Source organism: Alligator mississippiensis, chromosome 3, assembly GCF_030867095.1.
Source record: "Alligator mississippiensis isolate rAllMis1 chromosome 3, rAllMis1, whole genome shotgun sequence".
Taxonomy (NCBI): Eukaryota; Metazoa; Chordata; order Crocodylia; family Alligatoridae; genus Alligator; species Alligator mississippiensis.
In genome coordinates this window covers 105,722,603-105,794,691 of record NC_081826.1, presented here as the reverse complement: position 1 = coordinate 105,794,691, position 72,089 = coordinate 105,722,603, and positions in this window count along the sequence as shown.

Below are 72,089 nucleotides of genomic sequence, written 5' to 3'. Positions count from 1 at the left end.
TACAGTAAACTGCAACTTGATAATAGCAGGGCAATAGTTGTGATTGCTGTTTCAAATGTGCTAAAAAACTAGTCATCCTATTTTTGTTACCTTGTTTTACCTGCCTGTGTCACCACCCTACTTATCTGTCTCATCAATCTGTTGTTTGGTCTTTTAGGCTATATCTTTTAAGCAAGGATTGTCATTTTCAATTAATTTGTACAGTGCCTGGAACAATGTTGATCTCTAGGCACCACTCTAATATAAAGCTTCATAATAACAACAAATAATGAGTATATGACAGAAACCCAGTGTAACTGTAATAGCCATTTTACCATGATTCTAAGACAACCCTCTATGCCTTAGCATTCCCTGGATTGTTTCACACTCTGTGAAATGCTAAGTAACCTATAAATCACAAGAACCTCCCAAGGGAGAGGAAGTATGAAACCTAGATAGCAACAAAGGCCACAGAGTCCCACAGAGCAATGCAATATTCTTCTCAGCTAATGGCAGTAAGAGGAGTGCAAATGTATGAACATGGAAAATCTCTGTGTTTATTGTTTTCTAGAGGATGTTGAAATGTATAAAGTAAAACTGAAGCATTTCTTTACTGAAATGCACCTGGATTTTTTTAAACCTTTTTTTACCCTAAATAGGAGCAAATCCCTGGTTTGACAGACGTAGTACTTTAAGATGTGTATGATTCATTTCCTTAACAATCTAAATTAGATTTAGTACATCCTTAGATGCAAACAAACATGTGGAACTAAAAATGGAAGATCTGATATGCTTATTGTTAGATACACACATGAGCAGATCCAGGATTTAGAAAAGAGGAGGAAGATAGATACAATGCCCCTCAAACCATGGGGACAGGGGCTAGGGGCAGCATATGGTTGGAGCTCCCAGGCCAGTGGAGGACACTAGAGGGAGGGGACACCTGGAAAGGAGCAGGGGCAAGAAAAAGGTGTAGTCTGAATTTCCATTTTTATGTATTAACATTGTGTGTTATTTTCATTTTTATGCATTAACATGGTGTGTGTTAGTTTTATTTTAAATGATAGTAGTGTTGAATTGATAAACCTTTATTTTTGTATTTTATGAATAGCTAAACTCCATTTTGTATTTGCCTTTTTGCTTGGCATGAGTGAATGAACTTTGTATGACCCTACATATGAGAGGGATTTGTGTGAAAGGGTGAATGGTAAGAGAATGGGAAAATTTAACTGTATGTGTAAGAAACCAGGCACCAGTATGTAAGTTACCAGGCAGTAAACTAATTAATGGATGGCTGAAGAATCGGCTTGAGACCTGGCACACAAAGGAGATAATGAGGGAAAGGAGTGCCGCATATCCTACCATGTGGGCTGCCAGGACTCTTCAAGGCTGAGATACCAACTTTTATGACCGACACAACCTTGAGTTGAGATAATCAGAAGATGGATGAGAGACAACTTCTAAACAGAGACAGAGTGTGGAAAAACCCCAAAATGCTGAACAAAGACTGGCAATTCCTATAAAAGGAAGGATCTGACCAGGTTGGGTGAGCCATCTTGACTGTTGCTTTCTTCGGAGCGGAGGTATGTTTGTTCACCCTGCTCCAGCTTCTATCTTCATCACCACCTCAATAGGCCTGGGCTGGCCACCCAGTGATAATATTGAGCAACTGCTGCTGGTAACTATAACTGCTGGATGGAGTGGTTGTTTTGTCTATGTGTGTTTATGTATGGCGATGTGCATGGTGATGTGTGGTTTGACTGAGTGGTGTGCTCAAGCTCATGTATCTGCCTCATATGATAAATAAATGCATCATTTTGCCATATCCCCCCTTTATAAGGTCTTGCTTGTGATTTAAGTATTTAAAATTTCAAGTAACAAAGGGACCACCCACTGTGATTGCTGCTGCCCACAAGCACATGCATCCCACAGCCCATGGCTGAGCAGGCCAGGAGCAACTCTGAGGCTCCCCCAGGTCATCAGGGTAGAGTAGAATATGGCTCCCTCCCTCCTTCACCTTGTCCCTGCCTGACCACGTGGTGTTCCCTGTTGTGCTTGGGCGCTCCCGAGGGCTCCAGTTGTGGGAAGCAGCTGCATGGAGTACCAGGCTCAGAAGGGAACAGAACTAGTGATGGATAGGTTCCTTCTTCCTGACCTTACTGTCAGTCAGCAGCAGCCATGATGTTCTGGAGTCAATGTGGGTTCAGGCTCTGATTGTTGTGGCTGGGGGATAGGGTCTTTGTATCCTACTTCCAGAATTGTCCCCCCTTCCTGGCATGGACTTCCCAAGGCCCCCAGTTTAGTGCCCCTCCAAATCACCTCCTAGAGGTCATGCCTCACTTCCCCCACCCCCAATATACGAGGGTCTCCCAGGAGGAGAAGCCAGCACCACAGCAACATCTGGAGTGCAGGGAGCCCAAGCTGGTTCCGGTAACACTGCAGCTGCTACTGCAGCTCAAGTGGTCTGCACAGTATTATACCTTGACACTGCCACTCCCACCCACTCTGCTCAGAGAACAGAAGTAGCTTTTTGAAGTTGGCACTGAGTCAGAGGGACTTTGGGGGAGTAAAACTAATTCCTTCACAACCACCCCCCTCCCTACATTGTCATAAAAAGGGGAGGGGAGACAACTGCACCATTGCACCCCCTCTGCCCCCAAATTTGCCCCTGGATATATGTCTATTTAATACATATTGTTTGTGTTCTGTTTTTATTTAGGGCAAGTAGACCTTAGTGTGGTGAGGAATAGGAGATAGTAGTTAAAAATTGCAGACAGGGAGGGAAATACCTGGATTATTTTCTCTCAATATGAAAAGTAGAGGCAGTCCTCGACTGGTCAGGCTGCAGTTAGAGTACTGCATCCAGTTCTGGGCATCACACTTCAGAAGGGTTGTGAACAACATGGAGAGGGTCCAGAGGAGGGCCACCTGCATGATCAGAAATCAGCAGGGCAGGCCCTATGAGGAGAGACTAAGGGACCTGAACCTGTTCAGCCTCTACAAGAGAAGGCTGAGGGGGGATTTAGTGACTCTTTACAAACTAGTCAGGGGGGACCAACAGGCATTGGGGGACTCCCTGTTCCCTCGAACACTACCAGGAGTGACAAGAAATAACAGTCACAAGCTGGCAGAGCGTAGATTTAGGCTAGATATCAGGAGGCGCTACTTCACTGTCAGGGTGGCTAGGATCTGGAACCAACTTCCAAGTGGTGCTGGCTCCTACCCTGGGGGTCTTTAATAGGAGGCTGGATGAACTCTTTCCTGCTATGGCAGGGGGATGGACTTGATGATCTGCTCAGGTCCCTTCTGACCCTACCAACTATGAAACTATGACTTACAATGTTTCGAGTTACAATGTTTCACACTTACAACATTTATAAATTGACACCCGGATTCAACTTTGTGACGTCAGTTTCGACTTTACAATGCTTGATCCGATGCAATGCCATGCCAGCGAACAAGTTTGTTGCATTGCTCATCTCCCTGGAGAACATCTGTCCGAACTTCCTTTGGCGCTTTCTTTAAAAAAGCAGACAAGACTCCTGAGAAGACTCAAGCCAAGATCCCTTCAAAAAGTCCAGCAAAGTCGCCTCAAACAAGTCCTTCCAAATCAATATGATTGCTATTTACAATATAAATACATTAACGTAGCTATATTACTCATCTATAATTGATCGAGTACAAAATTCTGGTGTATTTTTGGTGAAAATAGGGTATCAGGTCTTGGTTCAGGAACCAATCCCCCATTTATAGCATTGTTTCTTATGAGAAAATTGGTTCCAAGTTACAACATTTTGACTTAAGATGCAATTTTCAGGAACCAATTGTGTCATAAGTCTGAGGACTGCCTGTACCTCAGTTTACCCATTGGATATTATTTTGATTGACTTCAGGGACTTAAAATAGCTCTTAGAAGGGCTCTTAGCAAGCAAATAATGACGGTGGAAAAGTATCCCCAGGAAGAATACTAGTAGTTCTTGAGAGAAACAATGGTTGAGCTTGTAATTGGGCTATTAGTACCTGCCTGTCATTAGAAGGTTGAGAACTATTTTTCCAAAAATAAAGATTAATATTAAAAGAACACTAAACTGTTAAAATCCAGGCCTAGTTGAAAACAGAAGGGGAGTCAGGTGGCAGCTTTCCAGGGACAGACATTGATATAAGCAGACAAACAACAGAGCTTTGGAAGTATAAGCACATCCAGAAAAGCACTTTACAGGTGGACCAAGCTTTGAGAGAGAGGATCAGCTGCAGGCAAGCTCCACTATGTACCTGTGGGTGAATTGATTTATGCCAGTTTGGAGTCACTCCTCTTTTGAGTCACTTCAACCAGCTGTTGGTCAGGCATCAAAAAAGAGAACCATTTTAGGATATAATTGCAGCTGGACTTTTTGTCCCAATGTGGTTGGAAGCAGAAGAGCTACCCTGCCAGGGATCCATCTAAAAATAATGGAATTTTGGATTCTATTCATAGAAAGGTAAAAGTAAGAACATGTCACAACAGAGGGATATACTCAAGAAGGATGGACTAGAAATGGACTACTATTTGCCCCTAAGCCTTTACAGGCAGGTAGAAAAAGATGAACTGTAGAGTGCCATTCTGTGAGACTGAGGGCATGTCTACATATGCACTTTATTGTGTAGTAGACTACTTTACTGCAAAGCATGCAGTAAAGAAAGCATCATCATCTACACATGCGCCACAATTAGGGTACAGTAGATCAATTTACAACTCTGTCGGATAGTCCTGTCAAATACGAGTACTATCCTATGGTGGACTAAATTACTGTACTTAAACGCATGTGTAGGTGGTGATGTCGAGATTAGTTTACTCTGGCTCAGATTGTGCTGGAGTTTATTCAGTCACATTAATTGCACGTGTAGATGCACCCTAAAGGTACAGAAGACTGCAGGTACAGAAGAGTATCTTTTAGAAGAAGTGTCTATAGTGAAAATGGGGCCAAGGAGAGAAGTGCAGCTACCACAGGTGCAGCTCCTGAGAAATTTAAAGTCTGAGCTTGGAGGTCAGGTTTGTTTTAGAATGGAAGTGTTTTCCCACGTGGCTCTAAAGGTAGTGGTTTTAAGATGGTAACACTTTCGGATGTTACAGTTTGGCTGACTGGAAAGATGCTGAGTATACACACAACATCTAAGTTGAATTTCCTTACCATAGGTAGTGAGTGTCTCAAAAACATGTGCCACAAATCAAAATCAACTGATCATTAACGATTGCAAAATATTCAGATGCACCTCCCACTCTCATTTTTCCAGGATTTATTTATTTTCTAGATTGCAAAAAGCTAGCATGGTACAGGCTCCATTGTCAGCCAAATAGCTCAAAAAAGTACTCAATGGAAAGAATACATTGGTATAAAGAATACGACAATTAGAGGCCTATTAACTGTTTAGATTAAAATGTTAATTCCAACATGATCTTACATAAACTATAAACTTGTGTGCATGCACATATAACATAGCATCAGCTTTTGATATGGAATGCATGTATCACAACTTCCTGATCCTATTTCCCTAGGCATAATGCAATATTAGGCTTCTGGGAGTATTTCTCACACCCAGCCACTGAAAACTATTTAAATCAGTACAATATTTAGCTATTAAAGGTTTGATGTGTGTACAGAGATATTGTAAAAACACAGAATGTGAGACCATTGATCTAGTTTTACTGTCATCCATTTACATGTCAAATTTGCTGGGCTTCAGTTTATAGCCTCTTTCTAATAGGATCAGTAACTGCTCCACAGGACAGGTCTTATCCATAGTTCACTCTATTAATTGTTCAAGTATAATGCCACTTTGCTAGTGACTTTTAGTAGCTGAGCTGACTGGATGAGTTCCCAGTTAGCAGGTTAAATGGTAAATGTGCTTTTATATCTTAGAAAAATCAATTACATTAAATTAAAGTTTCTTTTGAAAAATTATTCATGCTATTTATGGTAATATATGCTTACAACATTACTTTGCCAATTAAAATAAAAGAGCTGAGATGTGTCCAATAGAACTAAAACAACTAGAACACTTCATAATATTTTTATTATGTTTCTTTTTATTGAATATATATTTATATATTTGCTATGCACTCCTAGCCAGATAGGCACAATGCCAAACTTAGCATGCAGATCTGCCAATAAGCCTCATCTCTGACTTGTTACTTCACTTTTCAGTCTCTCCTGCAGAGATGTTTTCTGAACCATACACTTTTTTTCACTGCAGGAGGTATAGTAGACCTAGAAACCATACTTGATAGACAAAATACCTGCCACCATATAATAAATTTAACAGCCTAATGCAAAATGTACAACTGCATGCCATACCATACAGAAACTTTGAAGAATAGACAGGGTTCTATTAACTTAAATGGTAATTTCATTTATGAATAACTCATAACTAGTAAGGGTGGAGTGTATACATGAGCCTCTAGAGACAGTTCTCCCACAGTGATGCTTACATAAAATAGTTTAACTTTGTTTCTTCATAATTTATAAATATTACTTTTTTGTCTACATTGGTAATAAAACAAGGTTCCATACTTGACCATCAGGCCTTTTGAGGACAAACCCAGGAAAAGATCATAAAGGAAATCATTACAGAGACTGAATTTCTCTTCCAGGTCAGGGATCAGCAACACGCGGGCTGAGATAATAGGGAAAGGTAGCACTGATGATGCCCTTGTTGTACTCATGTTCTATGGATAAACAAAATTTTCCATGGTTGCTAATCTAGTACCTAGCCTACCACGCATATAAACAATGAGGACATATGTCACCAAACATTAAAATATAGCATTCCACTTATGAATATACAGGTATTCATGAAGTACTATATGGTATAATCCAAAACATTAATGTTTGTTATATATTTACCTGTGGCTCATTATATACTTATTTTTTGTGCAATATTATGTCTAATTAAGTTCTGGGATACATGCACAATTCATCTTTTAAAATGGCACAATAACAATATCACAGTAATATTAAAATGTCACTAAGACCACTCTACACATTACAGGTTCTATCCAATTAACTGGTTAATTGCGTAATTACCTGGAGAGCAGCTACATGTGCACAGTAGCTATCACATCATAAAAAATCCAACCAGCTATAAAGTCAGATCTTTAAAATGTGTACTGTCTTTACAGATGGTTGCTATCAAGCTTCCACTTGCAGATGTAGCAGGGTCTCCCCTGAAGCTGGGAGCCTGTCATCTGGCAGGACTGCCAGCCACAGGGGTGCAACCCCTGAACCCTGGGGATTGCAACTGCTGTGATCCCCAAGGCTTTGGGATGCATGGAGTCTGCAGGTCCACAAGGGGCTCTTGGTCCCAGCTGTGCTTCATGTTCAGTTGAAACCCAGAGCCCCATCAGCTGCTGGGACTCTCAGTCCTAGCTGTCCATGGCCCCCATGGCTGGGAGTTCCCTTTAATGAAGGGGAGACCCAGCTGTGGGAGCCTGTTTCTTGCTGATGAAGGGGGGCCTGGGATCAGGCTCTCCCTACACTGGCAATAAGGTGTGATAGGATCTAATGCATGATCCCAAAATCAAACCTCCTCCCATGCACACATGGCACAGAAGGAGGCACGACTGTGTGGATCACATATTACATCCAACTGTGCCTTTACCTGCATGCTTAGAGGGGGCTGTAGTGGGTTGCCAGTTCATTTAACACTTTTTATTTCCCAAAGAAATCTTGCCCACAGGACACAACATAATCCATCAGCCAATGACCAAACAAATACATAACCAATAAAGGGTTAAATCATACAGACCCTGATAGCATCAAGCCAGAGCTCTCTAATATCAGCAGCCTGCTTCAAGGGCCTATTAGATATAGGTAAGCCTTCTCCCTTGAGTCATCAACTTAAATCTATACCGCATTTTTCTTGTCTTCAACTTTTGTCACCTGTCAACTATACAATGGCTTGTGTTCCTAGTCTCACCAAGAGAAAGAAAAAAAAGAAGGGAAGCAAGAATACCTGACACACACAACATGCTATTAATAGTCTCAGCGGAGGAGTCAGTGGGCACAGAAGCTGGCCTATAACGCTCTAAATGATCTGGGCCCTATGTAGCAAGGGACCACTTATGCCTTATCTCAATCCCAAAGGTCAGCTGAGAACAAATCTCTTTCAAGTACCAACAGTTTACCAAGGTCACTTGGCTAAAATGGATGGAGGTGAATCTTGATAATAGCTCCTCAGCTCTGGAACTCCTTCCACCTTGAGGCCCACTGAGTTTGGACATCTTCCAAAAATGCTGTATAACTCAGGCTGGCATTTAGCAAGCAAGACTAAGCTGGGATATATTTGTTAAGGACTTTTAAATATCCTACCTGCTTTTATACATTATTTTATCTTTTATTGTAAGCTCCCCTAAGCCTCTTTTGAGAAGGATGGCACATAAATCTAAAAAACACACATACAAACAAATAAATAATAAGACATCCTGCACTACAGATGTCATGAACAGTGAACAAAGGAGATTTTAGCTTCCTGGGCTGTGAACAGAACACTGGGAATTTATACCGATTCATCCACCCACCCACACACACACATGAACATGTGCTCAAAAAGATGTACTCAGACAATAGTGTAAACATATAAATATATATATTTTTATCCATATCCACATGCTGTCATATATGCAGGGGATAGACAGTTATCTAAATATCAATTATCTGAAACTTTTCTTTAGCTGAACTTGGGACATACCACTAATTTACATGGCAGGTGGTACAAAGGACTGTATTAGGCAACTAAAAGAAAAAAGAATTGTTTTAATAATTAAGAAAAACAATTAAAAAAAAAAACTGAAGATTTTCTGTATCTACTGTACAGATAAATGTTGACTTAATGCGTGTTTCACTAATCAAACAATTAAATTTTATGAGTGGTTTTTGATCCCAATTAGTTCAGATAAATGACGTCTGACTCTTGAGACATGTATGTAAATTTTACAAATACATTTTCCCACACAGACAGGATGAAGAGACCATCTGAGACTAAAGAGGACTCATATGGTAGTTAAACATATCCTGTACTTTGTTAGTACCAACTCAGTGCTATTTTTCATTTTTTTTTACATTTTGATTGACAGAGGGAAAGTGAAATTTTCCTATGGTAAATGGGAAATACTTCTAATCATCTGTCTCCCATCCCAGTACAAGTTTTTTTTTCCTTTTAAAACTATAATGGTAACTCATTAGCCCCTGAATTACTGCACACTGGGTATGTCTGCACAAGAAGTTTATTATGCAGTAAACTAATTAGCTGCACAGTAAATGTCTCGGTGTCTACACATGTGCCCCTATTAGACTGGAGTAAACTAATTTACTCAGCAGCAGGATAGTACAAGTACAAGTACTATCTTGCTGCGGAGTATAACATTTCACAGCAGTGCACATGTAGATGCTGCCCTGGCTGGCTGGGACATGAGGCTGCTTCAGTGAAGGCACTGCCTGCTGGCTAGCCCTGCACAGGAGTACATTCACATCCCAATCACCCTCTGCAACATAGTCAGCCAGGAGGGATCAGCCCCAGGCTGGCAGGCTGACCCCCAGACCTCCCTGCCAGCCAGGGCTTCTCCAAACCAGCCCAACATGCTGCACGCCCAGAACATTTCCAAATGGCAATAAGCTCGGGAGTTTATTGCTTTGTATTAATTGCATGCATAGATGTGCCCACTAATAAATAATTGGAGAATGGCCAAAGAATCTCTATAGTACCTCAGTTACATGACCACTCAGGTGGCAACATTCGATCATGAGGGCAGCTTCCTTTCAACTTCATTAGACATGTCCTTTGCCTCAAAATGTATGTCAAAGATGGCCATAGCTTCCTTGTTTTTAAACTGCCACCTATTGTCAGCTCACTGAATTTATTTTTCTTTTTGCCTTAAGGATGGTTACATACACATATCACTCATGTGATTAAGATGTCAGGAGCTATAGTAGCATAAACTCTGCAACAGAGTCTAATTGCATAAGTACATTTTAATGAAAACTTTGAAATTATTTATTTTAAAAGTTACTTTTTATGCCTGTTTTTAAATTAATCACTATTTTTAAAAATATATATACATATCCTTTTCAGCATCAAGAAGTAATCATTTTGAAATACATGTAAATTATATTTAAAAATATTTCTTCTAATTTTGTAGTGATTCATCTGCAAGCTATAATTTTATTGCATTTAAGTGTCAAGAGCCAGTTTCATTCTGAAAAGAGACTGAAGTCTATGACAGCTAAATATGTCCTTTATTAAATTCTGGAACTGCGCAGCACTTTGTAAGACCATTCAATTACCTATTAGGTGCAAAGAAATAAAAACTCCAATCTGGATTTAAAAGAATTTACCAAAAAAAGAGAAGAAGAGAAAGAAAAGCCGCTTAGAATGAAGTGGAAGAATGAGAAGCTACTTACCAGTCACTGCATTTCTTTGAAATGTATTATTTACATACTCATGTGTACTTATGCCCTAATCCTCTGATAGAAGACTGTCCTAACCATACTCATAGCATGCACTCTAACATCACTTTTCCTCATGCCCTCCCCCTTGCAGTGAGAAAAGGGCAGTACACATTTCCTGCTACTCAGTGGGTACATCTACACGTACATTTACTGCAACCAAATATATTCTGGCTAAATTTGAACTGGAGTAAACTAATCCTGATGTCACCATCTATACATGCATTTAACTACAGAAATTTACTTCAGTGCTGGATGCCACTTGTATCTGAAAGGATTATCCAGCAGCACAGTAGATTCATCTACTGCACCCTAATTACTGCACACATGTAGACAGTGATGCTTTACTGTTCAGCAGACTAATTTGCTGCACAGTAAAGCATCTCACGAAGATGTTGTTCAGCGTGCTCTAAGCTGCAGTCTTATACTTCCTTTTATTCTGAAGGATATTGTAAGGGGAGATGGGTCGTGCCACCTGGAACTGAGTTGTGTCTCTGCTGTAACAGTCGTGTTCTGTTCTTCGAAAATTCACATGCCATGCCTTGATGTTAGAGAGAGAGGTACCAAACACTTTGGGAGACAAAAAACTCAGTTAAAGGCTCAGTAGGTCGGCTTATTTTTTGCAGGGCTCCACCATCCCCATCCCCTAACCACACCAGATGTTCCAGGCTTGTTGTTGCCTGCCTACTGTATGGAGAGTCCGGTTTTAGTCCCATAAGCCCCCTAGTTGAGATCTTCTGCTAAGTTGGTGGCTTGCCCTGGTCTTCCCCACAAGGGTCCCAAGACAGCCGCCTCGGTTCTAACCCTGCCCTTACTTTCAGGGTTGGGATGGACTCAACACTCCTGGAGGTATAATCTCATCCATGTCTCTTCTTTCTTTTAGGGTCCTGAAGCAGTTATCTTCATCCCTTGAGACTGGATCCAGTGACAGAGATGTCTCCTCCATCACTTCGCTGGCTCTTCTCAGGTACGTTTGGGGACCAAGGCTTTCCTCCAAGCCTCGGGGTAAGTTCCTCCCCTTGTCTTCTCTTGGTATCTTCTATCTGCACCTTGTTCCCCTTCTCTCTGGACTCCTTCGGTGTCCCTTTAAATTCCCTTTTTTCTTTGCTGTGTCCCCTGTGGCAGCACCTGATTCACTGTCTTTTGGACACAGCTGTTTTCCATGTTTTATTTTGGCATGGTTTTCCTCTTTTTTGTCTACTGTGCCTTTTTCCTTGTCCTGGACTCAAACTCCAGCAGTTGGGCTTGCTGCAGCAGCCTTTGAACTGTTGTGACCCAGTTGGTTCCTTTAATTAGTCGGGGTGTAGCATTTTTCCCACCTCAGCTTGTCAGTGAGTTTTGTTTCATTATATTCTTCCTTGCTTTCCTGTGGCAGGGTGTCTCGGCCACCCTGTCACAGATATGCAAATGTGTATATGGACAAAACATCTCCAAGTAATCCAGTTACTAGTAAGTAACTTGTCTTCCTTCTCTGAGTAATAGTCTACATACTTATTCTCACTATAGATGAGTCCAAAAAGTGCACACCTATACCTGGAGGCAAGGCCTAGAAACTCCTTTAAACAAACAGCATTGGAAAGACCAATGTATCAAATTCAGCATCATTGGTGATGCGTAGAGGGTGCACGCAGATGCATGTGCACCCCCCGAGTGTGGCAGTGCATCCCCTGTTGGCAGTGCTTGTGGGTAGTTGCCATTCACCACCACCCCCCGCCAACTGCTGAGATCATTGGCGGCATCTGCGGTGGTCTGCGATCACCACTGGCCACCACTGCCACTGCCGGGTGTGTCTGCAGGTGGTTGCTGATCACTGTTTGGTGCTTTCCACCCACCCACCCCCATGGCTGACAGTGCTGTGGCTGCCTGTGGCAGCTCCCCACTTGCCTCCTCCACGTTCCCGCCGCTGATAGTGCCACCGCCACCTGAGGGAGCTCACCGTGCCCCGCCCCCCTAGCCTCCAGGGCACACTGAACATCAATGCCGCATCTACCCTCAAGGCTTCTATGGTTGAGTAATGCCACCTTGTAGTTGTCTCCTATGGGGATATTGAGGAAGGAGGGTATGGGAATGGCACAGGGTCTGAAAGAATGAGTCCATATCATGAAACTCTACCATGACAGTCCCTTAGTATATTTTCAAATAGTCCAGGACCAGTTGGACAAACTCTGGGCTTTATCATTGGATTTTTAGTTCTCTCAGAGATATAGACAAATAGCTATGGAAATGTTTGGAGTTTCTTGGTTCTGTATTAGAGCAATGCCCTCTTACAATGAACAAGTTAAGGGAGGTATTGGCTCAGAAGGAGTGGAGCTTTGGGAAGAACTTGCTGATGCAAGTTGAATTGAATAATCTTGAACAGAATCTTATAAGAATACTTTATCTACACAAAAAAGTAATGCAGGAGGGATTAAACATGAGAGCTTGGGACTTGGTACTACTTCTTTCCATGGTAATCACTACTAGGAATTCTATCATGGACACAGGGAGTAACAAGCAAGTTTGCACAGACACAAAATAAAGATGCAATGATAAAATTAAGGTGCTACTATGGAATAAGATCCATTTTCTATGCCAGGATGCTGAAGAATCTGAGAGTAATTGGGAAAGAAAATATAGGTTGATCAATCAGCAAATGAGCTAAGATAGATACCAGGTACCTGAACTGTGATCCAGTAAATCTGAAAGAGTGGACTGGCTTGGAGAAATGTAATTTGTCCAATACAGCCACCACCATTTCAACAAGTAAGTACATATGTTGTTTGTGAAAGCTGTACACTCACTGTAGAAAGGAAGCACTTCAGATAGATTCATAGATTGTAGAGTCATAGATTCATAGATGTTAGGGTCGGAAGGGACCTCAATAGATCATCAAGTCCGACCCCCTGCATAGGCAGGAAAGAGTGCTGGGTCTAGATGACCCCAGTTAGATGCATATCCAACCTCCTCTTGAAGACCCCCAAGGTAGGGGAGAGCACCACCTCCCTTGGGAGCCCGTTCCAGACCTTGGCCACTCTAACTGTGAAGAAATTCTTCCTAATGTCCAATCTAAATCTGCTCCCTGCTAGCTTGTGGTCATTATTTCTTGTAACCCCCGGGGGCGCCTTGGTCCACTAGGACTCCAAGATCCCTTTCCACTTCCGTGCCACCCAGCAGGTCATTCCCTAGGCAGTAGGTATGCTGGACATTTTTCCTCCCTAGGTGCAGCACTTTACATTTCTCCTTGTTGAATTACATTCTGTTGTTTTCTGCCCACTTGTCCAACCTATCCAGGTCTGCTTCCAGCTGTTCCCTGCCCTCCGGCGTGTCCACTTCTCCCCACAGTTTTGTGTCATCAGCAAAATTGGACAGAGTACACTTCACTCCCTCATCCAAGTCGCTGATGAAGACATTAAAGAGTATTGGTCCAAGGACCAAGCCCTGCGGGACCCCACTGCCCACACCTTTCCAGGTCGAAACCGACCCATCCACCACGACTCTGTGGGTGTGACCCTCTAGCCAATTCGCCACCCACCGGACTGTGTAGTCATCCAAGTCACAGCCTCTTAACTTGTTCACCAGTATGGGGTGGGATACCGTATCGAAGGCCTTCCTGAAGTCTAAGTACACGACATCCACCCCTACTCCTGCATCCAGGCATTTCGTAACCTGGTCATAAAAAGAGACTAGATTAGTCAGGCATGATCTGCCTGCTCCGAACCCATGCTGGTTTCCCCTCAGCATAATTTGTCCTGCCGGGCTCTCGCAAATGTGAGCCTTGATAATTTTTTTCAAAGACTTTACCAAGGATGGAGGTGAGACTGACTGGCCTATAGTTGCCCAGGTCCTCCTCCCTCCCCTTCTTGAAAATGGGGGCCACATTGGCCCTTTTCCAGTCCTCCAGGACTTGGCCCGTGCGCAACAAGCATTCAAATATTCCTGCCAGTGGCTGTGCAACGATGTTGGCCAGTGCCTTCAGTACCCTCGGATGGAGCAAATCCGGGCCTGCCGACTTAAAGGCATCCAGTTCCTCCAAGTGACTCTGCACCATCTCAGGGTCTACGCATGGTAGTCTGGCATCTTGCTGCTGCCTCTCTACCATCCCAGTGAGAGACTTGTCTTGCCCCTCTCTTAGGAACACTGAGGCAAAGAACTCGTTGAGGAGTTCAGCCTTGTCCCTGCTATCCATCACCAATTGCTTCTGCCCATTTAGTAAGGGTCCTATTCCTCCCTGGGCCTTCCTTTTACTCCCTATATATCTAAAAAACAATTTCTTGTTATCCTTTACTTGGGATGCCATCCTCAGCTCCATGGTAACTTTGGCCCATCTAACTGCCTCCCTACAAGCACAAGCAGAGGAGGTATACTCCTCTTTGGTGATCTCTCCCTGTTTCCACTTTTTATGTGCCCCCCTTTTGGCCCGTAGGCTGCCCTGGATTTCTCTGGTCAGCCAAGGAAGCCTCCTGGCCCCTTTCCTTCTTTTTCCTCGCATCGGGATCGTCTCCCTTTGTGCCCAAAGGATCATTTCCTTAAGGCACAGCCACCCTTCTTGGGCTCCCATCACTTCAAAACTCCTACTCTGCAGTGCGTCCTTGACTAATTGCCTGAGTTCATTGAAATCAGCTTTCCTAAAGTCTAGCACTTTCACCCTACTAGTTCCTTTACCCACTCGACGTCTTATGAAGAATTCTATTATTAGGTGATCACTGTCCCCCAGATGGCCACCGATCTGTAGGTCCCCTACCATATCATCAGATCCAGTAAGGCATTCCCCATAGTGGGACCGTGTACCTCCTGCGTCAGGTGGAGGTCCTGTACACAGGTTAGAAACCTGCATGAACGGTGGGACTTTGCTGTCTGCGTCTCCCAGCAGATGTCTGGGTAGTTTAGGTCCCCCATGACTACCGCCTCCTCAGCTTTTATGGTCTCCGAGAGCTGCCTGAGGAGCCCCGAATCTAGTTCTTCCCCTTGGTGTGGGGGTCTGTAGCAGACCCCTACCACCAAATCCCTTTCTCCTTGCCCCCCATGTAACCTAACCCACAATCCTTCTACTTCCTCATCCTTCGATTCCGTCTTGATGAGGGTCGACGTATATTGCTCATTGACATAGAGAGCAACCCCTCCCCCTTTCTTCCCCAACCTGTCCTTTCTGTACAGCCTATAACCCACAATATGTACTGCCCAGTTGTGGGACGAATCCCACCAGGTTTCTGTTAGCCCTACTAAGTCATAGGTGTTTTCTGAAAGCAGGAGCGCTAGTTCATCCTGCTTGTTCCCCATGCTCCTAGCATTAGTATATAGGCACTTGAGCCCTGTGACTGGTGCCAGTCGGAAGGGACCACAATGGATCATCATGTCCAACCCCCTTCCCCTGGCAGGAAAGAGGACCGAGGTCAGATGACTCCAGCCAGGTGACAATCTAGCCTTCTCTTGAAGACCTCCAAGCTAGGTGATAGCACCACCTCTCTTGGAAGCCTATTCCAGATCCTGGCCACCCTTACTGTGAGAAATTTCTTCTTAATATCTAACCCAAATCCACTCTCAACTAGTTTACAACTGTTATTCCTAGTCCCTCCCTAGGGCGCCTTAGTAAACAGCACTTCCCCTATTCCCCGTTGACCTCCCCTAATAAATTTATAGGTGGCCACAAGATATCCCCTCAGCCGTCTCTTGTGAAGGCTGAAGAGATTCAGCTCTCTCAGCCTCCCCCTGTAGGGTCTATCATGAAGGCCACTAATCATGTGAGTGGCCCTCCTCTGGACCCTCTCGAGATTCCCCACATCCTTCTTGAAGTGCAGCACCCAAAACATGACACAGTACTCCAACTGTGGCCTGACCAGTGCCGCATGAAGGGGAGCATCACCTCCTTTGTTCCATTAGTCATGCACCTGCTAATGCACAACAAGTTGTGATTGGCCTTGTTGATGGCCTCATTACATTGCTGGTTCATGTTCATCTTGGAGTCAATTATGACTCCAAGATCCCTCTCTGCCTCTGAGCTGCTGAGAAGGACACTCCCTAACCTATAGGTATGCTGGGGGTTCCTCCATCCCAGGTGGAGTACCTTACATTTATCTTTATTAAATTGCATCCTATTTCTCTCTGCCCATTGATCCAAACTGTCCAGGTCAGCCTGAATCTGCTCCCTGCCCTCCGGTGTACTAACTTTGCCCCATAACTTGATATCATCAGCGTACTTGGAGAGGGTGCTCTGCACTACCTCATTCAAATCGCTGATGAAGATATTGAATAATATCAGTCCGAGGACTGAACCCTGTGGGACTCCTCTGTCCACTTCCCTCCAGGCCAAGAAGGAACCATCCACCACCACTGTCTGGGTGCGGTCCCTAAGCCAGTTGGCCACCCACCTGACTGTGTAGGCATCCACTCCACAGTCTGCTAGCTTCCCAATGAGGATAGGGTGCGAAACTGTGTCGAAGGCCTTCCTAAAGTCCAGAAAGATGACATCAGCCTCAGCTCCCACATCCAGGCAGTGTGTGACCTGGTCATAGAAGGCTACAAGGTTTGTCAGGCAGGATCTACCTGTGACAAACCCATGCTGGTTTCCCCTCAGCATCATTTCCCTTGCTGGGCCTGCACAAATGTGTTCTTTGATTATTTTCTCTAGCATTTTCCCAGGAATAGAGGCAAGACTGACTGGTCTAAAGTTACCCGGCTCATCTCTTCTCCCTTTCTTGCAAATGGGCACCACATTGGCCCTTCACCAGTCCTCAGGGACCGCACCCAGAGATGAAGCATAAATAAATGGCAAGAATGACTATGATCCTCTAAATCTCTTAAGATTGAGACTAAGGCAATCAGGACTCATAGTAGAGATGATATATTTTAGTAGACTAAATAATAATGTTGGTCTAATAAAGATATCACCTCTACTACGAGTCCTGATTGCCTTTTCCTCTAAACCAATACAGCTGCAACCTGGATACCTTAAGATTGAGACTGATACTTTTCAGAAAGGTACACCTGGTTCTTATGGCAATTTCCCCTGAGTAGTGGGGTTACATGTTGCACGATTCCTCTACATGCCCCAAGCCAAGCCTAGCCCTACATATTGTCAGAACCACTGAGCATATTCATCATATAGTAAGGCTCTTATTTAGATTGGCTTCCTATACCATCAGACTTATGAATTCTTTTGATGAAGTCACGATTCTCTTGACATTCTTCAGAAAGGACAAGTTCTCTTTGTTGAGTGGTTGTAGGCTTTACTGCCATCTACTTGTACAATTGTGATAAATATACACTGTGGTATTCCCAGGTACAAGGTGGTTGCATCATTCCACTCCAGGCTTGCTGAATTCTGTCAACCTGAATCTAGTTACAGTACAACAATTATGAGACCTCCACTTCCCTGGGGTGATCTCTAACCTAACACTTTTTTTCTTAGACAAGCCAACAGAGGCTTTGCTGCCCTTCTAATTTCTTTGTGGGTTCAGGCTCACTGAGAGCTTATAAAATTTCCTACGTGGCATTTTTCTGATAGTATATTGTGAAGAAAGACTTTCTTACCAATGTTTTTCTTATGACCATAGGTTACATAAAACTGCCATTTTATAGCATTACATGAGAATGCCAGGGATTTTAATTAAGATCTACACTAAACATTTCTACCCTTTGCATTCAGATGGACTATCATGGGGGGATCCTTTGAATCACCTCACACTGACACCATGAACTCTCCAGGGCCTTGTCCAGATGAATGCAACCGTGCAGTATGTAGCACCGCAGACACAGCTGCAGTGCCACATACCGCACATTCAGCTCTTCTCCATGCTGCAAAGGAGCATCATGGGGGGATTGAGCCCTGGATATCCAGGGGTCAAAAAAATCTGTGCAAAAACAAGTGGAGCTGCACACATGGGGGCAGCTTGCACTGCTCAAAATCAGAGCCTGGCTAGTCGGAGTCACAATCCGGGTACCAGCCAGGCTCTGAGTGGCAAGATTGCTGCATCCCCAGGAGGCCACCAGAGCCCTAGGAAAGGCTGGTGGGGCCAGCCCAGTGCTGGCCCCATCCTTCCCTACCCCACCCAGGGTAAGCTGCTGTGCACCAGTGGGCGCATGGCATAGGTGTTCCCTGGGGACAACTAGCGGCAGCACAAGATGCACCACTGCTAGTTGTCCCTGAGGAACCAAACATCCATGCTCATGTGGACATGGCCCAGGCATAGGCTGCAGAACAGGGTGGGCCACCTGGGTCATGGCCTGACCAACTACTAGCATGTTAATTTATATAACTCACAAATGCGCGATTGTAATTCTGGTTAAAACTGTATAGCTAATTTTTAATTGCATAGCTAGCTAAATTAATGTGCTAAAAGTTGGTTGGGCCATGGCCCGGGTGGCCCACCCTCTTCTGCAGCCTATGGGCCCAGGAGCCTAAAGTTACGGGATTAGTGCTTAAGTGTACAGAGACCTGGCTGCTCTGTAATTTTATAGGATGGTAGACTCCAATAAGGATAAAGTAAAGATAAAACCTCAAACCATCCACAGTAGGGTGAAAGCTGAGTGTGGATATTATGCCAGCTGTGCTTGTGACTCTGAGGACATGAACAAAAATAGACTGTCAGGACCAAAACATATTCATGTTGATGACTAGCTCTGATACTTTCTGAGTAAATCACCACAGACTTTGCAATCTAGGGGTGAATATCCAGAGCTGGAGGCAGACTATATTAAGAACCAGATGTATTTGGCATGACTGCCAGAAGTTCCATCAGTTATTGATGCTAAATCAGCTTGGACACTTCTGAATGTCTGCTGAGAAAGGCCATGCCATAACTGAAATTGAGACAGACCCTTTCCTTTCCTAGATTTTGCGATGGGTCCTTCTTTCCTCTTTTTTTCTTTTTTGGTTTATTAAATTGTAGGTTCTTTCCATATTTTCTAAAACTTTCTTAAGCTTCACCTATAATTCCAGCTCCAAATCCCTGATCTACGTTGTTCTTTTTCTATCCCTGAGTTTCCAGGAACAGTGTAGTGATTACACCTTCTGTGGTCACATATAGTGGCTGCACAGATTTGATGCCCCCCCCTCCCCCCCCCCCACCCTGGGGGCAATAAGACCTTTAGTAACTCAGAAAAAAGAAAGCCCCAGGATTTAGAAATAGGAAATGATTTGTCATCTAATTATTGATATGCATGAATGGATGAACAGAGTTCTGACTGTCCCTTCTCACTGAACACATCTATGTGACATGCTTAATGGCAAATTAGCATAGTTTACTGTGAAGTATGCATGCGCATCTACATATGCACAAGCTACTTCACAGTAAGTCTCCCCAATTCCAAGTAAATTTGCTACCTGCAAATGCAAGTAGCAAATTTACTCAGCATTAGTAACGGTGTTGTAATGCTCGTGTAGGTGACTGACTGGGAGCCAAATCTGCTCCCAGTCAGCCGTCCACTGGGAGTGGGAGTTAGCTCCCTGCCCCCAGGAGCTGCCTGCTGCCAAAGCAGGCTCTGCCATAGGATCCCAGGTGGGGACTATATCCCACTACCCTGGCAGCAGGGAGCTCCAGGCCCCCTGCTCCCAGATCACAATCAGGGAGCAGAGGCTGGGGGTTCCTTATCTCCCGGGCCCCACTCGCCATTGCAACTGGGGAAAGCGGGGCCAGGAAACCCTTATCTCTCAGCAGTAGGTCTACAACCATGGGGCTGCTGCTGGGAGATGCTTTTCTCCCAGTCTGAGCCCTGTGGTCATGGGGCTTGGGCTGAGAGACCCTTACCTCCCAGAAGCAGTTCTGCAGCCATGGTGCTCAGCTGGAAGATGCTTATCTTTCAGCAGTGGCCCTGCAGTTGTGGAGCTGGCACTGGGAGCTTCCTGCTGATGGGGTCTGGGGAGGTTGTTCCCCTCCCATGCCCACAAATGTGGTGGGGGTGGGGAATGACACACAGGCTGGGGAACTTGTTCCCCACCCCCCAGCTTTGTGAGCATGGAGCTAGAGGGGGAACATGCTCCCCAGCCCTTTCTGCCCCAGCTCCATGCTCATGGAACTGGGCACAGAACAAGCTCCTCAGCCCCTACTCCACAATTGCAATTGCAATCATGGAGCAGGGTCTAGGAGCTCCCTGCATGGGGATAGTTCCCTGCCAAGCCTGGAGCTAGCTGGGACCTGCCCCTGACTGGGATAGTTACCAGCCATCCCTAGGCTGTGCAGGGAAGCACATGCAGGCTGGAGGTGGCTGAGGACTGTCCTGTTCCAGGCAGTCCCCAGTCAGCTCTGGGCTGCACATGGAGACTTCCCCATGCAGCCCAGGACTGGCTGGGAACTGTCCCAATCAGGGGCAGGTCCCAGCCCCATGCTCCCAACCCTCTGCCCCAATCCACAGGTGGGGCAGCTAGCAGTAAGCTAGCTACCCCATCAGAGGATCAAGGCAGGGGGCTGGGACCTGCCCCTCCTATGCAGCTCTTTCCAAGCCCATGTTCCTGCCAGGAGCTCCCTGCTGCTGAGGTAGGGGGATATTTTCCCCCTACCCCAGCAGCAGGCATCCCCCTGTCTCCTGGCCCAGTGATCCCTGCCAGCCCCTGGGCTAGCATCCAGGGGTAGCCTGGAGCTCTTCTTAGTGGCAGCAGAGGTGCATTGCAGGGCTACAGGAACCTGGGTGCAAATCTTCTGCCTAATCCTCACATGTGTAGACACCTACCTAAAAACTCTTACTGGGCATGTCTACATATGAGGCTATGTCACTGTAGCAACATGCCTGTGGGCAAGAACTGTGATCACCATAGCAATGTGCTCTCCTGATATAGTGCATCACTATGGTCACATAGTGCCTAAAAATAACCACGTGCAGTGCGCATGGTGCAGTACAGGTTATTACTCCACCATCATTTAATATTTCCAAAAGGAAGGACTAGATGTCAATGCAGTTACAAAGGCACTGTAGTGACACATGTAGATGCACCTGCTGTGCAGGAGCTTACTGCACAGTAAATTTGGCTGGAGTAAAGGCATGGGTAGATGCACCCACTGTTTAGTGAAAGCACAGCCTCAGGAACAGGCTTGACAGAAGCATCAGGGAAAGAAGACTCTACTGACTGTATTCTGGCTTCTAAACTAGAAAAAGTAAAAAGGGCTAAAAAGATTAAGCTGGGAATTACAGACCGGTCAGTCCAACTTCAATATCTAAAAAAACTCTGAAATATATAATCAAGTAATTGAGTTACAGAGGATAACAAAGTAATAATAGCAAATATGGTTATATCAGGTCAGTAGGAACAAGTCATGTCTAAGAATCTGATTTCCTTCTACAATGAGATTACAGAATTTGGGGGTGGAGGGCATGGTGTAGTGGATGCGATATACCCTACTTTACCTAGATTTCTGACATTGACTCCTATGACAATTTTATGAAGTAATTGGAGAACTCACCTAGAGTACTGGGTCTAGTTTGGGGCACTGCACTTCAAAAATACATAAACAAATTGCAAATAGTCCAAAGAGAAACAAAAATAAGTGATCTAGAAGAATATTAAAGGAGGACAGGTAGAAAGAGGAGGAGTTCATTTCTCAGAGCACTGGATGACAGGGCCACTATGACACCACTGTTCTTGCATATCTACTCCTTAGACAGGAATCATAAATCCATTAATCCAGTGGTATCCAACCCTTCTAGCATGCAGGCCGTTGGAGTGGTGTAGGTTTGTTCCACAGGGCAGATTCTGTATGCCCTGCATTGGATCTGCCACTTTGGCCCTGTAACAGGCCTGCTGCCCAGGTGCCAAGCTGACCTGGCACATAGGGCCATGTCATCTGGATGAGAGATTTGGAGATTTGGCAATAGGGGAATGGTGGCAGTATTAATTGCTATCACTGCACTTCTGCCAGATTTCCAGACCTCTGGGGAGCCCCACAGCCTGGATTTGACCCATGGGCCAGAGATTAAGCACCACTGCACTGGGCCAATAGGAGGGCAAGGAGCAGGTGGAATTCCATTTAGTATTTATTTAAATAGCTTTATTAATAATACATATTCATCAATAATTTTGTAGTGCAACAGGACAATACATGGAGACAAATGTGTACTTAAATCCTATCTCAATGAAACACCATGCAAGGCCCGTGACCTTTTAAAAAAGCCACCCCTTATAGGAAATGCAAGGCTGTTGATACATCATCTGCCTCATTTGCCTGATGAAAAAGAAAACATAAGCTGACAGCCAGACCACTTTGAAGCTGCTGGTGATGCTGGTATAAATTGTTTAATGACAGCTTGTTTGAGAAACTATGGAAACATTCATTAAAAATATATATATTCTTGGAACCATTTGTTAAAATTGATAAATAAGTACAAAATAATACCACTTAAGTAGTTAAGAAATGCTACTAATTAAATGCTATACCTAATCATAATTCTTGGCTCTTACGGGCATTACCAACATCTGAAATAAAAATTATCTGTGCTTTGGGGTATTTAAAAAAAATAGAAATATTAGGGTAAACCATTAATACATATAGATTCCAGAAAATCTAATGAAGCATGTGGTTGAGACTATGATCTGTTAGATGTTTCCATTTCTTAGAACTATGATCCTCCATCAATCCAGGGGGTCCAATATGGAATTAGCACCAGCTTTTACAAATCCTAAAAGGAGGCCAGACACAACTGTGGCTACTTTCTTGTTAATCTATTCATGGAAATACAGGAAGGAGGTTGGATGTTTTGGTTTATGTTTAATTTTCAAATTGTGCACCAGTCCTGACATCCACGGGAGTACAAAACCCTCAAACCACACTAGTTTCACAAGCTACAATGACAGTAGGCTGTAAAGAAGCAACACAGAGATTTCATTATACTTCAACATGCCCTGTGGCAGTGCCCCTCAGTGATTCTCTGTGGCTGTACAAAGGACAATTTAGAAAGATTAGAATTTATCCAGTGATTCCAGAGGTCCTTTAGAAAAAAATATTCTTTATGAAAATGTCCCCATTTCTTTATGAAAATATCCCCAACTGAGTTTAGGCACAGTTTGGGATGCTTCAATTCTGCTCTGTACCCAAAGAAGAGAGGTTCCCTTTCCTTCACTTCATCCTTGCAAAGATCTCATCCACAAAAGCCCAATTACTCAGGCTGTTTGAAGGGGTCTCAGATTTTATTCAACATGTTTAAAGCTCTACACACACACACACACACACACACACACACACACACACACACACACACACACACACACACACACACACACCTTCCTCTCTCTGCTTTTTTTTCAATGGCTCCTTCCTTACTTTTATTTTGTCTGCCAGTCTCTCTCCTAAAAGACTATTAATGCATAGTCTCTTCCTTAGATCAATTAGACACTAGATTCAAAAGTTTGAGAAGAAAAAAATATAGAGGCAGGGTACAATTCAATACTTTTTAGTCTAAGGTTTTGTTTTCTTCCCCCATTTTCTCTTTCTTATCCTACTTAAAAGTTTCTTATGTTCCTCTAAATAAAGTATCTTTATCTTTGACATTCAAACTGCAATTATATTTCCCTTCCATCTTAATTCCTATTATTTAACTGAACAATATTATATAGAGAGACTATTTAGTCTTTCCACAAGAGTTTATATACATCTATATGGTCCCTCCTATGTGTCACAGCAGCAGTATAATCAGCAGTCTCCTTATATATCTTAAGGAGCTCATTACAGATGGGTGTAGTTTCCAATACAGGCAGAAAAAAGGCTCTGGTTAATTGTTCAACAGTAATTAGAATCAGCTGTAGAGTCAATCCACCCATGGCTGCTCAATGTAGTTGAGCAACTCAAATTTAGTAGTTGAGCAATGGCTGCTCAATGCAGACTAGGGGTAATATTTCTCTGCCTGCAAACTAGATAGCCGGGAAGAACTACAGGGTTGATCTGCATCTGGGTATATGAGCATGTGCTGCCACAGGACCAGCATGAGGATGGCTATGGAACTGCCTAGTGGGTAAATTAATCCTGCCCCTCACTCCAGTGCCTCCCTTTTGCTATTGCATCTGCCATGCCTTGATGTAACTTTTTTGTTTTTAGCACAAACGGAGGCTGTTCCAGAGTCTTGGAGTAATCCTGGTGGTGCTGTGCATAGGTTCCCTTCCTTCGCTGGACCCTCATGGATTGGTTTCAACTGCTCTCATGCACTGATGCAAAGGATATACTCACAGGACCATGGGCAACCAGTAGTGAACTGGCCTCTTAAGTGTCCTGGCTAGCAAAATCTAAGCAAGGGAGAATGAGGCCACTGCTGGTAGTGATTGTCAGTACCTCCCACATGGGATCATTCTTACGTCAGCAACTGTTCAGCCCCCTACTCAAGAAACCATCTCTCATTTTAAGAACCATTTTGCTTCTTTACCTCCTGCCACCTGTCTGTCTTGCTAACAGGTTCACAGCTTTGTATCTCACCTCTCTGCAGGCTGTATCTCATAACCTGTCCTGGTAGCATTGCTCACTTCCAGTAAGAGAGATGAGTGCCCCCTGTTAAAGGTCCCAGATGACTCAATCTTGTCACCCCTCCTGTTCTGCCTGTATGTGAGGTTATTGGGTGAGACTGTAGAAAGCTTTAAAGTGAGGTTCCATCAGTATGCTGATGACACCCAGGTTTATGGGGTTTTTTTATTTGAGCCAGGCTTTACAGTTTTGGTTCTCCCCCAGTGTTTGGCTGCAGCTGAGTATTGGATGAGGATGAATCAATGAAAGTTGAATTCAGACAAGATAAAGGTTATGGTTGTGGGTAAACCACTTGGCTTAGGAGAAGGGGATGGAAGACCTATCATTGATGAGGTTTTCCCTCTTTGGGTGGCAGCAGTAGCTTGGAGTGCCAACTCCATCTGATGAGACGGCTTCAACTTTGGTAATCTAGAGGCTAGGCAAAGCTTTCTATGCAGGTCTGCTCTTGATTGCCATCTGGAAGCTGCAATGGTGCAGAATGCAGTGGCTCACCTCATGGCACTACTCCAGTATATTGACTTCTGGATGTAATTCAAAATGTTGATTTCGATCTCTATGGCCCCAAACTCTGTGGGACCTACATACCTAAGGGATCACCTTCTCCTTTATGCCACATCTTTATTCTTTAGTCAAGAGCAATCTCCTACTAGTTTCCATGGTGAAAACATGTGAATTTTCCAAGTCTTGCAGACCCCCTCCTTGAGGCCTATCACAGCTTGAACATGGACATTTTTCAGGAGTACTATGAAATCTTTCTATCCAGCCAGAGATTTAATCAAGGAAGGCTAAGCTGGGATAGTTTAAGTTTCCACTTGCTTTTATAAGTATTTTTTTTCTCTTAGTTGAACTGCTCTGAGCCTTTGTTAGGCAGGATGGCATGCATTTCTAAAAAACACACACACAGTAGAAAGAGCTGAAAATGTTCCAGCTATACACTTTTCCCCCAAAGGAAAGAGGAAATTTATCAAAAACAAGCAACAAGAACTGAAAAAAAATGTCATTGATTAGATAAAAAAGTTTCAAATGAAACCCTGCGTTTTTTTAAAAGAAAAATATCAATAACTTAAATTGCCTTTCCTTTTTTTCATTTTGAACTTGTGGGGTTTTTTCTCCTTTTTTCTGACTGCTTCCCAACTTTTAGAAGTCAGTAAATGATAACAACCTTCTCTCCTGTTTCTCACACCTCAGACTCTTGAGAAACAATAAAAAATGTGCATAGGGGGAAAAGGAAAAAATTGCTGTACATCAAAAAAAATCCCTGCAGGAATACCAGTATTACCCAACACTAATGTTTTGAAGGATTTTTTTTTCATGAAAATACTTCCATGTTCCTGTCCATCTTGGCTGTTTATATTGATGCAGACAAGGGCAAGAATCCTTGCTATGTCTGACACTGCCCCCCTGCTCTTTTTTCTGTCCCGAGAACAGTCTGATCACTGGTATAGTTGGAAAAATACCTCAGGACTGGTTGTCCATGGTCCCAAATACTGTTTATAACCATAGATCACCAAAGCTCTGGTGACAAAACAATGCATGATGTAGACTACTTACAGCGGCTGTATATACCTTCACCAACCAGCAAAAGAAACATAATGCTTGCTTGGTATCAGCAGAGACATGGCTGAAGTTTCTCCTTGATCTATACTCCAATTACTAAAGAACTTAGCACAAATCTATTCAGCATGACAAACTATTCCAGGAACATCAAAACAGTCTTCTATTTTCTGCCCTGTTTTCTCACAGAACATGGCTACCATTCTTTGATGACCCATGAATAACAACAATGAATAAGTAATGTGATAAAGGCAATATCATACCTTGCTCCCCCTGATGACTATGGCTTGAACTTTTATGGGCATCTGTACACATGCTCTGGGGTGAAAGGGGTGGCACCTTAATTAGAGCAGCTCTCAGAGGAAGTACTCTGAGAGCTGCTCTCATTAAAATGCCTTCAGCGTCGTGTGTATTCAAATGTCCTGCATTTCAAAATGACAGTAGGGGTGCTTGAACTAGAAATCATTGAACTAGCTACATTCAAAGAGCTTTAGTAGTGCCCCCACCCCCATTTTGAAGTGTGGGGATGTTGAAAAGATGTGACACAGAGGCTGCTGAAACACATTAATTAACACACTCCAGCAGATTCGATTAATCAAGCCTGCTCTGGTGCATGCTAATTAGCATACATTGGAGCAGACTTTCAGCGTATGTATTGGCACTACTATCTAGCAGGGATCAGAGAGACCTGGTGGGACTCCTCTCACAGCTGGAGCATAGCCATAAAGGGCTATGTTCTTCACAGAAGAGATCTGGTAGGGAAGAGAGGAGGGGGTGTTGCCCTCTATGTGAAGGAGCAGTACACCTCCCTACAAGTCGATGTCGGCCCCAAAGAGGAACAGCTTAAAACCCTCTGGGTCAAGCTCCACAGGAGGCACAGCAAGAGAGACCTGACTATAGGTGTATACTACAGGCTGCCTAACCAAGGGGAGGAACTTGATCTAGCATTCATCCATGAACTAATGGAGGCCATACGTACACAGGACATGGTTGTCATGGGTGACTTCAACTACTCAGACATCTCCTGGGAGGAATGTTTGGCCAGCTCAGATCAATCATGATCCTTCCTGACCAGCACTGAAGAGCTTTTTTTGACTCAGGAGGTACACAGGCCAGCTAGAGGCAATGCACTTTTTGACCTGGTCCTGGCCAAAGGGGATGACCTGGTGACCAACTTAAACATAGAGGGTAGCCTAGGTGATAGTGACCATGGAATCATTATGTTCAAGGTCCATTGCAAGGCTGACAAAACTGATACCAAGCTCAAAGGCTTAGACTTCAAAAATGCAAATTGTAATAATCTTAGGTCACTAGTAGAGAATACCTTGAGAGACCAAGGACCACAGGTAAAGGGAGCATGAGAAGAATGGTTATTTCTTAAGACTAGAGACAATCCTTAAGGCTCAGAGAAAATCCATTCCCTTACAGAGAAAAAGTAGCACAAGGGTCAAAATACCCTCTTGGCTAAGCAGGGAAGTTGCAGCCCTCCTACAGAAAAAGAAAGAGGTGCACAAACAATGGAAGCTTGGGACAGCCTCTAAGGAAGACTACTTGACAATGGCCCACACTTGTAGAAACCAGATGAGGCAAGCTAAGGAAGAAATTGAACTAAAAATATCTAGAAGAATCAAGAACAACAAGAAGTCCTTCTTTAGCTACATAGGGAGTAAAAGGAAAACTAATGGGAGTGTGGGGCCACTGCTCAATGCCTCAGGATACCTGGTCATTACCACTGAGGGAAAAAATGGAACTCCTAAATAAATACTTTTCCTCGGCCTTTCACAAGACCAAGAGGAACAACAAGCCAGGTAGGGCACAGAACGAGAAGGGCAGGATTGACACCGTTCCCACTATTGCCATAGAACTGGTATACGATTAATTAAAGAAATTAGACATATATAAATCAACAGGACTGGATTAACTCCACCCAAGCGTGCTGCAAGAGTTGGCCAAAGTAATTGCACAGCCCCTGATAAACTTCTTTAAAAAATCATGGGCCTCTGGAGAAATCCCAGAGGACTGAAAGAGGGCCAAGGTTGTGCCCATCTTCAAGAAGGGGGAAGCATGAGGACCCGGGAAACTACAGGCCAATTAGCTTAACTTCTTTTCCAGGGAAAATCCTAGAACCATTCATCAAAGAGGCTACATGTCACAAACTTGCAGAAGGCATGGTACTGAATGACAGCCAGCATGGTTTCATCATGGGCAGGTCTTGTCTGACAAACCTCATTTCTTTCTATGATCAGGTGACTCGCCACCTGGATGACAGAAAAGTGGTTGATATCATATACCTCAACTTCCAGAAAACCTTTGACCTGGTATCCCACAAAGTACTGATCAGAAAACTGGAAGATATCAGGCTTAACTGCGGGACTGTCAAGTGGGTACAAAACTGGTTGTGGGCTAGGATGCAGAGAGTCCAAATGAATGGATCAGTGTTGTCCTGGTGAGATGTGGGCAGTGGCATACCCCAGCGGTCAGTACTTGGGCCAGTGCTGTTCAACATCTTCATCAATGACTTGGATGAGGAGGTGAAAAGCCCATTGGCCAAGTTCATGGATGACACCAAGATGTGGGCTTACATGGACACACCCATAGATAGGCCGCAGATACAAGCAGACCTAGGCAGGCTGGTATGTTGGGCAGGATGGAACCAGATGAGGTTCAACTTAGAGAAATGCAAAGTGCTGCATCGGGGAAGGAAGAACCCGCAGCACACCTACAGGCTGGGCATCACTAACCTGACCAGCACTACAAAAAAAAGGGATCTGGGGTAACAATAGACCCCAGCATAAACATGTTATGGCAATGAGATGCAGTAACTGCTAGGGCCAATAAAACTCTGGCATGCATCAATCGATGCATCTCCAGTAAAACCAAAGAAGTGATTTTCCCAGTTTACTCAACATTGTTGTGGCCACCGCTGAGGATTGCATCCAGTTTTGGGCGTGCTAAAGCTTGGGAGGGTCCAGAGAAGGGCCACCTGTATGATCAGAGACTTGCATAGAAAGCCAGATGAGGAGAGGATGAGGGATTTTGGACTCTTCAGCCTAAAGAAAAGAAGGCTGAGAGGGGACCTGATTGCGGCTTACCACTATATCAGAAGTGTACATTAGGAACTCATTGAACAATGGTTCACCAGGGTGCCCTGGGGGAAAACTAGAAACAATGGCCACATACTCCTGGAAAATAGTTTCAGGCTGAAAATTAGGAAAAAATTCTTCACAACTAGGATGTCCAGACTATGGAACAAGCTCCCCCCCCAGAGGTGCTGCAATCATCTACCCTAGAGTTCTTCAGGAGAAGACTGGACGGTCACCTGGCTGGGGTCACCTGTTTCCAGACATCATCCAGATGTCTTTCCTGCTCATGCAGGGGGCTGGACCTGATGCTCCTTTGGGGTCCCTTCCAACCCTATGATTCTATGATTCAAGGTACGCTTAGTTTCTTGGGGCCATAGGTAACATCACAGGGTCTTGGAAGCAACATACTGCTGGCAAGCCAAGAGGAAGGTATCACCGGCATAGAGATTTAAACTCAATATCTGGTCCTTAACCTCAAAATATGAAATATTCTTGGTCCCAGCTATCTAAAAGCTTGCCAACATAGAGCTGTGAGTTGCAGTTCTGCTCTTTTGCCACAATAGATTTGTTTAGTACGCAGTAAAGGAATTCTGTGTTCAAGAACTCCTTCTCAATACCTGGTCCAGGACTGAAATAAATTCCTGCAGAAACTAAATATCATAAACGAATGTCACCAGCTTCTTCTCTACATATGTGGTGCACTTCTTTGATAGTATTTTCTCTGCTAAACGTAACATTGAGTTAACTTTTAAAACAGAATTTCCTTGAAATCAAATACTGTATCACATCTAAAATTTCCCTCAAGTAGAGAATCACATAAGACAAATGTCTGTTACAGTGCTTACATTGCTGAAAGATCCTAAAATACCATAGTGATAAGCTCGGGATAATAATCTACATAGAACAGACTGGTATTGAAAATTTAACAACAACAATGTGGGTGAGATGACACAACATAGGCCTTATGTCTGACACTCCTGATCTAGAAGATAATAAGGTGATGAGAAACAGCCATGTTGTCAAGAGCAAGACATACTTGGCCAACTGGGTTTCCTTCTATGACAAGATGATGGACTTTACAGATGGATGGAGAGCACTGGATGTGATACACCTCAACTTCAACAAAGCTCTCGGTATTTTTTCCAATGGCATTCTCAATAGTCTAAGATGAGGAAATTCAATTTACATGGAAGTACTGTAAGGTCGATACATAACTGGCTAGATCTTGGCACTCAGTGTAGTCAATGGCTCAATGGCCAACTGGGAGGAAGTAGCATAATGGGTTGTATTTACATGAATGTCACTTGTGAATCAGAGGAGGAGCCTCCTGTGTTCAGTTTTGGGCACCATATTAAAGAATCATGTTGACAAATCAGAAAACAAAACAAACAAACAAACAAGATTAGAGGTCCAGGAAACATGCCTTACAAGAGAACCTTGGAAGAACTGAGATTATTTAATTTAAAGAAGAGATGATTGCAGGGGGATTTGATAACAGTCGTCAAATGCCTGAAGGGTGGTTATAAAGAGGCTGGTAATGGAATGTTCTTTGGGGCTACAGAGGTCAGGACAAGAAGTAATGGTTTCAAACTGCAACAAAGGAAATCCAGGTTGGATATCAGAAATAACTTCTTCACTATGGGCTGTTAAGCATTGAATCAGGTTACCCAGAGAGGCCATGGAATCTCTAGCCTTGGAAGCTTTTAAAAGTAAGTTACACAAACACTTGTCCGGAGTGGTTGGGTAGGGATGATCCTGCTCTGAGCAGATGGTAGGACCAGATGATCTCTTGATGCCCCTTGCAGCCCTGTTTTTCTACAATTTCTTAATAAAACTAATTCTATGATATAAATCAATGAAAGGCAGCAAATACCATTTAAAAAGAAAGCTATATTTGACTGCATGGAATACACAAGAGATTGATATACATATATTCATTTATATTTTACATTATGTATATATTCTAGAATACATACATATATAAAATAAATTATAAATACAAAAATAGCAGCTATTTTTCTACTTATATTCTCATCTTTCAAGATTCTTTTATTTGGATTAGAGATTAAATAAAAATGTACTTTCTAGTCCTCTTCTATGGTGGACCTGTTCTGTAAATTGATTTATGATTTTGGAACTATGGATTGGGTATTGGATATTAACTCAAAGGCTGTGGGTAGTCATAACAGTAAATAATTTTTAACATTGGAGAATGTTCAGGAGTGGGCAACAGCTGAACTGATGTAATCTGTCTGTCTGCACAAAGAACACTATACTGGAGCTAAAGTGATGCAACTTCGAAACTGAATAAATTAGTTTAAAGTTACAACAAGTTCTGTAGCTTCTATTTAGACAAGAATAAGGCAAGACAGAAGAATCAGTTCCAGTTTGTCAGCTGTAAGGCGCTATAATTAAAAAAAAAAAATGTTCGTCTGCCTACATATAGAGAATGCTTTAGGGAAAGGCTGGTGACTTGTCATCTACCACGGCACCTACTTAGATGGCTTGAACTGGTCCTCCAAGATGAATTGTTCTGATCTAGGGAGCTGCCTGATGTATTCTGTGGCTGCAAGTGAGGCCAAGATGTGGCCCTATTTTAGCAGTAATAAGATGACTCACAAGGACACATAAATTACCAGAAAAGATAACGATGCAATCAGTTCAAGCAGAAATGGGCCTGAGCGGTGCTGTTTAAAAATATTCATTCAAATCTGTCTAACAATATACTGTAATAATGATAAAACAACTTGAAGAATGAAAAGTAGAATGTTAATACACTGTAACAAATCATAATTTCAGGTCTCCTATTTAACTGAAACTTTTGATCATGGCCTTAATTTAGTTGTTTGATTCTCACAGCCTCATTTCAGTTCCAAACCCAGCTGCCGTATTTATACAACACACTTTCCGTTGTGCATTAATGGATTAAATTATCTAACAGCTAACCTCTCATCCAAAGGTTTCCAATTTATACACATAGGGCACACTTACATGTAACCCTATGTCACCACACTAGCTACAGTGCACTAGCTACGTAGCATCTGCAGGTATCTAAACGTGACCAGTAACTACTTCTGCATAGTGATGCTCTCCCCTGTTATAGTGCGCCACTATGAAGTAGCTACTAAAAAATAACCATGTGCAGCACATATGGTGCAGTAAGGGCTGTTATTGCAACGTGATTACAGCATAGTAAAAACATCACCATACCAATACATGTAGATGCGCCCATAAGAAATCACACTGTCTCCCCCAATATTTCTTTCTGTGTTATTAGCCTAAGAGGCTCATTTGATACAAAAGTTCTCTGTTCTGAGGGCTGAAAAGTTTTGTGCTGAGTCAGAGGAATTAATTGAAATGTTTGCTCTACATAAAGCCAACAAATTTGCAATTAAATTTTTAAGGTACAATAATTTTGCCCCCAGCAAACCTGGGTTATATTTGTGCAATGAGTTCAATATAAAAAGTCAGAAATTCTAAGTGACACTCAAATGTATAAGTGGTCTAAGCAGGAAAAAACAAAATATAGTATTTTAAAGATTCCTGTCATAATTGCAGTTTTACTGTCAAAAGTCAAGATATTAAGGGAATATTTGAAATAGTTTTGATTTTCATTGTGGTACTAACTTATTTAGGATACAGATCTAAGCATTTCAAATCCAAGACCCATAGTCAACCATTGCTTTAGTATGTCTCTAACACAGATTTTAAATGTCCTTTATGATATGTCCCATCTAGGAAGAGCTAATAAGTAAGGCAAGTTTAGCCAGAAAGGGGTGGTATCTGGATTAAGAGTTAAACTAGAAAAATATTTTCTTTAGAGATGATCTTTGTCAATGTGATTGTGAGGCAGGACATGAAATTCTGCATGTATTCATTAATGGCTGAATTAAAAGGCTGTTGAAGTTAATTAAAAGATACACATTCATTCCAATATGCTTTAGATCAAATTGTAATTGAGAGCCATTTTAAGAACTGGGTTGTAGATACATAACCATTCTGCTAAATCCAGCTGCATCTACTAGCTTTTGGATACCTTATCATGATCCAGTATGACTTAGTTGGCTTAATGGAAACATGGTGGGATTCTACTCGTGACTGGGCGGTAGGCATTGGGGGGTACAGGTTGTATAGGTGAGACAGGCTGGAGAAAAAAGGCGGGGGTGTAGCTGTCTATGTTAAGGAGCAGTACACATCTTTCATCATTAAGGAGGGGGTAGAGGAGGGGAATACCAAGATATTGTGGGTCAGGATACAGGGCAGTCCAAGGGAAAAGGACTTGGTAGTGGGGGTCTACTACAGACCTCCTCATCAGGATGATGAGCTAGACCTGATATTCTCCAGGCAGCTCTCAGAGGCCATTCAGGCAAGAGAGGCGGTGGTCATGGGGGACCTAAATTACCCAGACATCTGCTCGGAGAAGCAGATGGCCAAAACAAACCCCTCACGTAGGTTCTTAAACTGCATGCAGGACCTCCACCTAACCCAGGAGGTGTCTAGTCCCAGCGGGGTAACTCCTTGCTAGACCTGGTCTTAGCAACTGGGGATGATCTTGTGGGTAACCTGCAAGTGCACAGTAACCTGGGAGATAGTGACCCCAGCAAACCTGGGTCACTTGGTCATTTGGTCAAATTCACAATCCAACGAAGGGTGGGAAAAATAGCCAGTGAGGCTAAAGTGTTCAACTTCAGATGGGCCAACTTTAGTAAACGTAGAAGGCTAGTTAGTGAGGTGGCTGAAGTCAAGAACATTGAGCAAATGAGGGTCCAGGAGGGTGGGCAGTTTCTCAAGGGAGTGATCCTTGGGGCACAAAAGGAGACTATTCCATTATGCAGGAAAGGGGGCAAGGGGACACAAAAGCCCCCTTGGCTGAACAGGGAACTCCAGAAAAGACTGGGGGCAAAGAAAGAGATTTATAGGCAGTGGAAGCAGGGGGCAGCCACCAAGGAAGAATATATCTCCCTGGCATGCTACTTCAGGGAATCACTTAGTCAGGCCAAAGCAGAACTGGAGCTTAGGCTGGCTACAACAACCAAGGACAATAAAAAGTCCTTCTACAGATACATAGTGAGCAAAAGGAAGGCACAGAGTAACATAGGGCCCCTGCAGAACAAATCAGGGCAGGTGGTGGCTGACACAGGGGAAAAAGGAGGTGCTCTTCAATGAGTTCTTCGCTTCAGTATTCCTAAGTACCGGCCAAGACAATTCCCCCAACTTGAACATAGATAGATGTTCAGGAGGCACTAGACCACCAATGGTTAGTGCTGACTTAGTTAAGGAGCACTTGGAGGAGCTGGATGGGTACAAGTCAGCAGGCCCAGATGACCTCCATCCACAGGTGCTGAAGGAGTTGGCCAGTGTCATAGCTGAGCCACTGGCATGGCTATTTGAGTGCTCGTGGTGCTCTGGCCAGGTCCCTGAGGTCTGGAAAAGGGCCAACATGGTGCCCATTTTTAAGAAGGGAAGAAGGGATGAGCCGGGTAACTTTAGGCCAGTCAGTCTTACCTCTATCCTTGGGAAAGCACTGGAAAAAATCATTAAAGAGTGCATTTGTGAAGGCCCAGTAGGGGAAAGGATGCTGGAAGTAAACCAGCACAGGTTCATCACAAATAGATCCTGCTTGACAAACCTTATAGCCTTTTATGACCAGGTCACACACTTCCTTGACACAGGAGCTGAGGCAGATGTCATCTACCTGGACTTTAAGAAGGTGTTCTATACAGTTTCACAACCTAGTCTCATAAGGAAGCTAGCAGGCTATGAAATGGACACTTACACAGTCAGGTGGGTGGCCAACTGGCTTAGGGACCGCACCCAGAGAGTGGTGGTGGATAGGTCATTTTTAGGCCGGGAGGAGGTGGGCAGTGGTGTCCCACATGATTCAGTTCTTGGACCAGTGTTATTTAATATCTTCATCAGTGATTTGGACGAGTTCAAGTTCACAGATGACACCAAGTTATGGGGCAAAGTTAACACGCTGGAGGGCAGGGAGTGGATACAGGCCGATCTGGACAGGTTGGATCAATGGGCAGAACGAAACAGGATGCAATTCAACAAAGAGAAGTGCGTGGTACTCCACCTAGGGAGGAGGAATCCCCAGCACACCTATAGGCTGGGGGATGACCTCCTCAGCAGCTCAGCGGAATCTCGGAATCATAGTTGACTCCAAGATGAACACGAGCCGGCAGTGTAATGAAGGCATCAACAAGCCAATCACACCTTATCGTGTGTTAGCAGATGCATGAGCAACAAATCAAGGGAAGTGATGCTCCCCCTCTATGCAGCATTGGTCAGGCTGCAGTTGGAGTAGTGCGTCCAGTTTCAGGCACCGCACATCAAGAGAGATGTAGAAAATCTGGACAGGGTCCAAAGGAGTGCCACTCATAGGATTAGTGGCCTCCGTGCAAAACCCTATGAGGGGAGGTTGAGGGATCTGGATCTCTTCAGCTTTTACAAGAGACATCTGAGGGGAGACCTTGTAGCAGCCTATAAGTTTATCAAGGGAGGACAACAGAGAATTGGAGATGTGCTATTACCAGGGCATCCCTAGGAGTAACTAGGCATAACGGGTACAAATTAGTGGAGAGTAGCTTCAGGTTAGACATTAGGAAGACATTTTTCACAGTAAGGGTGGCCAGGATCTGGAATGGGCTTCCAAGAGAGGTGGTGCTATCACCTAACTTGGAGGTCTTCAAGAGGAGGCTAGATAGGCACTTGGCTGGGATCATCTGACCTCGGTCCCCTTTCCTGCCTGGGGCAGGGGGTCAGACACGATGATCCTTCAGGATCTATGAATCTATGAATATGTTTTGCATCAAAGACACTTTTGAAATTATCTCTCAGGGATTATTGACACTGCAGCCTAGCTAGATATATGTTAGTAAAGTTTAAATTAGGTACAATACAAGTACTGCTAGCAGCATAAAAGTAGCAGCATGGATCTCAGTGTGGGTTGCAGAACTCACCTGAGATTCTGAATAAATAACTGGCTCTGATAAAGTTGTGAGTCAGAACTGTACCTCACAAGCCTAGAAATGACACTACAGAATATTGCAAATCAGCATTCCCTTAAAGAGGTTCCACATACAAGAAAGATTTTTTTTTTTTTAATGACAAAGCCTTGTGAAATGCTGAACAAAAATTCAGTTTGGGCAAATACATAATTTCCCTAATCCACTTTCTGGAATATTTTCTGAAATGTGTATATACCCCACCAAATGCTTAACTAAGAATTCCAGGTTTAAAAGGTCACTAACCACTCGTGAAACTTTGAACGATTAATAAAGTCTTTGCATAGAATAGCAGCTGTAATTATGTCTCTCTCATCTAATTCTAGAGATCCAACTCTTCTCTCAGATTGCTAGATCTTAAGTGCTACTGTAGCAAATGGTTCTAGTAGGCATTGTTTCAATATCTGGGACAATGGGGTAAAAGACCAGGCATCAAATGTATGCTTTGATTGAGTCTTCTAATTTATGGGTAAAACAGCACTTGCTTGGCTACTCTTGGAGGATGTATGCACTGAATTGTGATACTGGATGCATTATTTTTAACTCTACATCCCATGTATCGCGGTCTTGTTTTTAATGATGCCAATTGCAGAAATCCAAATCTGAACCTTTAATAAAACTATTTCACATTTTGTTCTTGCCAAGGTAGGTTTAAAAAGAATGAATACTTCCTATCTGTCTTGTTAAGGGAGTGACCTGTCCAACCTCTCAATGGAAGGTTTGAATTCCCCATTAAAAGTTTTCAGTTCTCTACTTTCCTTTTAGCTACTCAATCCTTCACAGAGATTCTTCAGCATATAAACTATGGAGTAAGAAGTAGAGAATATTCTGTCCCAAAACTTTAAAAGTTACTTAGTGATATAGCTAGATCAGTGTTTACATTAGATAAGGAGAAGTAGTATAAATAAAATGAGAGTTTAAACAAACAAACACACCTTTTAGACAAGTAAGGAAATACAAAGGCAAGGCTTACCAGTCTGTAACTCCTTGAATCATCCCATGTAACTTTTTAAAGTATAGTTATGTAATTGGAAGTCCCTTCTTGCCTGCACCCCCCATTTTGTGCATTTGTTTTTTCCTTCTGAGTACTGGCAGAGACCTGGCATTGCATGGGTGTGGCAAGACTAAGAGCAAGCTAGAAAGCTGAAGTGGCTTTCTGTAGGAGAAACGTAGAAACTGCATCTACATATCAATTAAGCTCAGCGTCACTAAAGAAAACAAAAGAACTAAAATGTCCACTGCAAAGACTGTAAAGACATCCTGTGCTAACCTAACTCACTTACTGTCCCCAGTAGCCTTTGATCCTCACTACCTCACATTGCATTTTTATATTCATCTGTCTCATCTTTGCCATGGCATTTTGTTTTTATATTTTATGCTTTTAAACCTTTAAGTACTCCCTGTAGAATGAAGTTACACCCTGGGCCATTGTTAAAAACTGCACTGAAATTGTAATTATAAAGTGATAAAATCTGCTATATTGGGCTGGTCCCTTGAGTGAATGTGAGTATGAGTCAATATTTAACTGAATGACAAAGCAAGAGCCTCTGGCTGTTAATTGGCAATAGCCTAACCAGAGGAAGGTACCATCACAAAACTCTATTCTACAACCCATTTTAAGCTAATCAAGCCACCTGAATCCTGCAAGGACACAGCCATTGAATCAATCAAGTCAAGGGTGGACTCCCAAAACTGCACCATTGGGCAAAACTCCCAATGACTGTGACTAACAGCTGTTGCATACTACTCAAGACCCACGTGGGACAGCGACCTCTGGATTGGGCAGCCAAGATGATGCTGGGGGATCACACAAGTCTGTCAGAGAAGAGTTAAAAGGCAGTGAAGCGTGACCCTCAGTGGTACCCTCTCATCCAGCACCTGACCTACCGAGACAGAAGGATAAGCAGATGACCCCCTTCTGGAGAAGACATCGCCTTGAAGGAAGCTGACCATCGACAGCAGATCCACAGGGCCTTGGATAGGTAGATATACTAACATCAGTGCTCTCACAAACACTACAGCAGCTACTATACACTATACTACATGGGTTTAAATTACATGGGTTTTAATGAGTGAGTGCATGTGTGCATTTATGATTTTATTGGTACCTTCACACCCCATACAATAAATTAGAATTCATTATGATCTTGTGATTTGGTCCTTTGTAGCCAACAGTTACAGTATTTGCTACCCTTTAACCCTCATTAGATTAGATTAGTTTAATGAAGAATTAAATATTTTTTGCAGCCCAGCCACATCATTCTGAAATTCCTACAGATATTAAAAAGTAATCTTACCAAAACTAGATGACATATCAATAACTTTATACAACTACTTTTTTTCTTTTAATCTCTTGCAAGTATTTCATCTCTAATACCAGAAAAGAGATCCAGGGGAGGCATCCCTAACATACTTTTTGGTGAAGACCAATGCAAAGATAATCATTTCATCTCTAAGTTGAAATCCTTAGCCTTATCTTCTTTAATTTCTCTTTTCCCTGTCTGGTGTTCCAACATAACCAATTATTAGTTCACATACTACCTCTTCCTATTTTAAGATTCTTTTTGGTCTTGTTCTTTGCCTTTAGCTATTTGTTCTTCAATTTAATCTAAACCTTCTTAATTTCCTTCTTATGTAGTGGGTGCCAGGAGCATGGCTGGAGTACACTGAACTCTTGTGTAACAGCCCCTAAGGGACTTTTAGAAGCCAGTAGAATTTAGAGCATCCCTTAGGCTGTGCTAAACTGTGCTGAGGGACTGGAACAGCCCTAATTTTATCAAGGCAGCAGAAAGATTTCTGAAAGATACCTTCTCTACAATTATGGGGTGCATAGTTTGGTCACAGCTGAGGATCTGGCGGCCAGTATTTTTCATCTAAACTGAAATGTTACAACACAAGCCTTTTCAGATTTTCTCCTTAAGGTCCTCTAAATCAAGGTATCAACAAAAATTATTAAACAGCTATTTAATCATTCTGACCATCATTCATCATTCTGACATCTCTTTGGATCTCCCTGTGTGCCTTATCTTTCTTGTGTGTTTTTGTCTTGTAGATCATAAGCTCCTCAAGGCAATGACAGCTTTTATCTGTCTGCTATAGCATGAAGCATACCTTTTTGTGCTTAACACAGAAGTATGCACATAATATGCTTTAATAAGAGAACATTATAAAAGGAAAAATTAATGAATACAGACCTTCTCTGAAAAATGTCTGCATAACCATTAAAATAAAATTAATTAAAATTAAAGCAAAAATCATCACCATTCATTCAGCATTATGACAAAAATGAGGTTTAGACTTTTTAATTCCTTCTAGCCCTGCAAAATCAATACAGCTAAATCAGACTGAGCTAAATCAGAAAGATTCTATTTCTTCTTTTGTACCATCAACAGAATTGTTCAGCTAGAAACTAGTATTCACAATTTTGTAACACTTGTCAACACCACAAAAAGCAAAGAAGTTGCACAGAGGCCTTAATGATACAATTTCCCTGAAAAATATGTATTAATGGAAATGATAGGTTAGAAGGAAATCTTTTCAATAACTAAATACAATTTGTAATACTGCCTGTCAAGAGGGGAGTTAAAAGAATATTTATATTGAGACAAAATTTATTTGACCTAGAAATCACTGAGATACGAACATAGAAATCTGCTATGCCATATTTGGATTCTTGTAATAGAGTCATATTAGATATGTCCTGAACTTTAAATAAGTCATTAATCCTACAAAGTACAGTTTTCTATAGAAGACTTTTGCTAAAAGTACATCTCTGACACATAAAAGAAAAGAATGTTTAAACGTAAATTCATATAAATGATATAAAATTGGTACATATGTTTAAAAATAAGTAATACCCAGAATGCATAAAATCTATTGATGTTCCATAAGGTTTGCACTTCTGGATCTTTGGGTTTGTTTTTTAAGCTGGGGGAACAAGGTAGATTGAAAAAAATAGCATTTATTGCTTAGATGTAAAGTTTGAGAAGCATTCTGAATATACAAAAAGATGTAGCATGGGACACACTGACAGGAAAACTCTTCAGAATTCCAGTGACTTCAGTTTTCAACTTTATACTTTATAAATATTTATCCAACTCTTTAAGTTCCTGCATTTTTTTTTTTAAATTCTCAAGAATCTTCCTGCCATTGTATATTACCATTCAGTCTTTGATGGCATGTCCTGTGCATCTCTGAGACTATAGATAAGCAATGAGTGATGGTTGCCTCAATATTATTTTCATTTGCACAATCTTGAATAGGAACATTGTTATATATTTGATATTAACATTCAGAAAATCAAAAATTGAATCATATGAAGGACATGGCAGAAACTAGACAAAACAAGCACCCTTAAACCTTCCTGCTCTTTGCTAAAGGTTATTTAACATGATAAAGTGTGGTACAGACTATCACATAAGAATCTGTGAATGCTGTGAAATTGGCCTAGAGGGACTTTTTTAAGGAAATAAAAAGTTAGTTTTAACTTCACTTTTTGTTCACGTGTAACTTGCATAAGATTACTTAAATGCATTATTCTTATAACAATTCATTTTCCCTCATTTATTTTTCGGTTCTTAAAAGACAAAGTATACATACTGATAGATAATCATTCCTCAACATTTTGGGGCAGTTAATAAAACAACTAAGCCAAACTTTGGTCTCCTAAATATTAAGTGGTCAGACTATTCCAATTAGGTCAATGGGAGTTACTGAATATTCAATACTTGTGATAAATACAGACCATTTATTTAGGTGCCCAACGATGAATTTCAGAACTGAAGGATACTTTAGAAACTTGTGAAGCTTATTTGAAATTTAGTTTGAAAAATATTTAACTTCACAACATGAATTACGTGTTAATATCTGATAGTCCATCCACAGAAGCTCCCCTTGGCATGGTCTCTGGAAGACAGCCCATTAGTGGAGTACACAGCAAGAGAGCATGTAACAGAAAAAGAAAAGGGGGGAAAAGCCCTCCCCCCCAAAAAAATATCATCAGCTTTTTGTAGAGCCTAAACCTGGGAAAGAGCATATCTGAGGATAGCTATACATTTGAGTGATTTATTGCGCTTTGGAAAATAAAAATAGCTTAAATCAACTCTTATAGACTAGTGTTCATTCTTTAACTATAAACGTCTCCACTGAATGAATCCCTTTTATGCATGGGTTAGTTCCCAGAACACAACAGAATAAAATGCTGAGTGTCTTGAGTTCAGTGGACTGAACTGGTCAGAACCCAACTATGTATGTGCCTAATATTATGGGGTATGTACAGACATTACATTTAGACTGATTTAACCGGGGGCGAGGGGAGGGGCTGATCTGTGTAAACATTTAGGGATTTAAATTGGGCCAAAAATGGTGGGCTGAATGTAAGTTAGTTCATATGAGTAGGAGAACCCGAGTAGGTGGGCCCAATCTAAGTTAGTTTACCTGAGTAGGTGAACTAGCTTAGACTGGGAAGGGGTTAATCCAATCCAGTGAATGTCTGCACACATTTGAAGAGCTGCCCCGGGGTGAGAAAGCCCAGCTGCTCACCTCAGCCATGGGACTGTGCTTTTCTGACCCCCACAGTCCTGACTGGGTTATTTTCAGCCCCCTGGCCCTCCTATCCCCACACAGACAACCCTCCCCTCAACAGATCTGCCATCCCCCCTAATCCCTCTTACCCTTCCCCCTCCTACCCCATCCACCCCAAGTTGCTTACAATCGATTTCCTTTGCAGCTCCTGGCACTAGCCAATGTCCATACATTCATAGAATCACAGAATCATAGGGCTGGAAGGGACCCTGTGTCAGAGCTGATTTGGATCAGTGCCTTGACACAGTAGAACTTTCCAGCACAAGGCATGGTAAGGCAGGGGAAGTCTCAGCATGGTGAAGAGTTCCGGCGTGGACAGAGTTCCCGCCGAGGAAATGCAGATTTGTATTACACAATTGGCCGATGTTAAATTATTCCCACGTGGCGGCTGGCAATTAGCTCGCTAACCGTATAAAAGGTTAGGGGCGTTTCCGCCCTAGTTGGAGAACTCCGCGATTCCCCCTGGAGTGGAACTCCGGCAGCTTGATCACCTGCCAACGACTCCCCGTCAGCAAAGCCTTGCGATGTATCCTCCGTGTTGCATGCCCAAGTTAGACCTGAGTTACCCGGTCTACAAGAGCTCCTCAATTAACAATAATTGTTGCAACTACGATTGCCTGCGCTGTATACGACTCTACAGTGTAAGTAAAGCTACCTCTGTTTTTCCAATTGATACGTGTCTCGTCTGTGCCTAATTCCACTCCGGTGATAGAGAGTACCCATCTACCCGTCATGGGATCGCAGCCGCAACCCCAGCTAGTGTTCCCGAGGACTCCTGATCCTCGATCCCCCTTCGGCCCCCACACCCTGAAGGTTCATTGGGTCCACCCCCTGCATGAGCAGGAAAGACATCTGGGAGCAGATGACCCCAATGAGGTGACCGTCCAGTCTTCTCTTGAAGACCTCTAGGGTAGATGACTGCACCACCTCTGTGGGGAGTTTGTTCCATAGTCTGGAAACCCTAGTTGTGAAGAAGTTTTTCTTAATGTTCAGCCTAAAACTATCGTCCAGAAGTTTGTGGCCGCTGTTTCTAGTTTTCCCCCAGGGCGCCCTGGTAAACCGTTGTTTATTGAGCCCCTGATGTACACCTCAGATATAGCAGCAAGCCACAATCAGGTCCCCTCTCAGCCTTCTTTTCTTTAGGCTGAAGAGTCTGAGATCCCTAAGCCTCTCCTCATATGGCTTTCCATATGAGGAGCCCCTTATCATACGGGTGGCCCTTCTCTGGACCCTCTCGAGCTTTAGCACATTCTTGTTGAAGTGCGGCGCCCAGAACCGGATGCAATCCTCAGCGGCAGCCACAACAATGTTGAGTAAACTGGGAAAAATCACTTCTTTGGTTTTACTGGAGATGCATCGATTGATGCATGCCAGAGTTTTATTGGTCCTAGCGGCTACTGCATTGCATTGCCAGCTCATATTCATGCTGAGGTCTATTGTTACCCCAGATCCCTTTCATTTGTAGTGCTGGTCAGGTTAGCAATGCCCAGTCTGTAGGTGTGCTGGGGGTTCTTCCTTCCCCGATGCAGCACTTTGCATTTCTCTACATTGAACCTTATCTGGTTCTGTTCTGCTCAACATGTCAGCCGGTCTAGGTCTGCTTGTATCTGCAATCTATCTGCAGGTGTGTCCGTGCAACCTCATATCTTGGTGGTGTCCACAAACTTAGCCAATGGGCTTTTCACCCCCTCAGCCAGGTCGTTGATGAAGATGTTGAACAGCACTGGGCCAAGTACCAACCCTTGGGATATGCTGCCCACATCTCACCAGGATGACACTGATCCATTCATTTGGACTCTCTGCATCCTACCCCACAACCAGTTTCACACCCACTTGACAGTCCTGCAGCTGAGCCTGATATCTTCCAGTTTTCTGATCAGTACCTCGTGAGATACCAGGTCAAAGGCTTTCTGGAAGTCAAGGTATACGATGTCAACCACCTTTCTCTCATCCAGGTGACAAGTCACCTGATTAAAGAAAGAAATTAGGTTGGTCAGACAAAACCTGCCCACAATGAAACCATGCTGGCTGTCATTCAGTTTCATGCTTTCTGCAGTTTGTCACATATAGCCTCTTGGATGAATTTTTCTAGGATTTTCTCTGGAATAGCAGTTAAGCTAATTGGCCTGTAGTATCCCAGGTCCTCACACTTCCCCTTCTTCAACTTCTGAACTATGATCATGAGGCTTAAAACAAGCCACGTGATTGTAGACCAAGTGCAGTGAACTTTTGTATGCAGCCATGCTCAGCACATCATGAGTCATTTAAATAACTACTGTGAGGAACACTGCTTGCTCTATATTGGGTGCATCTAGACATGCAATTAATGTGAACCTGGGCATGCCATTTGAACATGTGCCTGGGATTGCAGCCAAGTCAGAGAAGCCGGGGTCCGACTGCCACCCTGGTTCTGTTCCTGCCTTGTTCAGCATGCTGCAGAAGGTCTAGCTGGTGCACAAGGGTACTTCAGTGTGGGGCTAGCTGGCAGGCACCCTCATGCCCCAGCCAGCCATGTCAGTGTCTACAATTGTAGTACTGCAGAGTTAAAAACTCCACAGCAGGACAGTATTTGTGTTTAAGTGTACTACTCTGCAGTAGAGTTAATTAGTTTCCTGTGGCCTAATAGGGTTGCACATGTAGATGCTGAAACATTTACTGTGGAGCTAATTAGGCATTGCTGCAGCAACTCTCCCATGTAGAGGCACCCACTGTGAAATATTTCAGTCAATGGCAGTTTTCCTCTGAGACCAGGAGTGCTTAAAATTTCTTCCAAATCAATTTTAGGTGCAACTGAAAAGACTAAAATAGCCACAGAATACATCATTTAATTTCGTAGTGCATAGTGGCTGAACTGACAAGGGGTCTCCCTACCGTTCTGGAGGCATGAGTTCAAGCTCTGCTCTGGATCCATGCCACAGGCCAGCCCTAGTCAATCAAGCTGTAAATGGGTGTCTATTCATTTAGGCTGGACAGAAAAAAATAACTGGATATGATACTAGCCAGATGACTCCCTTGACTATCATATCTCTGTTACCTCTATTGACAGGTTTGAAAAGATCTTAATATTTTGACATGACCCAGCACAAGTCCTAGTGTGGAGGTATGGGACACTGAGAATTCTTCAGCTCTTGCACTGTCCCTTGCTCCCTTAATGGGACCTGCACCAATCTGTATTTTACCCAGAGGAACAAAGTGGGATGAGGGATAATGGGTGCTTCACCTAATGGAATGGATCAGCTGAAGCAGAACACATCTCACCAGAGCTGATCCACTTCAGTTTGGCAACATCTGTTTCTACCTTTAGTATTTTGCACATGCCAGTGTAGCCTCAGAGGAACATTTTTATCCTCATTATGCAGAAATTGCTTCCTGTGCAGAGCAAACATTGGTTCTGCTATAAATATCACAGAAGTTACTAGAAAAACTTCCAATGACTTCAATAGTTTTTAAAATCACTTTGGATTTTCTGGGGGTTTTTTTTAGAAGCCTCTAAAGAATAAGTCAGTCAGATGCTGCATCGTAATTTTACTCATTTTACAAAGTATACATACCTAAAACTGAATAAACTATATAGATAGTCATATCTACTTTTTTCTGGACAATATGAAAGGGACTTAAATATTAACCTAAAGAAGATTCAGAATTTTGAATTCATAAAAAATATTCTCATAGGTCCCCTCTCCCCCCCCCCCCCACGCTTTCTGCTTGACATAAGAAATAGTGTAAATTTGCTAAAATGTTAAATGAATATTAATTATTGGTTGAATTTGTCTTCTCATTGGTAGGCTAGTTTATGTTGTACATGAAGAATTTTACAGAATTTCGTTTGTATTTCTCCTGACATACTCCTTGCTGATACAATAAAGAAAAGGCTTTGCTTTGGTGAGCGTATTTGACTTCATTTAGCGTGTGTGTGTGTGTGTGTGTGTGTGTGTGTGTGTGTGTGTGTGTGTGAGAGAGAGAGAGAGAGAGAGAAAATTTTTCAGGAGTAGAGGTAAGTAAAAAAAATAAATAAATAAGGATAAGTGACTGCACATTTACTGCATTCATTTGAAGCTTTGGCATTTTGATAAGACAATTCAGAGATTATTAGTATGTCACACAAAGTTCAAGAATGGCCTTCTCTCACATGCTGAGGCAATCATTTATACGTGCTAGTGTTTAATATAAAATAAGCTGAATCATACCTGCTTTTTTCAGCATAATTATCACACACTTGCAGTTTCTTCGCATGCTCAGCACTATAATTACTTAAAAATTAATGGGGAAAATATGACACAAATTAGCAGTCTCAATGTAACTTTAATTACACATTTAAGTTCTACTTTACTTCTAGTCACTGTACGTCAAGTGTGCTTTGCTTACAATGAAATAGAAACAAAAGGTACTTTTTGAAAAGGAAATCAAAGTGCACAGATGCTATATGTCAGACTACCAATGCCTACTAAATTACACCACAATAAAATGAAATGCATTCTTTAATCAGGAAGAACGGTTAGTGAAAATATGGAGTGAAATTCTGACTTTATGAAAAAGAATAGGAGTTTTGCCATGGACAAGAGGGCCAGGGATTCACCCACAATATCTAAAGCTAAGTAAAGGCAAATTCAATGTAAGAACAGGTATAACACTGATATATCATACTGAAGCTATTAAAATAAAAGCAACAACAACAGATTAAGTCTTGTTATATTTCCAGTACTAAGATCTCCAGGAGAGCTTGTTTGATATGAGTTTTGCTCTTTGACTTAATAGCTTCTGGGCTATATCAAATGAAGAATGCTGACTTCAGATACCAATGGTACAATATAGCTCTCTCAAATAGTGGATGATACATTGTGAAACTGTGGGTGCATCTACACAAAATATTTAGGCTAGGGACAGACAATCAAAAAAACAGCCTGAATTGATTCAATCTTCACAATTTAGTCTAACATGCCTAGACTGAACCAATTTTCAAGTGAATAGACATTCACTATTAACTCTGGAAATGCAGGCACATGCCTGCAGTGGCTCAGGCCAGAAGCTGGGGTGTGATAGAGCAGCCCTTGGCTAGAGGGAAGCTATGCTGGTGGGGAGGGGGTGCATGGCCAGCAGTAGCCTCAAGCAAACTGGCCAGGGAGGAAGTTTAATTCCCCCCTTCTCTGTCCTACCGGCACGGACCTGAGTTGGGGTCCACCTGGTGCTTCTCCCCTATCTGCAGCAGCAGCAACAGAATCAGGGGTATGGCCAGAGGCTGGTCAGCATGGCCTCCTGAGGCAAAGGGGGCAGGGAGGGGGTTTATTCCCCTCTCTGCCTCAGGGGACCACAGCCAGGGTCTGCCTGCCTCAACCCCCACCACTACTGACTTCTCACTGTGCGGGGGAATGGCAAAATAAGCCCCCTCTTCCAGATGGAGGGAAGGAGAAATAACCCCCCTCCCTGTCCCCTCACCTAAGGGATCATGCTAGTTGGCCTCTGGCCATGCCCCCCACCCCTGCTGCTGGAGCAGCAAGGGGGTAATGACCTTGATGTGGGGAGCAGCCCCTCCTATGGTTTCCTGGAGTGCAAGCCTCTTCCTGGTTGGGGGGACTGCACTGCAGGTGAGGGCAGGAGCAACAGATCTGCCACAGACTGCACAGGGTGAGCAGTAGTGGTGCTGGGGGGAGGGTTTGGGGGTTATGGCTACCCCTCTGAGCCCCTGTGCTGCCACTCACCTCATGCAGTCTGCAACTACTCTGACCACCTCACCCCCTGCCTGCAGCCCCCCCCAGGAAGAGGCTTGCAAGCCAGGACACCATGACAGGGGCTCCTGCTCCCATCAGGGTCACTGCCCCCTCACCACTCCAGTGGCAGGGGCAGGAGTAGCATCTGCAGGTGTGGGAAGAAGAACAGCCCTGCTGGGCCAAGCCAGCTTCCCCTTGCCTCCAGCAGCTACTCTCTCTCCCACTCCTGCACCTGCTGTGCTGCTCTGGGTAGCAGAGGGGGAAGGGGGAAGCTGGCTTGGCCTGGTGGAGTTGTTCTTTACCCCTTACCTTCAGCTGTGGTTCCTGCTACCCTGCACAGTGCTTCTGGGGAGGGGAAAGCTTCAGCCCCGCGGCTTCAGCCCAGCACATGGAGCACTGGTTCCAGCTCTGGCTGCCTGGTGGAATGGGCAGAAGGCATCTGGGAGCTGCAGCTGGAGCCCCCCATGCTGGGCAGAAGCTGCAGGGCTGAAGCTTCCTGCCGACCCAGCCAGAATGGTGTTGTGTGGCAAAGGTGGCAGCAGCAGCAGCAGCTGGAGGCAAGTGGGATAGAACAGCTTACCCAGCTCCAGCCAGCCCATGGCTTGTAATGCGGCTGTAGCTGCCAGGTGCTGCACAGCACAGGGGGTGTGGTGGTGGCTGCGGTAGGCGGTTGCCAGACCTGGGGCCCACTAGCACCTGCAAGCCAGGCAGGGCAACCTGCTACCCAGCCAGCCCCCACCCGTGCTGCCAGGTCAGGCTGTCACAGTGGCAGTCACTGAAACATGACAGCCCTGCCCGGACTAGGCACAGGGAGCCCAGAACAATCTGGCAGGATGAGTGACTGGTGCCTCCTTAATCCTGGGGGGGTGCACCTGCAAAAGCTGCCAACAGTGGCGGCCCCTGTCAGTTGGGGCACCAGCCCTACTGACAACATCAGTGTTGGCCATTTGGGGGCACCAGCCTCATCAGGGGGGCACGTGCACTCCCATGAACCCCCTACCAGTCGCCTATGTCTGGCACCATAGCCTCTGCAGCCCCAGCTTGAGCTGCAGCCTGCTGGGAAGGGCCCAGCCCTGCAGGCCAGCCCCTCTGTATTTGTCCTCAACAGCACCTGAAGGCCAGCCTGGCTCAACCCCACACCCCCAGCCTCAGACACTGGCTAGGCAGGCATATGAGAGGGCCATGCCAGCCAGCTCTGGCCGCACTCCCTCCACTGCTGCTGAAGTGGGGAGGTGGGAATGGCTGACAGAGGTTGCTTGGCCCTGGCCAGGCAGACCCCAGCTATCAGTGGGATAGGGAACAGGGGGGAAATTAAATCCTCTTTCCTCTCCCCATTTGCTTTGGGGGCTGCTAGACCCTGGCTGCATTCCCGCAAGGGGAGAGAGGAGGGAATAAACCCCCTCCGTACTTCCCTTGCCTCAGGGGGCCATGCCGGGCCAGTGTCTGGCCATGCCCCTACCCCTGCTAAAGAGCAGAGGGGCAGGGCCAGTCCTGCTCTCTGGAGCAGAGAAGCCCAGCCCAGGGATGAAAAGCATGCTGGGATGCTGTGGAACTCTGGTTTAACTTAACCAGGAAGTGGTCTGGGACAGATGTTGCATAAACTGGTTTGACCCCAATCAGTTAAGTCTGAAACTACATTCAACCAGGTTTATCTTAAACCAGTGTCAGCCATTTTGAAACTGGTTTATGTGCACTGAACTTATGTTCAGTTACAAATTTAAACCAGTTTATGATCACTTAAACCGTTTTATGTGTAACTTCTGTCTCTAGCCTTACTCTGAAGCTGCCTAATTAGCTCTGCAGTAAAGTCTCACCCTCTATACATACCACCCTATTAAGACAGACACACAAATAAATGCTGCCATAGCAGAGTACTTGTCAACGCAAGTACTTTCCTGTGGCAGCCTTATTTTCTCTACCTCAATGCACTTATAGATACTGACGGGGCTGGCTAGGGCACAAGGGTGCTTCAGTGTGGAAGCTGCCTTCCAGATAGCACCACACTGAGCAAATTCATGCCCCAGCAAGTCCCTCTGCAGCATGCTGAGTGGGGTCAGAGCAGCCCCAGGCTCGCAGGTTTCCCCCTCACCCCCCGCCCTGAGTCCCCTGTCTGCCAGAGCTGCTTCAACCCAGCTCAATGTCTTGTGGTCCTGGGTGCATGTGTAAATGCAGAACCCAGGAACAATAAACTCCGGTGCAGACTGCACTGGAGTTTATTCAGACAAATTAATAGCACATGTAGATGCACCCAGTCTATGTTAAATCAATTATATACAGCTGTGTCTCTAATGCTGATGACATGGTATTTTTATAACGCAACAACATTTGTAGCAATATTAATAAAGATCATCCTGGGATGTGCACACATGCACAGCCCCTGGCTAGAGTGAGACAATGTTGCCATGATGGTATATTTTCCGGACAGAGTACAATAGCAGTCTGCTCCTTAGCTGCTCCCTCCCCCCAGGGAGCCTGTCAGTGAGAAGCACAAGCTCACTGATATGTTTGCCTAATAAGCTACTGCTGCCATGGCAACAGCTGATGGGACTACCTGCAAACTATCAGTGGGGGGTGAGGGCTTTCCAGACAATTTCCAGTCTGGGTGCTTGAACACCAGCAGCCCTATAAAGTTCCTGGCCTCAGGCAGCCCTGTGATCCTTGGTGCTAGCTGGCAAGTATGGTTGCCTGTAACTCTCCAGCACTGCTACAGTCCTATTCCCATTGGCCTTAGGTGGCAGTGGGGACAGGGCTGCTTACAAGCTGTGTGGGGAGGCAATGGCTGACTGGGAAGTTTCCAGCACCTAATCAGCCTCAGCCACCACCAACTGCAAGCCAGTTCCTATGAACAACCTGAGAAGGAAGCTATCAGGGAGCCAGCCACCTATTCTCAATTCCTCTTTCTGCCTTGGAGGTGAGGAGAGGGAGCAGAGCACCATGGGATAGTGGGGGTTGGAGAAATTTGTCAAACATATTTATTGCAGAACAGTTTTGAGTCACAATGAAATTGCTGTTTCAAACAGCAGCTTCTTGTGGGTGGATATGAACCAATAGTATGCCATTGTTGCAAAGAATGGCATACTGGGCTGCATTAGTACAAGTGTTGCCAGCAGATCAAGGAAATTGATTATTCCCCTCTATTTGGCACTGGTGAGGCCAGATATGGAGTACTGTGTCCAGTTTTGGGGCCCCCACTAATGGAATGGATGTAGACAAATTGGAGAGAGTACTGCAGAGGCAACAAAAATGGTTAGGGGGCTGGGACGCATGACTTATGAGGAGAGGCTGAGGAAATTGGCATTATTAAGTCTGCAGAAGAGACTACTGAATGAGGATTTGATTGCAACCTCCAACTATCTAAAGGGTGGTACTAAAGAGGATGGAGCTAGACTGTTCTCAGTGATGGCAGGTGGCAGAACAAGGAGAAATTCAAGCTGCAGCAAAGGAAGTTTAGCTTAGATATTATAAGAAGCTCTCTCACAAGGAGGGTAGTAAAACACTGAAATAGGCTACCCAGAGAGGTTGTGGAATCTCCAAGCTTGGAGGATTTTTAAGACCTTGCTAGACAAAGCCTTTGCTGGGATAATCTAGTTAGGGATGGTGGTGCTTTGAGCGGGGGTTGGACTAGATCACCCCCCTGAGATCCCTTTCAACCCTAATTTTCTATTATTCTATGATTTGCCATTTTGGGAGTAGAACTCCCATCTTTATGGCATGATACATGAGGTCATTCACATTTTGTTGCATAAAACTTGCATCTAAGGCCCAACAAATGTAATGTCTGCCAGAGTCCTGGGTAGAGAACTACTTTTCCTTGATAGTTTACTTTCTCCTGAGCTAGAGGGTGCACAGAATATGCTGTTCTTAAACAGAACTGAACAAACACCACTCAAGATCTTCAACAACCATCTGATTGAATTTACTTTTGCAATGTATACAACCCTTTGGTGCTCTCCATCAATATTTGAAGGACAGAATTTTATTAGCATGAATGAAAATGGAAAGAGATGCAACTGAATATTTGTAGAGGCTGAGTTTTAAACTAACAGGTGCAAATGCAAGTCCTGGTAATGCTATACATACTCATCAAGAAAAAGTAGTACTATATGATATATTTGACAAATCAAAACTATAACGTAATTAAGTGAAAGTTTTAGATGCTTTAATTGAACTATTGATGAATGCTCAATATGAAATTAAAATATATCAGTTGAATACATTTGAACGTATTCAAATACACTGAAGTATATTTTCACTTGTCTGTCTGGTTGCTGATATTTCACAGGCAGATAAGAGGCTAAATCTGTTGAATAAGTCCTTTGTTGCAAATTATTCACTAAGCCCTAATCAATAATGCATCTTGTGGTGGATTCACTTTGTCACATGCCACTGTTACTACAAATAATGGCTTGTAATAAAGCAGTACAAGATGAAAGTTCATGAGTATCTGTGTGAAGCAAGACCTTGCACTGGGAATGCAGTTTATATATAATACTATTCTTTAAGTCCTGTTCATCAAAAGTAAGGGTGGGCTTTGGTACAATTGGCTGAACACATCTCTAAATGCTCTGAAAAGCGTAATATGAAAGCAACTTAAACACAGTAGAAAAAATACTGAAATGGTCACAAAAATCAAGATATATTAGTGTTTTGAAAAGGTGCTAGCAGCATCCTATATCTGTTGTTAAATAGCTAGACAACTGAAATGTCTAAAAAAATGTAAGGGATCTGAATCAATTTTTTTATTGCCAGCTGGCCTTACAGTTGAGGAAATACATCTTCAAAGCAACATCATTCTGGTGATGTATTATACTAATATATCTTTAGAGCCACATTGATCTGATGAAGTACACTTGCTAATGATAGGCCAGCTGGTGGTAAGAGAAATTCATTTTGCAGCTATAAGCATTTTGCATTACCAAAAATGTAAAGAAGATAATTTATATAAATAAAATACGCTTAAGCAATTTTGTAAATGTTCTCTTTTTAAATAGATGTTTATACATGATAAGAATAGAGAGAAGTGAATTTTGCAAGGTTATAACTTGGAGACCATTATTGTTTAACATCATTAATGTTTTGGATGATGGAACTGAGCACATTTAGGAAATTTGCAGATGATACCAAGGTAGGTGGGATTGCAAATACTCTGGAGGGTAGGACTAGGATCCAGAAAGACTTGGATAAACTTAAGAAATGGTCTGGAATTAATCGGATGAAATCCAACAAGGGCAAGTGCAAAGTCCTGCTCTTGGGATGGAATAAGGGTCCTGCTACACATTATAGGCAAATGTAGACAAAACAGATGCCTTAAATTGAAGCAGTGGGTTTTAAAAGACACCACTTCAATTTAGGACAAATTAACTCCTGCCTCCCCCCCAAGTCATACACGCACACTGCTGACTTACCTGCCTCTCTGGTGGGGAGGGGAGGGCAAGCTGCCGGCGGGCAGAGTGGGCCCTGGGCTGCTGGGAGGCTGGTGCTTCCCTCCGCGGCAGCAGTGGCTCCCCCCCACTCCCCCAGATGGCAGCCACCCACAGGCACCTGGCTCAGGCAGTCCCAGGGGGCACTGCAGTTGCAGAGGGAAGCACCAGGCCCCCACACAGCTCAGGTAGGCAGGCAGGCTCCAGGGGGAAAAAAATCAGGCTCACTGCTTTTATTAGGTGGAGCCTGTCTTCCTGGGCTGCTGCCAGGCTGCCTGCATGGGCTTCCTGCAGAGCCATGGAGCTGCACAGAGCCCAGTGCTTCACTCTGCGGCTGTAGGGTAGCAAACTAAAACTCCTTAGAGGAGTTTTAGTTTGCTGTACCCCAAGTTATTTAAGGCACATTATGCTGCCAAATTTGCTAGTGACTGGAATTAATGTGTAATATGCCGCCAAGACATGCAAATACCAACACTATTAAAGCAGTGCAAAAGCATTTAGCCCGCTTTAAAGTGTCATGCACACACACCTCTCATTTTGTCTACACACGGCCTCAGGTTAAAGCTGGATAGAAATCAGCTACACAATTGTTGCACATTTTCAAGCACTAACTTTGCAGCTGCTTGGCTTTTTACAGTTCCATAGTCATTTTTATGTTGTGATAATTACTTTCTAGGTCTGGCTGGTCTAATGTTATAGCATGATAAACAATTTAATTGCATAATATATGTAATGGATATCAGAGGCCTAAGTGTATGAACAAATATAAATTAGGGAAGGATTGGCTAGGCTACAGTGCTAAAAAGAATGACCTGGGAGTTACAGTGAACCATAAGATGAATATGAGCCATCAGTGTGCTCTTGTTGCAAAAAAAGCCAACAATATACTTGGGTTGCATTAATAGAAGTATCACTTGCAAATCAAGGGACATTATCCTTCTACTCTGTTCAGCACTAGTGCAGCCTCACCTAGAGTATAGCATGCAGTTTTGGTGCCCATACATCAAGAAAGATGTGGGAAAAAAATTGGAAAGAGCCCAATGGAGAGTGACAAAAATTATTAGAGGCTCAGGAAGCATGATTTAGGAGGAAAGGCAGAAAAAAATTAAGGTTTAGTCTGGAAAAGACTAAACTGAGAAGGAATCAGATAGTTTTCAAATATTGGGGCCGTGTCTATGCATTCACTTTACTGCAGAGTAGACTAATTAGCAATGAAGTAAAGCATCACTGTCTACACATGTAACACTATTAGACTACAGCAAACTAATTTGCACCACCGTAAAATAGTACTTTGGGGGACAAGACTATCTTACAGTGGCATAAGTAACTGCAATTAAATGCATGTGTAGCTCCTAACTGCAAGCATAAATTGCACTCAGCCAAGCCAGCACAGAGCCAGACTCCTGCCTGCTGCTTAGCCACATGGCTGCACACATGCAGCACCCTCATGCTCCAGTCAGTCCCTTTGCCACCCAATGCCACCAACTGGAGCCAAGCGATGACCTACAGTTCCCCTGCCCACCTGTAACTCCTCTGCCCTTGCTCAAATTGCTGCTGTCCTGGGTCTCTGTGTAGATGCTGCAACCAGGAGTAGTTTACTCCAGCTCAAACTGCTCCAGAGTTTATTGCTCTGCATTTATTGCACATGTAGGCACACCCTGGAAGAGTGATTACAGAAAGGGTGAAGATGAGCTTTTTCTCTATGGCCTTAGGTGACAGGACTAGGAGCATCAGCTTCAAGCTACAGCAGAGGAAATTTACTTTGGAGATTAGGAGGAACTTGTTGACTATGTGGTTGAGGCCAGGTTAAGAAGAGGCCAGATTCAGAACTTGTGAAATCTCCATCCCTGGAAATTTTCAAGAACATGTTAGCCAGACGCTTGCCTGGGATGGTTGTCAGGGAGCTGGGCTAGATGATTTCTTATGGCCTCTTCCAGCCCTGTTTTCCTATCACTCTATTAGTAGATTAGGTATGTATACTTTCAAGACTTACTTTTAGTTAGCCAACAGTTGCTCATCTTTTTTGTCACCACTGCTACACTTTTGATCTTTTGCTCATTCAAGCTACAGGAATATCAAAAAACATATTTAAATTATCAAAAGATACATTTCTAACATGTAAAAATGAGGGACTGTTTAAACCTTTCTGATTACATCTAGTCAGAAATTTTCTAATGGGACATTTTTCTGTTGAAAAATGCAATTTGTCAAAATTGAAATCTTTTGTGGAAGCAGCTGTTGTTAACAAAGTTTTGCTAGCAATAAGACAGGATCCAATGAAAGCATGCCTGCCATGCAAGTTTTGATTCCTTTGGTAATTTGCATACCTGGTTTTCTGTCATATCCTTTACAAGCTGACCTGAAAAGTTGATGGCAGCTTGAGGCTTCAAAGCCTTGATTCCCAGGCCCTGAAGCTTCCAGTTGAGGGAGTGAACACGCAGTGGTATATTTTACACAAAGTAAGATGCTTTTACTCCATAATAAAAGTGGAGTGGATGCAGGTCACAGCCCTACAACTGTATGAATCACTCCACTCTGAGACAAAGCTACGTCTCAGAAAAGGAGGAATAATTATACCTTTGTGCAAGTTATGCTGGTGTTCTGATAGGCCTCCACTCATACATTCCCATTCATGGAGAACATTAAAATTAGTGGGTTTGGTGCCAAATCAGAACAAAACCCAATTTCAAAATATGAAAATGCTCTGTGAAAATTAGTTACTTTCTCCAGATCTATCATATAATATTGTATAGGTTCAATTGCTTTTCTTCCTCTTCTGCACCATTCTTTTTATCTTTTGCTGGGGCTCCAAATCAGTAGAGCATGAGTGTAAACACTTGCCTAAAATTAAGCACTGTCTTTTCATTTTGTGCTTTGCTATAGCTCTTTTCTCTGACATGAGTACCTGGTAGTTTATGCTCATATACGTAATGATAATCTTTCAAAATTATTGACAAGTGAACCTATTAAGGGAGACACGCAAACCAAATTATTTTTATGTAATACTGCATCAGCTCTCTATTACCTCATATAGCTTTTTATTCGCTGTTCATCTTCTTTGGGCACAGACTGCCTTTCTTACATATCTGTACAGCATAAAACAGTTCCAACATGTCTGGATTCTCCAGATGTTCCTGTGCTGATTTATAAATATGTACTATTTTAACTATTTGTCCTTAAATTTACAATAATAACACCATGTTTATAATGATGAATTCTCAGAAAATTTGAGTAAAAAATCCCAATTACTAACAAAAGCCACACATGTACACACGAAGACAAACCAGACACAAAGATGTTCCACAATTAACAAATAACATCTTTGTGTTTGCCATTTTATTGCACAGTAAATTTCTTTCATGCTGTGATAATTTATCTCACAATTAATGTAATGGCTGCCTAAGGCCAGAGAATAACAGGTTTTCACCACTGGAAAGGGCCAACAAAGTTTTACATGCCATCTTAAAATTTTTTGTGTGAGCCTTGCTGTAATCATATTATCTTATTTCTTGCTGTACTTCTGTATTGACCATATTCCTAATTGACTGTTTTTTCTGTTTTTTTTCTTGCATTTTCCAGCTGCTTTTCATTCTGTTTTAGTCTTCATTCTTTCCCCCTGCCCCCTAACTCCCACTTCCTAAATGTTGTGTCTTGCCAGATGGTACTAAGAACATATTTCCTTCCATAAAATGACACAGTTCTAAGAGGCTATTTATATACTGATACTCAAATTCAATAGAAGTAAAATAGAACACAATGGACATGTATGAAGTCATGACTGGCTAAATCCTGTATTCAGGTACTAGAGAACTGGCATGTCTACACATACATTGAAGAGTGACTAAATTTAATGTGCATTAAGCAATTTTTAGCAGGTGTCTACACATGCAAGGACTAAGTGCTAAAGTTAGTGCACTTGGCACTAAAGTGCCCCTAGTGGCTGGGCAGGCCCAGCACTAAACATATATTAATATGCTTTAACTAGTCATGCCTAAATTTGATACTTGCATCTGTAGGTGTCAAATTTAGGCATAGTTAGCCTAATTTTGCCATTTTTAATGTGCATTAGGGGAGGGCATTAAATTAGGCTAAAGCACATTAATGTATCTTGTATAGATATGCCCAGTGTGTAGGCAACAGATCTATTTATACCTAATCCCACCACAGAATGTCATTACATGGCTACTTTTGTGAGGATTAGTCTGAAAAGCCCATTTTCTACTGCTTTCAAGGAAAGTAGAATCAAGATGGATTGTGCTACCCAACACTTTCTTCCAAGCCTGAGGTATTCTTCTATGTGCATTCATGCAGACACCATCCATCATTTACCCGATTGTTATAACAGCCATGCAACCTAAAAACAACTAAGAAATCATCATCAAAAAACTCACTTAGATGCCCAGATTAATGCTTTAAATCCCACTGTCATGCCACTACTTATTAAAAGTATACAATTTCTCAAAAAAATTACATATTTTACAGTTACAGGGTAAGTGTTTCCAGAGCTTTCTGAGTGTACCTGTGTAGCTGTCAGGCATTCTGTCTTTCTCTTTCCAGTGGTGAAAACCTGTTATTCTCTGGCCTTAGGCAGCCATTACATTAATTGTGTGATAAATTATCACAGCATGAAAGAAATTTACTGTGCAATAAAATGGCAAACACAAAGATGTTATTTGTTAATTGTGGAACATCTTTGTGTCTGGTTTGTCTTTGTGTGGCATGTATGCTCCGTTCTTCCTCGCTCAATCCAAGGGAAAGAGAGAGAGGGAGGAAGAGCAACTGGTTCCCTGACAGCCTGCCCAGCAGCAAGCTGTCAGGGATGCTTGCAGGCAGCCCTGTCTCAGTTGCCCCCTAAGAGTTCCTCAAAATGGTGCATCTCTGCCATGCTAAACATTCACGGAAGGACACATGATTTTTGAGATCTGGGATAAAATTCCATTACTCAGATTAACACTTCCTAGAGGGCTTCTATAGCTAGATCAGGGCATGGACTACAGTGTCCTGTACATAACTGTTCTTAACCTGTAGGTCTGACCAAGATTAAGCCCTGAGGTTCTTGCCTTGTGGATTCTGTGATCACTAATGATGATTAGAGTCATGGTGATAAAACACCCTTCTTAAAACATAAAGCTATTTTACTTCAGCAATAGAGACAAGAAAACAGTGAAAAAAAGGACTTTCAACCAACCTGTACAAATGTCTTTCTTACAGCCTGACTTACTATTCCCAAAAGAAATCTAGGAGGGCCTGGGATTTGGAGTCATCTTCAGTGGATCTTTAAATCTCTGTCTGGTTCCACAAAACAACTCTTCCCCCCCACCCCCCAAGGTCCTTTTAAAAAGCTTCCCAGCTTGTTTTGATCTATATTCACAAGCATTTTCCAGTGATGGCATTGTCTCTTGACAATTGTTTGCTGAGAAGTCACTGTTTTTTTTCATAAAGCCCCTTTTTACAGCAATATACTTTTACAATAAACTTCTCAATAAGTAGATTGATATAGTGTTCTTAAATTATTTCAGAGCAGCTTCAAATCTGTCATAATATAATCTAAGGTACTGGTAGTCCATAGCAACTACAAAAAAAAACAACACATTTGCTATTATCCTAGGATAAATAGCAAGAAAGCATTATTGTAAAACAAAACAAACAAACAACACTCCAAATCTTCCTTCTTTTCTTTTACAGATTCTTTTACAGATTCACTTTTGGGATTTCACAGTTCAATCAACATTGAGTGACCAAAAGTAGCTTAAAATCATAAAAGCCTGTTAGTGTTCCTACTAAGTAAAATAGACATTTCTAAAGAAGCTTCTTTAGTAAAAATATTTCACAACTATAGATGCTTCTTCATGGGGGATAGATACATCACTGATTAAATTTGATAAAATTTCATAAAAGCCATTTGTTTCAGGGTCTCCCTCCCCCCCTCCCCCCCGCATTTTATATGAAGTATTGTAAGACACATACTTCCAAAGGAATTCATCTTTCCAAATTCATTTGTACAGGGAATGTCTCTGGCATAATAAATAATAAATGACCTATAACACTGACAAAAAGGTGTGATCTCATGTTCAGAACCAAAACTGACATGGCAGAGATCAGTATTCTGTTCCCAGCTCTGTTACAGTCTTTTTGTAGGGATGATTGGACAGCATTTTCAGAAAGGTCTACCAGTTATTGGTGCCCAAGTTCAGACACCCACAACCTGATTATAACGAGACCCTGAACAACTGTCATAGCTCTCATTGAGCAATTGTGAGGAACTCAAGCAACATTTTGGTATCCAGTACTCAATAAGACAGTCAACACCCCTTTCTGTATATTCAGTCCAAAATCTGCCAGCTAACTGTTGTTTTTTTTTTTCTATTCATAACATTACAATTGTTTGTGTGCAAGCAGTGTATATAAATAATGGAAATAAAATTCATGAGAGATAACATTAACATCTAAACTCAACCTTTATTTCTGGGGCTCAATAGTTACAATCTAGGACTAAGACATTTTTCAAAAGCTGTGCCTGTCAAATAATATTAATCAGGTTAAATTATGCCTCATGAATATGTAATGTGTTTATTTGTTCATTATTGTGGTTTACATTTCCATTTATAAATAATGATCTGCTTTTATTGTTACAATAGATAAAAATTAGAGATATAATTTAAATAGCAGTTTTATTAGCGACCGTGTGGCTGAAAAACTGCAGGAACACATACATTTTTGTGTCATTATTTTTTCTCATGCAGTTTTTTTCCTTTCATATTTAGGGCTGTGCCTCCATGCATGTTATATATATATTGCACATTATATATATTGTTGTTAACACCTCATGTCCACATGAGGAAAAATTAAGCAAGAATCTTGAAGGATTATTTGTTTTAAAATCATAATATTGCTATTCATTCCCACACTTTTAAATTTGCCAGATGAACGTTCTATTCCATGAATACTTTACATGCTATGACTTCAACTGCTAGAGGATAATTACTATTTGTTTATTCAGAAGCAAAGATATTCTGATTGTTCTCTTGGTTTGACACTCATAGTTTTATCTGTATTTGCCTATGTTTACTGGTCATTCGTGTGAAGGGTTTAAAATAATAGCTCTTATATAATTAACCATAACTGCTGTGTTAAAATGCCATTAAAGTTGAGACAAACTCATGAACACTATGAAATACTGAATTAAGCCTTTCAAAGCATCTTTAACACAAGTCAAGGTTATCTGTTTAATATCCCATGGTAGTAACTAAAAGCACCAATTAAAGGGGCAATGATTAAGCTCATTCTTGTACTTCATTTTGAAACACATGGGGGAGCAGTGTTGGTCACATGGATTGATTATGCTGGCAAACCTGACCTGCTTCCCTACAGCAGTATTTAATAAGCATTTACTGAGCTCCAAGAAATCCAGACCCACTCATCAAGGTTTAAATCCTTACCGAGCTGTACTTTGGCAGGGTAGGGTGGCATGTTAGAAACTAACTTGTTCAGGGACACATAAGCATTTCTAGGCAAAAGCCTACTCTGTTAGATGCTATGAATAGACTTCAGACTAACACAGCTAAGTACCTCTTAGTTGTACTTTGGGGTCCATGAGTCTAGAAAAGGCCTGTTACAGAAACACAAAAAAGAGTCAGTTTAAAAGCAGATTTGCCTGTCTCAGACTTGCTTTTGGGGGTAAAGAAAAAGGTGAGATACAGAAGGGTGAAAGGAAAAAAATCAGAATTTAGTTAGAGGAGATCCTGCTGCTGGAGATGGCTCATATGATAAGGTTTTGTTAAATAGTATTTATTTTTTGTATTCCATTAAAACCCTAGCAGAGCTCAAAGTCCCAGTGTGTTGTGTACTGTGTAAGAAAAAGGCTCAAGTTACATTCTCAATAAAGAGAAACAGTACAGGAAAAGGATATAGAAAAATAACTACTGCAACAGTGCATATACATCATGCCACTTTCAACAATTCAAAAGTCTTGTTTGTGGACCATTTTGACCCTATGAAAGTAAGACTTAGAGTGGAAAACATGAGGGGATATAGTAACAGAAGCATGAGAATGGGAAGGGTAAAAGAAAGGGAAAAGAGACACTAAAGGGGAAACAAAACGGAGAAAGGAAGGATGGAAAGGAGCATAAGGAAGAGAGAGAAAGCCTTGACACTATCTTGAAATGTGATAAAATCATATTTTATCAAAATATGTACATTTAGCAAAATAGCTGGAATATACTACTGATCTTGTTGAGGTTGCATTGATTCATGTAAGGATTGATTTTGGCCCACTATACTGTGTCTAGTACTGACTGGAGCAATTACACATTTCTCCTATCAAAAACAACCTTTAAAATGCACCCTTTCCCTTTCCATATCCCAGTAATAATGGAAAATTGTTTAAATTTCACATGCATGACTGTTATGTCCCTATGGTCAAAATAATGTCTGAACTTTAGGATTTGCCAGTTAAAGATACCCAAGATCACCCAAGAAACCTCCTGGTTGCACCAGCTGCTCTTACATTATTTTTGAGGAAATTGCACACTAAGATAAGTGCAAGACAAATAATTACCATGCTTTAAAAACAAGAAACGTGGGCTATGGTAATCCTAAAATGTCTTATATATGATGGAGGCAGAACTCCCAGTCCCACCGAGGCATCAGGCTCCAATATTGATACATACCACATCGTCACTGAACTGAATAACAGACTGTAACATTTAAAGTTCATCCACCTCTAACTCTACCAATATGCCATCACCTGCTTGTAGTGCCCCTCTGTTGTCTACATTGGACTGACAAGGAGATCCCAGTGTGAAAGAATGAATGAATATTGAATGAATACCAATCTGACATCTGTCACAACCCAAAGTTGTGATTTTCTGTTTGTGTGCGCTTTGGCATTGCTAAATTATTTTCCCGCTAAATTGCAGCTTCTTTGCACGGTAGAGCTCTCTGCTGCAGAGGAGAGCTCTGGTGCAACGGAGTATTTCCCGCCAATTTGAAGCTTTCTTTGCAGGGTGCATTTCTCTGCTGCAGAGGAGAAATGCTCGTTGCAAAGAGATCCCGCCATTCGTATTATAATTCGAGCCCCATTATTGGCTTATGCTAAATTATTCATACATGGCGGCTAGTGATTGGCTGGCTAGCCATATAAAAAGCTTGAGTGGTTTCCGCCCAAGCTGGAGATCTCCAAGAATCTCAGGAGGATCCTGAGAACCCCAATTCCGAGAATTCCGGGAGAAATCCGAGAGAATTCCGGCAAGGAGTCCATGATTACCTCGTGGATTTCTATGTAAATCTCGGACCGAATGGTGGTCAAATCAGCCATTAAGAGCCTCTCCCCGTTGCCGATAAATTCCTAGACGTATCCCTACCTGTATACTAAAGATTTAAACCCCCACCGGACCCGCGGAGCCTTAACAACTCCGTGGTTGAGGGAACCGAAGAGTATTATCGTACGAACCCACGGAGATTCAGCCACTCCGGGGGAACCGAGCCCACGGAGCCTTAACAACTCCGGGGGAATTAAATCCACGGAGCTTCGACAACTCCGGGGAAAGAGCTGACTTGTTGTAATCCTCCAACGGGGATTCAAGCAGAGCTGTGCCTGGAAAGCTGTCCAGCCTACACCACTACCATCTTTGGTGTAAGTAAATAATCTTTTAATCAACCACTACGTGTCCGTGACTGATTCTAGCTCGCCGCCCGCTCTCTCCGACCCCACGTGCCCAGGCTGCTGGCCACAGCCTGCGTGCACAAAAATGGGCCCCGGCTCGCCCGCGCCCGGCCCGCACAACATCAACTGCAGAAAGATACGCAGGCCTGTGGCAAAACACTTCAACCTCCCTGGACATTGTTGACCAGAAGGTAGCTATTCTTAGGCCACAAATCTTAAAAAAAAACCTGATATGAACCATAAATTGTGGAATAAGGCATCACCAACAAACTGGATTGTTAAGTATGGTTTAATGGGGACTAGGGAGTCTTATCGCATTATCAGGATTAGCTTTTGTGAGTCTTGTTTCTATGTGTTTATTGCTTGCTTGTTGGCCTCTGCCTGCGCTGACTCTCTTCCCCCTCTCTCCCCATCCTTTCTGTCTTGTGTATTCAAATTGCTCTCTGCTCCCTATACGCTGGTTTGTGCACGTCTTTTCACAGCTGATGAAGTTAGCTTCAGTCCATGCAGGCTGGTGCTATATATAGAATCTATGTTGGTTAGTCTATAAGGTGCAAATTTGCCCTGCCTTCAGCAGGAACACAGTCCAGTGAATCACAACAAAAGGCTACAAATCATTCTGCAAGTCAAGCTGAAAAAAATGTTAGCAAAACTAAAAGGTACCAACAGTTCCAGTGTGAGGCTTGCAACCCTGATTTACACTGCAATTTATATTACCTAAGTGCATTGCTTTAGGTTCCCTAGACTCACATAGATCAAAGCAAAAAAATAGGTTTCAGCACTGCTTTTCTTTTTTTTTCTTTCCAAGAAGCAACTAAAAAACTTAGAACTTCAATGTGCCTACAATGACCTTAAGGCAAGAAAAGAGAAATAATCAATGAAATAAAATTAGATTCCTGTTTTTATATAACTTCCCCCCCCTCCCCCACCATGTAGTTAAATCATAAAATTAACAGTAAGAAACCTCTTCTATTCCATGTTTTCCCTCATTTTACACTTAAAGGAAACATGCTTTTTCATGAATGCAAAAAGCTTATTAGTCAAGAGTGGGATTCAAACCTAATGCAGTTAAGGATTGACATGACACCTCATTTAATTAATGACAGAAAGGTTTTAATAACTATACCACAAGCGAGTTTTACAACTAAATGACTGAAAAAGACTTCTTCCCAATATTCAGAAAACAAACTATTACAAAAGTCCTAATATATGTTAGCTGCAAGAGTGTCTCTCACTAATGCAGTTAGGAAGTGGTTTCTGTCTTTTCAGACTTCAGTGAGCATGGATCCATCACCTGGGAATGATTAGCTGGGTTCAGAATGATTCTTCTATTTCTCCTGGAGTGCACACCTTGCTAGCAAATCTGTTTTGTTCTTATATTGTTCAATTGTATAGCTTCAAAGTATTCCTCTTTGATAGCTGGTCAATTAAAGTCTGAACAAATCAGGTAGGAAGGGACCATCATATTACAATTACTAACTCCTCGGATCCTGTTTTGAGTAATCCAGGTGTGAAACTTGTTTTTTCAAGCTTTTGATCAGTCCAGAGGTAACACTTCAGTCAAATAGGATGGATCTTGATTGACTGAATGGAATACCTTGGGACATTGATCATAGGACACTGTCTTGGGTAGTTGTTTTAACAATGCAGAAGAATCCACAATAGTCTGCACTGGTGATGGTCTATGGAGACATTTGCAAAACCCCAGACAGACATTGAATGCCTGTTCTGAGAAATATTCCTTAACCAAGGGAGGATGTGTCAAGGAAGATAGAGTCACACAGAGATATGCAGTTAATTTATGAATGGTTTAGCATAATAAAACATTGGGTACATTTGCAAGTAGCACAGGAGATGAAACCAATTGGGCGTGTTTTATTCTGCATGGTCCCAGTCATGATCTTGCATTCTTGTGCAAGATGCACTGTTATTTTAATTTGGTCATTTTAAATTTCATGTGTAGGTCTGGCCAAGTTTTCAGTCATCACTTATATTAAATGTTTCATACTTAAAGAATATTGTTATCCCCCCTTTATTGGCAACTTCTAATACTGTAGGACAGGTTTTTATTTATGTCTATTTTCTGTGGTCCGAGCTGCTACTGGTACAGAAAGTGGTGCCTCGTATGTTCCCTGTGAAACTCACAGAGAAAACAGCAACAGACTGCATTATAGCATTTATCTACTCAAGTAATTTTTAGAGCTTCCTCATTTTTTGATTTTACTTGCATGCATCTACAGTGGAGATGGGCTTATGCAAGATACAGAACACCTTTTTGAAGTCTTGAGCACCTCTGTAGCTGTGGGGAGAAATAATGCTTTTTCCCTCTTCCCCTTGTTACTATAGTCAATGATAGTGAACTAAAGCTAATAGCAGCAGCCCTTAAGCTAAAGGCTACTCTTATTTAATAAACACCAACTTCAGTGGAGTTGCTCACATATTAACAAGATTAGAACTGGTTTCCCTGAGGAGATAGAACCTGGGTAACAGAAATCCAGACTTCCTATGCTGCTGTGACTAACTGGGATAATTATACCTATTATCTTCCTTACAGAAATGTAGACACGTAATCTATTAATGCTTACAGAGCATTTTGTGATTCCCATATGGAGATTCATATGGAAAGGAAACATTATTAATTTTAATAGAAATTAATCTAGATTTAGAAGGTACCTGTTTAGGGGAAAGAGAGTAGTTCATGCCTCATGGCCTTTTATTCCTGACTCAATCTACTGAGATTTTCCAACAGGAAAGCCAATTATGGCATGTGTCCGAGGAGGAATTGGATATAAACAAACAACTCTTTGCCATGAGCTGCAAAGCAGGCACCAGACAATACTGAAAAACACTTTTGGAGCTACTGGACTAGGTTTCTTTCTACAGAACAGTGTAAAAATGTTTTGTCTTATGCAGTACAGCTTCATTAAGTCATTCAGTTCCCAATAGAAGAAAACTATGTTAATATGCCATAATATTTTGAATCTAGATTAGAAATTCCAGGATTCAGTGGTTGCCATTAACAAGTCATGATGGCCTATGAAGTAGATACCTTGGTCATTTCCTGTTTATTCTCAATATTGCTTGCAGCAATATTACAGCTGACCACCAACAAGCTTCCAGCCAGAGTGAAGCTAAACTACTAAATGGATGGTAAACTGTTTAATCTCAGCCAAAACTAAGACCACCCTGACCACAGTCATTGAGCTCCAGTACACTGATGATGCTGTAGTGTGTGCCCACTTGGAAGCAGACCTTCAGACAATCGTTCAGGTCTTTTCAGGAAATGGGCCTGATGCTTAACATTCCAAAGACTAAGATCCTCCACCAACAAGCTCATAATAAACAGTCTCCAGCTCCAGTAATCCAGATCCATGGTGAAACTCTGGAGAACATTGAGTATTTCCCATACCTCAGAAGCCATCTCTTGCAGAAGGCTGACGTTGATGAAGAAATCCAACATCACCTCAAATATGCAAGTGAAGCCTTTGGATGTCTAAAGAAACAGGTATTCGAAGATCGCAACATCAGATCCAAACCCAAGCTCATGGTTTATCAAGCAGTCATGACCCCACCTTACTTAGGGAGCTGAGACATGGATAATGTACAGGAGGCATCTAAAGTTGTTGGAAAAGTACCATCAACGCTGCCTGCAGAAGATTCTCTGAATTCAGTGGGAAGAGAGATGTACCAATGTTAGCATCCTCCTGCAAGCCAACACCACAACTATTGAGGCAATGATCATCTGGCATCAACAACTGGGACAGCCATGTCACCCAGATTTCTGACTCTAGGTTCACAAAGTAAGTTTTATTTTCCTAGCTCAGCCAAAGTGTACACTCAACAGGAGGGCAGAGAAAGCATGGGGCTAGGGAGGTATAGGCTGCGGGTCAGGAATGAGGGGGACAAGCAGGGCTGGGGAGGCAGGGGCTGTGGGTTGGAAATGAGGACCATCAGTAGGACTGGGGCATAGTAGGTCAGGAGTGAGAGGCAGCAGCAGTGTTGGGGGGGACTGTGGCTTAGGAGTGAAGGGCAGAAGCAGGGCATGGGCATATCGCTCTCTCCCAATCATATACCCCTTCCCCTCATTCTTCCCCTTCCCCCACCCCCACTCCCTGAACTCCTTCCCTCCACCCCCCACTCCCTCCTCTCCCTCCCCGCAGGTGTCCTCCTTTTTTGATACTGGAAATATGAGAGCCCTATACATCATGTGATAACCTGGAAAAGCTCATTAAAGAATCTATGTGCTATACACTCGTGGAAGGTAAGATTCTGAACCACAGCCAGCATGGCTTTGTTGCGGGTAGATTTTGTCTTACCAATCTTGTCTTCTTCTATGATAAGGTCTCTCACCACCTGGACATGGGAGACAAGGTAGATGTTATATACCTAGATTTCCAAAAGACTTCTGATCTAGTATCCTGCCATATCCTTGTGGGAAAACTGGAAGATTGTGGGCTTGGTTGCTCAACGGTTCAGTGGGTGGGAAACTGGCTACAGGGTACAACCCAGAGAGTTCTCGTGAATGGATCTGTGTCATCCTGGTGCAAATTGGCCAATGGTGTCCTTCAGGGGTCCGTGCTTGGACTGGTGCTTTTCAACATCTTTATCAATAATTTGGATGGGGGAGTGAAAAGCTTGCTGGCCAAATTCATGGATAACACGAAGTTATGGGGCAGTGTAGTCACATCAGAAGATAGATTCCAGATACAGGCAGACCTGGATAGGCTCAAGAGTTGGGCAGACTGGAACCAAATGAAGTTTAACACTTCCAATTGTAAGGTGCTCCCATCTGGGGGCAAACAACCCTCAACATACATACAGGCTCAGTGGTGACAGCTTGACATTCACCATGGCCGAAAGGGACCTAGGGGTGATGATTCACCATGGCATGAATATGAGCCGTCAGTGTAAGGCAGTGGTCAGCAGGGCAAATAACAACCTGGCATGCATCAACCAATGTGTCTCATGTAAAACTGAGAAAGTGATACTCCTGCTGTACTCAGCACTGGTGAGACTGCAGTTGGAGTACTGCATCCAGTTCTGGGTGCTGCACTTCAATAAGGACATGGAAAAACTTGAGAAGGTCCAGAAAAGAGCCACTCATATGATCAGGGACTTGTAAGGCAAGCCATACAAGGAAAGGGTGAGGGACCTGGGCCTCTTTAGCCTAATGAAGAGAAGGTTGAGAGGGGACTTGATAGTGGCTTACCACTATATCAGAGGAATGCATCAGGAGCTCAGTGAACAACTGTTCACTAGGGAACCCACAAGGAAGACCAGGACCAATGGGTACAAACTCCTGGAAGGCCTCTTCGGGCTAAATACCAGGAAAAACTCCTTCACAGTCAGGGTGTCCAGACTGTGAAATAAACTCTCTCCAGAGGTGGTGCAGTCACTTACCCTAGAGGTTTTCAAGAGGAGAGTGGACAGTCACTTAACCCCAGTTGTCTTCCTGCCTTGAGTGGGGGGGGCTGGACCTGACGAACTGCAAGGTCCCTTCCAGCCCCTAACAATCTATGTAAGGAACCCAGAACTGCTGCACAGATCACCATCTTGTCAGATCCATATAAACATCCGGTGTGCTTCAACACACCTAAATAAATCAATAAATACATAAATTAAAAAGCAAAAAGCAATGCAAAGGACTCTCAACATCAAATCTCTTCAAGACCCAAAAGTCTGCAAGGATCTCCAACACTACCTCCATGGAAAGCTCTCTGCCCTGTCCACAAACAAAGGCAACACTGAAGAACTCTGGAAGGGGTTTCAAGCTGCTGTCCATGCAGTCTGTGCTGAGTCCATTGGTTATACCACCTGTCAACACCACCTGTCACCAAGATGAGAGCAATACCAAGATCCAAGCCCTCCTATACTGGATGAGAAGGGTTTATTCTGCTTGGCAAGATGATACCTCATCTCAGCAGAAGATGTATCAGCTCCTCAAAGTCAAAGCACTAACAAAGATGCAGGAAATCAAAAGTCAGTGGTGGCAAGATAAAGCCAAAGAGATCCAGCTCTATGCTGACAAACATAACATACATAGTTTTTTTTTTCTGGGCAACAAAAGACACCTACAGCCCAGTTTCCCATGGCCCTACTTTAATGTGATAAAAGGATGGATCAACACTCTTCAAATACAGTAAACTTATCCAATCTATATGGAAAAAGCACTCTGAGGCACTCCTGAACTGTGAGTCCACTGTGGCGGATACCACTATTGCATCCATCCCCCAACACCCTGAAAAATGATTCCTCACCAACCCTCTTGTCCTTAAAGAAGTCTGGTGTGCCCTCAAGGAAACTAAGAACAAGGCCATTGGACCATATGGTATACCTGCTGATATCTACAATGCTGGTGGCAAGGAACCAGTACTGAGACTCCACAAATGTATTCTGCTTATTTGGAACAATGAAGAGATCCCTGGGGACCTGAGGAATGTCAAGAAAATGACCATCTTCCAAGAAAGGAGATAAGTCTGTGTGTGGGAATTACTGAGGTATCACCCTCCTTTCCACAGAAAGGAAAATCCTTGCCCTCATTCACCTGAATCATCTTCTACCTCTTGCTATGGAAGTCCTTCCAAAATCTCAGTGTGGTTTCAAACCATCCTGTTGCCCTCCAGATCCAAGAAAAGTGTTAAGAACAACACCAGGACCTGCATATGGCCTTCTTTCATCTCACTAAGGCCTTTGATTCCAACAATCATAAAATCTTGTGGAAAATCCTGGCCACATTTGGATGTCTGGAAATGCACAAGGTCCTGAGGCTCCTCCATGTTCAGATGACAGCAACTATCCTGTGTAGCAGATCGGATGCAGATCCATTTGTCATCTGAAATGAGGTCAAGCAAGGATGTGTTCTTGCCCCAACTCTGTTCTCCATAATTCTGACAGCCATCTTGGTGCTCATTAAAGATCACCTTCCTTCTGGAATTGATATTGAATACTGAAATGACAGAGGGCTCCTCAACCTGGGATGTTTTCAGTCAAAAAACAAATTACTCAAAACAACCATCCTTGTGTGTGTGTAGACAAAACAGAGGCCCTACATTGAAGCAGTGGGTTTTTAAACACAACACTTCTATTTAGGGCCAAGTAAACCCCCGTGTCATGCACACCCATACACTTACCTGCCTCTCCAATGGCGGGGTTGGGAGGGGGAGCTGCCGGTGGGCAGAGCAGTCCCTGGGCTGCTGGGGTGGGGTGGGGGGGGATGGTGCTTCCCTCTATGACAGCAGTGGTGCCCCCACCAGGCAGCATCCACCCACAGGCACCTGGCTCAGGTGGCCCCAGGGGAGACCGCAGCCATGGAGGGAAGCACTGGGCCCCCAAGCAGCTCAGGCAGGCAGGCTCCAGGGGAAAAACAAACAAAGAAACAAAAATATCAGGCTTGCCCCCTTTTTTTTTTTCTTGGCAAAGCCTGCTTTCCCAGGCTGCTGCCAGGCTGCCTACACACGCTTTCTGCAGAGACCCTGAGCTGGCTGGAGCCTGGTGCTTTTCTCCATGGATGTAGGGCAACAAACTAAAACACCTCAAAGGAGTTTTAGTTTGCTGTGCCCCAAGTCATTTAAGGCACATTACTGCCAAATTTGCTACAACAGCTGGAATTACTGTGCAATACGCCACCGACGCATCCAAACACCATTAAAGCAGGTTAAATGCTTTTGCACTGCTTTAAATTGTCATGCACACATGCCTCTCAGTTTGTCTACACATGGCCCTTGACTTTCAACATGCCAATGACTGTACCATCATTGCATACACTAAGGAAAACCTCCAGACTATGCTGGATCTTTCTGGAGAAGCCTACTGAACTTTGGGCTTCTCTCTCAACATCATTAAGTATATATGTATAAAGTATATATATAAAGTACCTGATCAGCCTGCTTCAGACCATAAATATGCTCCACCCCCAAATTACCACTGAGGGAAAGACCATGGGGGTAGTCAAGCACTCCCCCTACCTCAGCAGCCATTTCATTCAGAGAGTGAACACTGATGAAGAGATCCAGCACAGGATCCTGTGCACAAGTGTCTTCTTTGGGAAATTGCTTTGGTGTGTCTTTATTTATCTCAATCTCTGGAAAGACACCAAGATCCAGGTCTACAATGCAGTCATCATTCTCACTGTCCTCTACAGACATCAAACATGGGTGACCTACTATTGTTATCTCAAGAGCCTGGAGAGGTATCACCAATGATGCCTCTGGAAAATCCTCCACATGAAATGGGAAGATCAATGCACAAATGCCAGCTTCCTTCCTGAAGCCAATGTTATCAGCATTGAGTTGTTCATCCTTAAGCACCAAATTTCACTGGAGCAGACATTGTGTGAGGATGCCTGATTCCTGACTCCCAAAACAAGTGCTCTGCACCTAGCTTAGTAATGGCCTGAGATTTCATGGTAGCCAGAGGAAATGCTACAAGGACACACTGAAGACATACCTCAAGGATGCCAATGTCAAGGTTTGGGAGGAACTAGCTGCTGATTGACTCCAATGGCACCACAAGTCCAACTAAGTTGCTGCCCATTTCAAGGTAAAGTGTCTTACCCTAAAAGAAGAGAAAAGAAAGTGGAGGAAGGAAAAGGAGAAGAATCCTGACCTACACTCTACCCTCTTCTGTGTAAAGACCTACAACTTCTGTGGACAGGTCTGTGGCTCAAGGACTTGAGTCTTAAATTATCTCGAGCCCCATCAATGAGCTTTGGTAAAGATCATCCTCAAATTGAGGAATTGCCAATGATAACAACACCAAGTAAGGGAGATGCAGCATGGACAGGAGGTAGTTAATAAGAAATCCTGGAATTTGCAGAAACTGTTTTGCTGAATGTTCCTTTAAGGTTGATCCACTCATGTAATGTCAAGTCAACATTAAAGGATCAGTTGAAAGAAAGGAATAAATCTCCTCCTAGAATGAAACTACCACTTCAAAGAAAAATTGGAATCAGTCTGTTTCCATTTAAGATGTGCGGAAGGGGAATGATTATTTAACTAACATGCTTCATTCTTTCCAACTATGCAGAAACAAATACTAAGAAATATGGGTACCAGGCTGAAGTTTATTCAAAAAAGAGGTTACGAGAAAAAAGCAGCTTAAATTGCTGAGCGAAAACTTAAAATATGTAACATTAAAAACACATTTTTCTAGATGCTACACATTTTTATTTGCTGCCATATCAACAAAGGCCCTAGTCCCTTTT